Raw genomic sequence first — 67,464 nt, 5'->3', positions numbered from 1 at the left:
TGTTACTCTTGGAATGATTAATCCCATCATTCCTTAGGCCTGTAAAGGGATCTGGTTAGCAGCAGCCAAAGGTCTCCTACCTCTGGAAGCAGGTGGGCCAGTCAAGGGTAGCTCCTACCATGCAAAACACTGCCTCCAGCTGGGGTTCTGTCTCTGGGGCCTCGAAAAACAGGGCTAAGCCTTCTTTTGGAGGAAGGCTCTTTGAAGGCTCTACTGTTCTAATTCTTCCAGCCTGGATTTCCCTGATTCAGTTCATGAATCAACAGCCCTAGAGGAGCAGGAAGAAGATTTACTTAGTGATGCTCAGGCTCCTTGAGGACTGGACCAAAGTTAGAACCAGTTTGGAAGTTGCCAGGGATAACGGCGGGGCAGCTGCTCTGCTGCATCTATTGGTGCTGGCCCAGGCTGGAGCTGCTGGTAAATGCCACACTGCAGACACAGGGCTTCTCATCACTGTGGGCCAGCTGGTGGATGAGCAGGTGGGAACTCGGGTGAAGCTCTTGCCACACTCACTGCAAGCATAAGGCTTATGGCTTGTGAGTATGTTGGTGCTGAAGCAGATCTGAACTGTCTACAAAACTCTTGCTGCAACTGGAGCATTTATAGGGCATCTGGCCTGTGTGCGAGCTCTGGTGTTTAAGGAGCACGGAGCTGTGGTAGTAGCTTTCGCCACATTCTGAGCAGGCATAGGGTTGCTCACCCAAGTGGATGCACTGGTGCTCAATGATTTGGGTGTGCTCACCAAAGCCACGACAATGCTTAGTCATTTATGAGTATGCTGGTGCCATAGACAGTATGAGCTTTTGGTGAACTTCTTGCCACATTCATTGCAATTACAAGGAGTCTCTCCAGTGTGTGAATGCTGGTACTTGAGCATATAAAAGCTGTGCCCAAAGCTGGCACAAGACCAGGCACAGCAGTAAGGGCTGCACATCCCTGTGTGAGTGCTGGACCTACAAAAACTTAAGAGCTAAGGCTGAAGCTCTTACTGCAGTCCCCATAGCCGTAGGGCTTCTTGCCCTTCTGTGTGAGCTGGTGCTGGATTAGAATGGACCTAATGCTCAAAGTCTTATCACACTCAGCAGGTATGGGGCTATTCACTGATGTGCTCTGTTGGTGTTTAACCAGGTTGAAGCCGCAGCCAAAAGCCTCCCTGTACTCCAGGAGCTTATGGAACTTGTAGGGCTGGAGGCCTGAGTGGGAAACCACGGTGTTGCACAGGGTTGGAGCTGAGGCTGAAGCAACGGCCAGACTCAGGGCAGAGGTATAGGCTCTGACCAGTGTGTACCTGGTAGCGCTTAACTAGATCTGAGCCACGTTGGAAACTTTTGTCACACTCCGAACAACAGTAGGGATTCTTACCTGCATGGCTGCTTTTGATGTGTGGGAGAGGTTAGGGTTCAAAGCTGATGGCCAAGGAAGAATTCTTGAAACATGTCTGGTGCAAAAAGGTAGTTTTATTTAAAGTACAGGGACATGACCTGTGAGCAGAAAGAGCTGCCATGGGGTCATGAGGAGTGGCCCATTCTATACTTTCAAGTTGGGAGAGGGTTAGGGCTAGTGTAAGCCTCCCAGGTATTTTGGAAACAAGGATTCCAGGATCCTGCGGGGGCTAGCTGTTACTAGGAAAGACCACTACTGTTTAGTGGAAACTTAGACGTGAGGCCCTGAAGATGTGGATCAGTGGGTCATATGCTTGGGGGACGATTGCTAACATGTAGCTTAGGGGACAGAGCTAAAGGAAGTTTCTAAAGAGTTTTTGTATGTTAAAATAGATTTACAGGATCCTGAGCACGGCGGGGGTGGGGTTGGGTGGAGCTAGGATCGCCCTTGGCCCTCAGCCCAGCAGTAACACTGAGGCCGTCGAGTCCCTAGAGGAATGTCCCTCTGCCTCTCTCACGGACTTGCCCGGGGTCTGCGGGCAGCAAGAAAGTGGAACCACTTCTCTTCCGCCTTTGTTTCCCACATCACTTCTGCGTGAAAGAGGCCCGGGAAGCGGGCTCCGGTCAGCGCACCTCCCACACTCCACGGCCTTGGGGAGCGCAAGGCAGTTGGTCCGGCTAACGGCTTCCTCCCTGGGCCAGAGCCTGACCGCCACCGGCATTCAGGGCCTGTCTCCCAGGAGGCTGGCTGGGGCGTGCACACGGCGGGGCGGGGCGCGGAGCTCCGGGCGCCCCAGGATCCGACGTCCACCTCCCCGACCGCGCCGCACCCTCCGGCTCCCCTCGCCACTTCCGGCGACGCGCACTACGGCGCAGCGAAGAAAGCTTTCCTAGACGCCAGCCACTCCGCTCGGAAGGGGAGGGTCGCCGCGAGCCTTTCCCCACCCAGGGTGGGGTGGGGCCCGGGGCCGGCCCCGGAACCGGAAATGCCGCTCTAGGAAGTGGCAGCGCCCGGTCTCGGTAGGTTTAACCCTCTCATTCACCTAACTGAGCAAGAGCTTCCCATCGGCCGCCGCTGTCAGGCGCTTCATCCTGCGGGCCTGGCTTCCGAGTCTGAGCCCGTCAGCGCGGACGTCGGTGGCCGGGCGATCCCTGTGGGGCAGGGAAGCGAGCTGGAAGGAAAAGGCGGTCGCTGTAGTGAACACGCCGGGTGGGGGGGTGGAGTAGCCACGCCCCCTGGAGCCGCACGGTCCCGAGGCCCCAGGTCGGATGTCTGGGTTCTCCAAAGGAACCAGTCCGCTGCGAGCCCCCTGGACTCCTCCTCTGTCCTAACGCAGGCGCGCTCGGCCCGGCGCCGACCACATACCCCAGCGTGCACCACACGCGCTTGGGTTTGCTCAGCGATTAGATAACCACTACTCTCTAGTGCCTTCCGCGACCGTCTAGAGTCCCGGGATCGAGAACTACAACTTCCAACTTGCCAAATAACTGCGGTGGCGCCACTTAAAAGGCGTCAGAGAGGAGGTGCCTGGCCACGCCCCTCTCCTCCAGTTCCGCTCCTCTGGAGGAGCGGCGAGGAGGGGGGCGGAGCCTTAGGCTTGAGCCAAGATGGCGGCTGCGAAACCGACCCTCACGGACTCGCTCTCGTTCTGCCTCGCGCAGCTCACGGCGGCGGCCGGGGAGGGTCTAGGTGGGGGAAAGGACACAGCTACCAACGAGACACCCTTGGGCCGTGCGCTCTTAGCCCTCCGCACGCGCCACGTCAAGGCTGCAGCGGGAATCGAGCGCTTCCGGGCGCGCGGCGGGCTCCGCCCCCTTCTCGCTCTGCTACGGCGAGCGGCTGCAGCGGGTCCCGCCCCGTCCCAGGCTGGCGCCGGCTCCGCCCCCTCGTCCGTCGAGTCAGCGACTTCTGCTGGCCCCGCCCCTTCGCCGGGCCCTACCCCCTCCGCTGCGGCGGCGTCGGCGCCCTCGCCACCAGCGCGCCTGCGCAAGACTCTGGACTTGGCGCTCAGCATCCTAGCCAACTGCTGTACGGAAGGGGCGTGCCGGGCTGAAGTGCGCAGGCTCGGAGGCATCCTCCCTTTGGGTAAGTGCCCCGCCCTCCTCTCCTGGAAGGGTTCCGCGCGCTGCAACTTCTGGCTCCGGGCCTGGGCGGGGTTTTGAGCTCTTCGTGGTGCCGCGGGAAGGCGGGACCTTTCCGAGCGGAGACCCCCGTGCCTCTCCAACCCTCCGGCCTTCTGTAGAGATGACGCCTGAACCTGAGCAGATCAGAGCGTTGCAGCCAGGACCTGGGTGTCGATGGCCTCCTGGAATCCGGGCCGGTGGAGGCCAGGGGTGATGCGGTGACTTGTAGGTGATTTATGAGGTTGTAGGGTTTATAGCAGACACTTAATGCCTACGGCGTGGCCCTGCAGAGGGCGACCGTTCCACGACCGGGGGCCGGAAAGTGTCCTGTGTCTGCAGTGAGAAAGCACCCACTGTGGAGGGATCGCGCCCTCCCACCGCCGGAGGTCCCAGGACGGGCTGGCACTGCGAGTCCCTAAAAACCAGCGCGAGAAGAACAAATCCGAACGGAGGAGAACACGCGGGGCCCTGGGTGCTCGGTCGGCCCGGCCCGCCTTGGGCTCAGGTCCTGATCCGAGCCCCGCACCGGCTTTCTGCTCCGCGAGCGTCGGCTGCTTCCCCCGCTTCTGCTCGCCCTCTCTCGCGCGCTCAAATAAATAAAATCTTAAAAACAAAACAGGCTTTTCTGTTTACCAGCCCAGTTGGCGCCTCCCCGTGGCCCTGTGGGGAGCACCGGCTGACGGAGCTGGAACAGACGTACTGGCCTCTGTGCATTGGCCGCAACGTGTTTGGCGGGAGGCCCGGCACATTAAGTCCTCAGTAAATTACTGGCTTTGCTGTTAGCGCGTGACGCGCATCATCGGCCGCTCTTCCTCACCGTGAATCTCTGCCGAGTCCGTCCGCATTCACCCTTCCCGCATCCGTGCTCGGGGACTGGTGCCCGGGACGGCCGTGCTGGGAGCTGACTCGGTTTAGGCCACTCTCCCACCTTAACAACGGGGACAGCCTCCTTGCTGCTTCCCTTGCCTTGTTCCTTCTCTATAATCCGTTCTCCTCAATCTGGTTGCCAGACTGCATCGCAGCCCTACTGTTCTTGAGATCCTGTGTGGTTCCCAGGGCCCTCATATTCCAGTCCTGCCTGATCTCTCGGCCTGGTATTCTGAGGCCCGGCACAGACACTGGATCTCAATTCTGGGCCTTGGCAAGGGGCGCTTCCAAATCTGAAATGCCCTGTAACATCCGCATCCACCATCTTCCTAACAAATATTGACCCATTTAACCTTCCAGACCTATCCGGTATTAGCTTCTTCCAAAGGCCTTCCCTGACAATCTCAGGTCACGTTCTTGAGGTCATTAATGAGAGAGACACGAAGAGGTAGGACCCTCAAGAGGCCAAATTCTCTTGCAGTGACTATTCTTCAATGTGTGAAGACGGACAGCATCCAGAACCGAACAGCCCGGGCTCTGGGGAACTTAGCTATGGAACCTGAGAGCTGTGGGGACATCCATTCTGCGGGTGAGGCGGCTATGAGTGTGGCGTCAGCTGGGGCTTGGGGTGGCGGAGGGGCGTGGTTATCTCCTTGCTTCCTCTTTGTCCTCCTCTTCCCGCTCCAGGTGCTGTTCCTCTGCTTGTTGAGAGCCTGACAGCCTGCCAGGACTCCCAATGCCTGCAGAGTGTGGTGCGTGCCCTCCGCAACCTGGCGGACTCACCCCAGCACCGCCTGGCCCTGGCACAGCAGGGGGCAGTACGCCCTCTGGCTGAGCTTCTGGCCGCTGCCCCAGACCCTGCGCTGACCTTGGCCCTAGTGCGTGCACTCTTGGAGCTGAGTCGAGGTTGCTCCCGGGCCTGTGCTGAGCAGCTAAGTCTGGGTGGGGGGCTAGGACCACTGGTCAGTTTGGCCTCCCACCCCAAAAAGGCAGTACGAGAGGCAGCTATCCTGATCCTTGCCAACTTGTGTGCCCAAGGCCTTGTACGGCCTGCACTGGGCAATGCTGGTGGTGTGGAGGTACTACTAGGTGAGCTCCGGCGGCGTAGGGGGCCTAATGGAGCTGGCCCAGCCTCCCAGCAGCCCCTGGTGCGGGCTGTGTGCCTGCTGTGCCGGGAGGCCATCAACCGGGCCCGGCTGCGGGATGCAGGTGGTTTGGAGCTATTGATGGGTCTGCTGCGGGACCCGCGTGCCAGTGCCTGGCACCCTCGTGTCGTGGCTGCCCTTGTGGGCTTCCTGTATGACACTGGAGCCCTGGGCCGGCTACAAGCTCTGGGACTTGTACCGCTCTTGGCTGGGCAGCTGTGTGGCGATGCTGGTGATGAGGAAGAAGAGGGAAGAGAAGCTGCTTCTTGGGACTTCCCTGAGGAGCGGACCCCTGAGAGGGCAGAGGCCGGAAGCTTCCGAAGCCTAAGGCGAGTCTCCACCTGATTGCTGAGGATGCAGGGCTCTGGCGCTCTTCACTACCCACATCCCCCCCCCCCACTCGGTCTCAGTAGGACTCTTATTATTGACTCATTCTCCCTGGGCAAGACCACCAGGTCTACCTTTGGCCTTGGCTCTACCCCAGCACTTCTGAACTTTGGGACCCAGACAGTTCACTGGGCCTTTTTTATTTTGTTCTGTTTGCCCCTCGCTAGAATATAAATTCTAGGAGGATGGGGACTTTAGTTTTGTTCATTGTTTGTGCCCAGTACCTAATACTGGGCTTGGCACATAATTGGCCCAGAGGCATCAGTAATTGCTAAATGAGTTGGGTGGTTTTTTGCCCCCATTTCTCTTTCTTTCCTATCTCCCCTTGGCCCCACGTCTTCTTCCTGGCTTCAGGCACCTGTTTTTGCATGACCGCTCTTTTGGCCCTGCTCCATTACCTTGGCTCTGGGTTCAGTCTCTCCTTTCTCCCTCTGCAGGTCGTGGCTGATCTCTGAGGGCTACGCCGCAGGCCCGGGAGACATCTCTCCTGACTGGTCCCCTGAGCGATGTCCCCCGCCTCCACCACCCCCAGAGCCAGCTGAGCCAACCAGCCCCACCCTGGGTCCAACCTCACTGCGGACGCCTCGCACGCCGCGCACACCAGGGCGGAGCCCTGCAGCCACCTCTGAGGAGCCTTGGGGCCGTGAGGGGCCAGCGCTGCTGCTACTGTCCCGATTCTCCCAGGCTCCCGACCCAAGTGGGGCATTGGTGACCAGCTCAGCCCTGTGTGGCCTGCTGGCCTATGTGACAGGCTCGCCGGGCCCACCGAGCCCACGTGCACTGCGCATCCTGGCACGCCTTACCTGCAACCCCGCCTGTCTCGAGGCCTTCGTGCGCAGCTACGGTGCCGCACTGCTGCGTGCCTGGCTTGTATTAGGCGTTGCCCCAGATGACTGGCCCACACTACGTGCCCGGCCCGCCCGACGCCAGCACCGGGAGCTGGGTGTGTCTCCCATAAGAGGTCCATCCCCCTCTAGTTCTGGACCGAGAACCTCACCTTGCCACTCATGGCTCTCACTGCCTTCTCCAGCCTAACCATCAACTTGAGCCAGCACATGGGAGGAGGAGAGGGACTCCCGGGATGCAAAGTTCTGCCCCATCCTCTGCCCAAGTCTTGGGGCCCAGATACCCCAACACCAGGTGTAGCCCCAACAACTTAGAATTGTGCTTGTCTGTATTGCTTTATCTCATCTGCTCTTGGTTCTGCATTGTCCTGATTGCCTTCCCATGGGGCATCCTGATTAGAAAACCCACAGCTGAGGCCCCGTGACCTCCCACTACTCCCAGCACTGCAAGGGCGGGCTCTGTCTTCTGCGTTCCGACTGCACTTCCTGACCGTCACACTTTGTTCTTGTCCTTGACCTCTATTTCCTAGCATCTGGACCCTTTCTCTCTAGGGCCTGCAGTCATCCCCTCTTACGTCCCCTAAGGTTTTTGCCGGAGTTGGGACATCAGCTCTCAAGCTGATCAGCTCTGTTCATCTCCGCAGGTGAGATGTTGCTGCAGAACTTGACCGTGCAGGCTGAATCACCCTTTGGAGTGGGTGCCCTCACTCACCTGCTGCTCTCTGGAAGCCCTGAGGACCGTGTGGCCTGTGCACTGACCCTTCCCTTCATCTGTCGGTGAGGAGGATGTGGGTGTCTCATAGGGGTCAGGGGAACAAAGTTGCTATTCTGCACTGTCACCCGTTTTCACCTTTCTTCCCAAAGGAAACCCTCTCTGTGGCGCCGGCTACTTTTGGACCAGGGTGGCCTCCGTCTCCTCCTCTCGGCACTAACTCGGCCAGCTCCACATCCACTGTTCCTCTTCTTTGCTGCAGACTCCCTTTCCTGCCTCCAAGGCCTGGTGTCTCCCACGGCGATTCCAGCCCTTTTATCTCCAGTCCCGCTGGACCTAGATTCCCCATCCCCTTGCCTCTATGAACCTCTGCTGGGCCCAGCCCCCATCCTAGCCCCTGACCTGCACTTCCTGCTGGACTCGGGCCTACGGCTCCCTGCCCGGCGCGCTGCCTCAGCTACTGCCTCACCTTTCTTCCGGGCTCTGCTAGCCGGCAGCTTTGCCGAAGCCCAGATGGACCTGGTGCCGCTTCGAGGCCTGTCACCCAGTGCAGCCCGGCCTATCCTGCATCACTTGCATGGTTGCCGGGGCTGTGGGGCGGCCCTGGGGCCAATTCCCCCACCAGGCCAGCCCCTGCTGGGCTCAGAGGCTGAGGAGGCCCTGGAGGCTGCTGGCCGTTTCTTGCTGCCTGGGCTGGAGGAGGAGCTGGAAGAGGCTGTGAGCCGTATCCACCTTGGACCCCATGGTGGCCCAGAGTCCGTGGGTGAGGTATTCCGCTTGGGCCGGCCCCGGTTGGTTGCCCATTGTGCCCGCTGGACCCTGGGCCCAGGGCAGTGCCCGCGGAAGCGGGCCTTGGCCTTAGTGGGGCTTGTGGAGGCAGCAGGAGAGGAGGCAGGGCCCCTGACTGAGGCTTTACTGGCTGTGGTAATGGGGGTTGAAATGGGGGGCAAGGGTTCCAGCGTAGACTGTTGATGTCCCCTGGAATGGGTCGGCTATGAAGGAGGACTCCTTCCGGGCAGCACAAGAGGAGGCCGAGCAGAAGTTACCGTCAAAGACTGATGAGAGAATGGAGCTCTGCCCCAGGACAGTGGGCTGAAGACGCGGGAGTGAGAAGGCCAGGCCACAGCTGGAGTATGCGGCCCGCAGGAGAGCAGCCCAGGGCGTCAGGCACCTGGCCTGGCCTAGCCTTCCAGAGTTGAGATTAAAAACTTCGGGGTTGGATACTCATATTGTGTGGTGTCTCTGCTTACTTTCCTGTGGGACTCCCCCTACCCCCCCCCCCCAATCTACCAGGATCTTTTTCAGGTTGCTGTATCTCAGTATAGGCTACCCCGGGCATGTAGGAGTTTAATAAGTAAGTTCCTGGAGTCCTGGGATAGAATAGAGTATGTGGGGGGAAACCTGCTTCCTGCTCACGCAACTTCATTGCTCAGACAAATACCCACCTAGACACACAGACTCTGGTCAGGGATGAAGGGGCTGGGCTGAGGGAATGCAGTAAGTGTGGGAAAGTATGTCCAAGGCCTTGGCATTACTGTTAACTGAGTGTCTTTCACCCATCTTGAGCCTTCAGAGTCTGGGTCTGTTTTCATCTCTTGGGCCAAGTAGCCTTCTGCTATTGGCCTAAGGGAGGACCTGCTGTGTTCCTGGAGTCCCTAAGGCAGGTCCTGCCTTAATTTCACTCCGAGAGAGCCAGAGCCCTGGGTGCATTCAGGCAAGGGAAGGGCTTATGTTGTGCTTTGGTCTCTCAGGGCAGGGTCTGTCTATCACCTGGATCCCAGCTCACTAGCCTGACTGAGGAGTGTGCCTGGACTGGGTCTGGGGAGCTAAGGTTGGCTCTTGCTGTCACTGTGCTTCTGTGTCCAGCTCTCTGTCCTCAGGCTGTGCATGAGAATCACCCAGAGAGCTTTTAAAAATGTTGATGTCTAGGCCCTTCCTCAGTGAACTGGATTGAGGGAAGCATACCCTGGGCATCGGTATTTTTAAGAAGCTTCCCAGGTCGCTTGAGCTTGCTGCTGGCCTGAGGGCCACAGTCCAGGACTCATGTGGATTGAGACCCACAGTCCAGTGGCTGCAACATTACTGTGTCTGTCCGTACATATCTAAGTGTTCATTTCCACTTTGACTTCTCAAGGTCCCAGGCCAGGGAAGGTTCCGCTGTGACTGGACTCTGTGTCTCGAGTGTCTATGTTCATCAGTATCTCGAGAAAGGGCTCTTTTGGAACAGGTCTGGGTTACCTCAGTGTCGGGGAAGGAAGGGCTTTGTCCTAAAGGCTGGCTGTGGTCTGGCTGCCTGGGCATGTTTCTGCTGAGGCTTCATGGGGTTTGGGCCCGAGTTCAGTGTGCCCATGTCTATGTCTGTTTCCAAGTCTGAGAGAGAAGGTCCTGGCTGAGAGGGTGGGACAGTTCCTTGCGTCTGTCTGTCTGTCTCTGTTTCTGAGCGATTTGTTTCTGGTAGATGTGCCCTTTGGGATCTCTGTTCATGTCCCTGTTAGGGTCTCTAACGGAAGGTCTCTGAACCTGTTGCCTGATCCTTAGAACCATTACTCCTGCCGTCAACCCAAAAATTCTGTCTGGAGCAAGTATCCCAAGAATGGCCTGAGTGCACAGGACTCTACACAGGACTCCGGTTGCTAGCTTTGGGACGCGTTTGCTTGGGGTCCTCAGTGTGTGTCTAAGAGTCCGATCCTGGCCTGGGAGAGCCGCTTCTCTGACTCGGGCTCTGGCCGCCCCAGCTCCCGGCGGCGGAGGCCGAGGCTGGGGTGTGGCTGCCTCCGCGGCAGCAGCCGAGCGAGCGGGCTGGGCCCGGGTGGGCCGCGGCCCTCCCTCCCTTACACGCCCCCACCCCGAGTTCTCCCGTTCTTTGCACCCCCGCTCCCCCCCCCCCCCCAGCCCCATCCCAGCGGGTCCCGGCTTCCTTACATGGTCACGGCCGGGCCTCCAACTCCCGGACGTCCCCCCCGCCCCCCGCCCCCACCGGACACAGCCCCCGCCCTGCTCGCCCCGCGCGGAGCGCCCGCGCCCCGCCATGGAGGACCTGGGTGAGTGGGGCTCGGGTCCCCTGGTCCGCAGCTCCCCACCGCCCTCCGGACCCGCTCTCCCCCGCTGGGAACCCCGCGCACTCCCCTCGTCTCCCCACCCCCGCCTCCGGTCTTCTGGGTTCTGGTCTCTGCCTGCGCCTCCTTTCCGACTCCACGTCCCCCTTCCTGCCTCTCCCTTCCTGCCTCTCCCGGGACCGGCCGCTCGCTCCCTCCTTCCCTCGCTCAGCTGCTCCGTCGCGAGCTGCCGACGAACGGGCGGGCAGGCGCAGCGCCCACCCGCGGGCACCTGGGCTCGGGGGCGCTGGGGAAGGAGGGGTTAAAGGGGTCTGGGGTCCGGGCATTGGGAAAGTAGTCTGGAAAGCAGACTATGACGTCACATTCTGGAGAAGAAAACAGGTCCATCTCAGGGTTTGGGGAAGAAAAGAGTTGTGCGCCCCTGAATATGGGAGGGGTCGGGTGTTTGGGGGACAGAAAAAATGGATGAGTGCCAAGATGCCGGGGGAGGTTAAGGGCTCCACTGTGGTACTCAGAGATAAGTGAAGGCGCAGGGAGTTCTAGGTTGTGGGAAGGAGAGGGTCTAAAGGCTCTACATCTGGGAAAGAGAGCTGGGGGGGGGGGGGTCTTGGGGGAGGAAGGAGGACCCAGGCATCTCCTCCTTCTGGTCTATTGAAAGGGACGGAAGGGTGTGCTCTCCCGGCTAGAGAAGGGGCTCAGGCACCCTGTGATGGTGGGTGCTGCCCCGCCGGGTCACGGCCCTGTGGAAAATACGCCCATCAGAAAGCAGGTCCCCGCAGACCTGCCAATGAGGAGAATGCGGTGGGAGCCAGTGCCTGGACATGGGCCGGGGCTGGGCGGGCCTGTTTAGGGGCAGGAGGGGGCGGGAATCAGTGGGCAGGAAGAGCATCCGATCAGAAAGTTGGGTGCCAGGCGTATAGCCAGTTGAGCAATTTGGAGGGAAGCCAGATTTGGCTTGAGTAAAGAGTCAATTTTGACTGCATCAGGGAAGATGCAGAGAAGGAAAGAATCAGGCGGCTTTCGTGTAGGACTCCCAAGATGAGCCATTTGGTATGTTTTGGCCATAAATATTCCTTGCTGCCCTTCCACTTCTCTGCCTTGGTCTGGCCTGTGTTTTTGCATCTGATTTCTGACCTCTGCTCTTAATACTGGCTTCTGCTCTCCTTAACTACAGCCTACTTGGAACCCTTACCCTCTAATCTCTTAAGGCCCTGTCTCTGCTCTAACCTTAAACTCTCAATGGCTCACCCTGGCGGCCTGTTCCCTGCAGATGCCCTGCTGTCTGACCTGGAGACCACCACCTCACACATGCCAAGGTCGGGGGTTCCAAAAGAGCGGACCCCAGAGCCTCTCACAGCTCCCCTGCCCTATGGCCACCAACCACAGGTGAGAGCCAATACTCAGGACTGGGGTAACACTAGGGCCAAGCTTGGCTAAGGCTAGAGGGATTCTGCTTGAGTGGGACAAAGTACACACATGTGTCCTCTCTGTAGACAGGGTCTGGGGAGTCTTCCGGAGCCTCTGGGGACAAGGACCATCTATACAGGTGAGGGGCCTGGGAACTGGGAAGATGGGGAATCCAACTGAGACTCAGGTAAGGAGGCTGGCCTTCTCCACCCCTGAACACAGATTCCCACCCTGTTTTGCAGTACGGTTTGCAAGCCTCGGTCCCCAAAGCCTGCAGCCCCTGCGGCCCCTCCCTTCTCCTCTTCCAGCGGTGTCTTGGGCACAGGGCTCTGTGAGCTAGACCGGCTGCTTCAGGAACTTAATGCTACCCAGTTCAACATCACAGGTACCAGGTTACAGAGATAGGCCTTGATGGGATGGGGAAAGGGCAGGAAAGGGCAGAGACTGAGGCGTATACTCTTCGCAGGGTAGCGCTAAAGGGACACGAGTCTCAGCTGGGAGGTGTAGAGTATAGTTCCATGTCCAGTGCTCTTCTGTCCTCTCTGCAGATGAAATAATGTCTCAGTTCCCTCCAAGCAAGGAGACTGTAGGGGAACAGAAGGAGGACCAATGTGAGGACAAGAAAAGGCCCAGCCTGTGAGTTTGACACAGTTGGCAGAGCGGGGAGAGAAGTGATGGACACCCGCGTTACTGGAGGGCAGCATGCCTTCCTCCGGGGGACTCAGAGCTGATACAGACTGTGTTCTTCACAGCCCTCCCAGCCCGTCTCCGGTTCTCCCAAAGCCTTCAGCAACCTCCGCCACCCTGGAGTTGGATAGATTGATGGCTTCGCTGTCGGATTTCCGTGTCCAAAACCATGTGAATCAGGTGAGGTGTGGGCCAGTGTGGATTTGTGGCTTCCCAACCCCTATTTAGGACCTTCCACATCTGCTGCTTTGCTGACTAAACTCTCATGTCCTCTTTGCTGCAGCTTCCAGCGTCTGGGTCAGCCCAGCCACCAGAGCCAAGCTCTGTGAATGAGGACTCCCCATCCTCACCAGGGCCGGCCAGCAAGGGCAGCCTAGACACCATGCTGGGGCTGCTGCAGTCTGATCTCAGCCGCCGTGGTGTTCCTACCCAGACCAAGGGTCTCTGTGGCTCCTGTAATAAACCTATTGCTGGGCAAGTAAGTGGGGCCCTGTGAGTAGAAAGGTAGAGACCCATGGACCTATCCTTATGGAGAGCCAGACTTTGTGCTGTTCCCTTTTAATAAATGACTCTGGGAAGTGGGTATTACCGTTGTTCATATTTTACAGATGAGGAGACTAAAGCTCTGAGTCACACAGCACTTAAGTGGCAGGATGAGAATTCTGACTCAGTTACCATTTATTGTGGTTTCGCTGTGTGCAGGCACTGTATTAGCTCCTTTATAAACCTCCATCTCACTTAGTCTTCACAAAAGTCTTACTTTTGTGAAGACTACTTACCATCTCTCGGCACCAACAAGGACAGTTTCTCCTCCACTAACATCTGGTTTGTGAGCTCTTATTCTTGGCTTATGGACTGAGTAGATGTTATTGATGACAACTGTGCCCAGTGGTTGACCTAGATCCTCCTGCTATATTTGGTGCCCTGCTTCCATTGCAAAACTTCCAATCTTAGCAAAGCAGGGTGGCATTATGACCCTTGTGGGCCCTAGGCACGTTCATCTTCTTGGGCCCCTTCCTCCATTAAAAATGTATTTTTTAAATTGTGCTTTATGACTGTGTTGGTGTAAAGATGAATATATTAATATTATACATCAAATCATTTCCTTCTAGCTCATTTTTGTCTTCTGATTTTAAAGTAATTGCAGCATTTTCATGGGCTCCTAAAATTATTGAGGGCCCTAGGCACTGTGCTGCTGGAATCCCTGGGTTGAATCTGTCACTTACAGACTCGAACATTAGGTTCTTCAGCCTCACCTCTCAGGGAGGGAGGGGAGAAATGAGCCAAGGGAGTCAAATGTAAAAAGAGAAAAAGAAAAAGGAAAACTTGAAATGTGCCATGTCAACCGTGGCTCCCTGGGCACATGGCAGCCCGAGGGCTACTCTGACCCAGGCCTTACCCCCAACTCCAGGTGGTGACTGCGCTGGGCCGGGCTTGGCACCCTGAGCACTTCATTTGCGGCGGCTGTTCCATGGCCCTGGGAGGCAGCAGCTTCTTTGAGAAGGACGGAGCCCCCTTCTGCCCTGAATGCTACTTTGAGCGCTTTTCCCCACGATGTGGCCTCTGCAATCAACCCATCAGACACGTGAGCCCCGCCTTTCCCAGAGCGCCCCCACCCATGCCCTGCCCCTTTGCCTCATCCTAGGCCCTGTGGACTCCGCCCACTCTCTCTGACTTCCAAGTGCCTACTTGGGTCTCCAGCACCTCAAACTCCTCCTTAAAGCCGTTCACGGAAGTATCACCGGGGGAGAGGGACGGTAGAAGGGATGGAGGGCCTCCCTGAGTGTCCCCGTTCGCTCTCCACAGAAGATGGTTACTGCCTTGGGCACCCACTGGCACCCGGAGCATTTCTGCTGCGTCAGTTGTGGGGAGCCCTTCGGAGATGAGGGTGAGAGCTTGGCTCCAGGCTGGAAAGATACGGGTCTGCTCAGGGTCCCGCCTAGCCCGCTGTGGTCCAGCCTCCTACAACGTCCCCCGCCCTCGGCCCCTCTCCCCCGCGCGCGCCCCTGCGGTCTTCTCGGTCCACCCTAGACCCGGTCCCTCCTTCTCGACTGCGCATTCTGGCCGCCCTCGTCTGGCCCCACAGTGTCAGGTCTCGCAAGCCCGGGGGCAGCCCGCAGGTTTGTTTCTTTCTGCTCGGTCGCGCCCCAGGTTTCCACGAGCGAGAGGGCCGCCCCTACTGCCGCCGCGACTTCCTGCAGCTGTTCGCGCCGCGCTGCCAGGGCTGCCAGGGCCCCATTCTGGACAACTACATCTCGGCGCTCAGCGCCCTGTGGCACCCGGACTGCTTCGTCTGCAGGGTGCGCCCCGCGCGAGGCTGGGGGGTGGGGAGAGGACCCCAAGCGCGACCCAAGCGAGCCCAGCTTGGAGCGGGGGGCGGGCGACTGATTCAGGTGTTGGAGGCCAGGCGCCTCGCGTCGCGGGGCGCTGTGGGCAGGGGGGTTCCCACGTTGGGTTATCAAGCTCCTAAAGCGAATGCTTGGGCCTGGGGGTTGGCGGCTGACCTGTCCTATCGCTGCCGCCCTCCCCCAGGAATGCTTCGCCCCCTTCTCGGGAGGCAGCTTCTTCGAGCACGAGGGCCGCCCGCTGTGCGAGAACCATTTCCACGCGCGGCGCGGCTCGTTGTGCGCCACGTGCGGCCTCCCGGTGACCGGCCGTTGCGTGTCGGCCCTGGGCCGTCGCTTCCACCCGGACCACTTCACCTGCACCTTCTGCCTGCGCCCGCTCACCAAGGGCTCCTTCCAGGAGCGCGCCGGCAAGCCCTACTGCCAGCCCTGCTTCGTCAAGCTCTTTGGCTGACCGCCTGTGGGGCTTGGCCCCGCGAGAGACCAAGGCCCTAATGACCCCACCCTTCCCCCAAAAGACCCCACGGCCTCGGCCACGCTCTTTGAGCCCGGGGGTCTCTCCCCAGCCCACCCTGGGAAGCCCCACCCACTGGAGAGACCCGCCCCCGAGGTACTCTATTCTATACTCTTCAGTTCTCTAGGGTCAGATTCACAAAAGGGCCGGCCAATTTCAAGATCACATAGGTGGGTCCTGCACTGCAAAGCAGCCTACCTGAGGTCTCCACTTTATTCCCACCCTTGAGGGAGCCCGCTGACTGCAGGCGGGCCCTTGCAAGTCCCACTAACTAGAGGACAGGCCAGGACATACCTGCTCCCCGCACCCTCACTGTTCTGTGCACTTTTTTTTCTACCTACATAAAAACACATGCCACATGACGCTGGTGCGGTGTCTCTGTGCGCGGTGATGCCTTGCCTCTCGTGCTGGCTCTGACTACAGCCCGTTCTAGGTCCGTGCCCTGTGGCCTCAGGGGGACCTGTAGCCTCAGCCTTTGCAAGCTGTCTCTCACACATCCAATGAGCCTGCACTGGATTGTACAGATAGTCGGGAGCCAGAACAGGAGGTCAAACTGGGCCCCACAGAAACTTCCCACCCTCACTCCCCACTTCTTCAGCAACCTGCATCCTTGAAATAAACATTGACCTGTCTCCAGCCACCCCCCCCACTCCCTCCTACTCTTGTCACCTTCTCTAATTTTCAGATTTTCCTCCCTTCCTGAAAAGACCCTCCAGAATGGGGCTCCATGCAGAAGTGCCAATTTATGGCCACTCTCTGAATCTGGGCACGAAAGCACAGCTTCGCTCTTACTTGTACTAACTCATAGCCTCTCCCCTAAGCAGAGGATGACACTTGGGGTGGTCAGAGTCATGACCAAAGGAAACACTGGGGGCTGTATGAGCCAGAAGGAGGCTTTTAACTCAGACTGGGAGTCCAGTAGGTCTTCCTGGAGGAGGGAACACCTGAACTAAGCCCCAGCAGAAATGGCTGGGCCTGGGATTTTTAGATGTGGAGTTTAGGCTCCATCTGAACTCCTAGGGCCCAGAGCCTTTTTGAGCCTCTGAACCTTCACTTTGGACCCTGCAGTACCCTAAGGAGAGGGCTGGGATTCTTGAGTCCAAAGTGCAGGAGATTTTGATGGATTCGCAGAGACCCTTCCTACTTGAGGAGGAACAGGTAGCCAAGGAGAGCATGTGTGAGTAAGACAAATGTGAGGTGTTCTCTGTCCTCATCTTGGCCTGACCACCCCCCCCCCCCCCCAGATTCTTTCCTCTCTGAAGCTCCTCTCCCTAGGTCTTCCCAGGCTTCCTGCTCTTCTCCTCCCACAGTCTCCCTGGAGAACTTTGTATCCTGGCTTCTAACCACCTTCCTGTCTTGAGGATGCCCCCACCGGCCGTCTCTAGTCTCGATTCATTCATTTTAGCAAGTACTGATTGAGTATGCACTATGCCAGGCTCTCTGTCAGGTGCTGGGGAGACCACAGGGAACCAAGCAGACGTAGTTCTTGACCTCGTGGAGCTGAAGTCCCGTAGAGGCGACAAATGACAAGTACACTTATGACATCACATGTAATGAACTGAAGGAGACGTTCCCGAAGGCCTAAATAAAGCTCACTCTCCTTGTTTCCATCCATAGCACTTCCCTAGTCCTTCATAGCACTATCACTATTGCAAATAGCTGTTTATTTGCTGCTTATTTATGTCCGTTTCTGAAACTGGAACGCAAGCTCCTAAGAGTTCGTCTGTCAGATTACATGTTTGTTTTGCTGACCACTGTCTCTCCAGTGTCTAGAAAGCTATCTAGCTGGCTGTAGGTGCTCAGTGAATGTTTGTTAATAGAAGGAAGGAGGGTGAGAAAGGGGAGAACTAGAGAACTAAGTTAGCGAAAGGGAAGAAGGGGTTACTTTTAATGAGATAGTCTCTGTGAATATGTAACATCTGAGTTGAGACTTGGAAGGTGGAGGAACGAAAACAGCCAGGCAAACAGCATGAGCAGAGCATTCCAGGAAGAGGAAACAGCCAGTGCAAAGGCCAGGATGTAGGAAGGGGCTGGGCATCTCGAACGAAAGGAAAGAAGGCCGGGAGGCCTGGATTAGGAGGAGTAAGGAGGACAGTAGTAGGAGATGAGGTGTTGTATCACCAAGGGTTTTGCAGGCCACAAAGAGGGCATATTGATTCTAAGCACTTATAACCCCAATGTGTCCTCTGACACTAGGACCTGGATTTTTCTCAGGCACTTCAAATTTATCATCCCCTGAAGCAGACGCTGTGGATGTGCCGCCCATATCCACTGAGCCCGTCGGGGAAGTCCTATGCAGGCAGTTCCCAGACACCCAGTCTCCCCAGCTGAGTCTCCTCAGCTGCTCCCTGAGGTTTTGTCTGAGGGTGCTCTCTGGGGAAACAAGTGTGCTCCTGCACCCAGCACACCTGAAGTGGGAGGGGGAGGTTCTGTAACCTCAGAGACAGGAATTGGTGAATAAATACTCCTGCTTCCTGGCTCTGAGGGGGTCAATTCTGAGGTAACTTCTCCAAGTGTCTCAAAGAGTCTCCACCGAGATTGTTCATTCACAGTGGCAACCTTTTAATCAAAATGCCCCTTTATTGGCTTTTCTTCTTTCTTTGTCTCACTTCCCCTCACTTCCTCCTCAGGAAAGTCCTTGCACCCAACTCTCCGGATCTGCTTTGAAAGGACCCAATTAAGGCCTTCCTTAAATATATTCCCCTAAATATTGTTTTCTGTTCTTCATCTCAGGCATGAACCTAACTTGTCATAATCAGACACCCAAGTCTGGTCAATTCGCCTAGAAAGACAGAGGTACTCTTATTGATCAATCCTCTCCCTTCTTCCGTTCAGCCCTGTGCTGAGCAATAGGACTCCAGGGATGAGTCAGGTCATTTCCTGCTTGTGGATAACCCCTAGTCTGTTGGGAAGGCAGACCTGCACCCAGAGGAGGACAACACAATGTGCTCCTAACTGTATCAGAAAAGTCAGAGAAGCCTTTCTTAAAGAGCTGACATGGGCTGGGTACTGAAGGTTACCTTCTGTGAGGTAGGTAGGTAGGTTACCTTCTGTGAGCCTTTTGGGAAGCAGGGAGGCACTCTAAGCAGAATGCACAGCTAAGGCAAAAGTTTGGGTGTGTGAAAATATAGGGCCTGGGCAGGGCAAGGGAGTTGGAGGGAAATGTGACATCACCCCAGGTTTGGTGTGGAGGAGCGAGGAGGAAGAGTGGGCAGGAGTCAGGGGACGGCAGGCCTTGAACACGAGGCTGAAAAGCTCCTACTTCCTTTAGTGTGACGGGGACTAGGAAGTGTTTCTGAGCAGGGAAGTGACACTGTCAGATTTCCATTTGAAAATGATCCCTCTGGATTAGTAAATACAAGGAGACTGACTCAGCCACGCTCCCTAGGTCAAGGTTGACCTAGGCATGACCTAAGCATGGATGAAAGGAGTAATACTGAGCCTGGGTCACTGGGGACAGTGTGGGGGCTAAGGCCCAGGAAGGAATGCTCCTGAACTTGAAAGCTGTCTGTTCCACAGGACGAGTTTTCGGCCTTGATGAGACCTGATTCAGCTAAACAAAGCTGGGGAGGGGGAACAGGAGCTAGGGGACTTGTCGGCTCACTGACCCTGAGGTAACCATTAATCCCTCCTGTGAGGAAATCCCCTGGCTGGTCCCTGGAGAGACAGATCATAGGCAGAATGGAGGAACACACAGAGGCAGGCTCCGTACCAGGACTGGGAAACCAGAGGGTCTTAATTAACAACTCTGCTGACATCCTGGTCATTGCTGCTTATTTCCTGCTGGTCATTGGTGTCGGCTTGTGGGTGAGAAGTTGGGGTGCTGCTGGTGGTCAGGCTTCTGGGGTCTGGAAGGAAAGTCTCAGGGAGACCCCATGTTCAGCAGGGGTGGGATGCCTGGGTCTCTGAGGAAGAAACCTGGGGCTGGGAGGCAAGCAGATCTTTTGATAGCCTCAGGAAGGCCTAGCCAGTCCTCATTCTGTCTTCCCACCTTTGGGTAGGGTTAGCTGAAGGGATCAGTGGCTCTCCAGCAGGGACAGCATTCTAAATGAGGTCTCTGTTCCCCTATCACAGTATCTGACCAGAAGCCCATCCATATCCGAGGCCCCAGGAAGAGTCAGGCGGCATTCAGCCACACTCAAGCTTGTGTCGTTGGGCACTAGGTTAGGGCCTGGTTTGCTCTAGGTGCCTCTGAGGAGGTTGGGGGAGGGGGTGGGGTGGGAGCCATCAAGAAAGCCCAGGGCTGGTTAATCTTCAGCCTGAAACAAGGCTGAGGAATGTGTTGAGAAAGCTAATGGGCTCCAAAGATGTGCTCCGAACCCACATTTCCTCCCCAACTCTTGTCGCTCAGTCCATGTGCAGAACCAACAGAGGCACCATTGGCGGCTACTTCCTGGCAGGACGAAGCATGGTGTGGTGGCCGGTGAGCGAGGCTGTGCTGTGGAGCGGGAGGAGGCCTAGAGAAGCAGCCTTGCTCACCGCCACCTCTGGCCATCTAGGTTGGGGCCTCCCTCTTTGCCAGCAACATCGGCAGTGGCCACTTTGTGGGCCTCGCAGGCACTGGTGCTGCAAGCGGTTTGGCTGTGGCTGGATTTGAGTGGAATGTGAGACCCCTTTTTGCCAATAACCCCTGTGAGAACCCCTGGAACTGTCACACCTGGGGAGGCTCCAAGCAGGGGGGATGTAAGGCTGGAGGTGGGACTTTTCCGTGGTGGGTGTGGTTGGGCTTTGAGCGAGGGTCACACGTCCAGCTTGCAGGCGGGGAGATGTCGGAGATGACAACTTTCAGGGCCTGCTCCTGACTTGTTGTGTAAGCTGGGACCAGCCACTACCCTCTGTGGCCTTGATTTACTCCTCTCTGAAGTGGGATGAACAGCCTCAAAGATAGTGAAGTGCCTGTTCTGATCCTCTCTGAAGCTGTGAGGATCTCTGGGCCAAATTAAAGTCCCTTGCGGAAGTGGGAGGGAGACAAAGCTCTGGGACTGAGGCTTGTCTTTGAGGGTTGGGGAGATCAGGACTTCCTGGAGGAGGAGGCTCTGTGCTGAGTCTTGGGGGACAGAAGGTTTAGTTGGGTGGAGAGGCAGAGGGGAGGCAGAGGCTGTGGTCAGGCTGAGGGGTCTGTGGTCGGATTCAAGTGCTGGCAGGTGAAGGCACAGGCACCTCCTTGGGAGGGACTGGCCAGGGGTCGTGGCCGGGGAGGAGTAGGAGGACTCTAGTTAAGGGCCCATGGAGGTGTCAAGACTGTCCCTTAATACCCCGGGTATACCTCTGGGTCCCCAGTGAGAACTTTCCTTGGTAGAACGCGTTCAGAAAGAGGTGTCTTACACCCTTCGGGGTGAGGGCGCACTCATGGCAGGCTCTCAGCCATCCTCAGCGGTCCGCGGTCCCCGCAGGCGCTGTTCGTGGTGCTGTTACTGGGCTGGGTCTTCGCACCAGTGTACCTGACCGCGGGCGTCATTACCATGCCGCAGTACCTGCGCAAGCGCTTCGGAGGCCATCGTATCCGCCTCTACCTGTCAATGCTCTCGCTTTTTCTGTACATCTTCACCAAGATTTCGGTGCGCATTCATGGAGGGCGGGGGAGGGCCCTGGAACGGAGGGGTCACTGAGTGGGGGTCTCTAGAAAGCCCTGGAGGGGGCGGGACAAAGGAGAAATCCCTTGTAAGAACCAAGACTGAAGCACGGTCTGGAAGAAACAGGTTTGGGGGCCGTGGCCACAATGGGTGGGACCTGGGAAGGGCAGACCATCGGAAAAGAAGAGAACCTCTGAAGCGTGGCCACATAGGGTCGTGGTCTGGGCATGAGGTAGACCTGGGTCCCTGGGTCCTGACCTGTGCTATCACTCCTTCTCCCAAGGTGGACATGTTCTCCGGGGCAGTATTCATTCAACAGGCTCTGGGCTGGAACATCTATGCCTCGGTCATCGCTCTTCTGGGCATCACCATGATCTACACTGTGACAGGTGGCTGTGGCAGGGGCTTAGGGATGGAGTGGGCTTGAAGATTTGCTGGGAGCGTCACCGAAGCAAGCACATTCTGCTCACTCATTCCTACCTCCTGATGCCCGGGTACATGAGCCTGGAGAAGGGGCCATTTCTTTGAAATCTGCTCTCCAGGAAGGAGCACATCTTTCAAACCCGCAGAAAGACACCATATGTGCTCGGGGCATCCTATTTGGGCTGTCTCCACTGACGCAGGCCCGTTGCAGGAGGGCTGGCGGCACTGATGTACACGGATACCGTACAGACCTTCGTCATTCTTGGGGGGGCCTTCATCCTCATGGGTTACGGTACGGAGCTTAGCCGGTGGGGGAAGGGCACAGAGGTTGAGAGTGACAGAGCTCTCAAGCTGGGAGCAGAGACAATGCCCATCTCCAGCATATGGGTCCTAGGGAGGGCCTTGGCACACGCGCCGGGTCCCCTGACAGCCCTGCCCTCACAGCCTTCCACGAGGTGGGCGGGTATTCGGGGCTTTTCGAGAAATACTTGGGAGCCGTGACGTCGCTGACGGTTTCTGAGGATCCGGCGGTGGGCAACATCTCAAGTTCCTGCTACCGACCCCGGCCTGACTCCTACCACCTGCTCCGGGACCCTGTGACGGGGGACCTGCCATGGCCAGCACTGCTCCTGGGACTTACCATCGTCTCGGGCTGGTACTGGTGCAGCGACCAGGTGCGGGGGCAGGGCTCGGGCCGGGAGGGAAGCTGGGGCAGAACCAGAACCACTGTGGGCAGAGCGGAGCTGGGTGGAACCGGAACCCATCTGGGGGTGCTCAAAGACCCAGCTGAGTGGTCAGGAACCTGGCCGGGATGGGGCTAAACCAGACCCAGTGGAATCCAAAGACTCTGGCTCTGAGTGAAGGTGAATTGCCAGCACCGCTGATCTGAGGCAGGCCTGAATGAGAGCCGTGAGCAGAGACAAGGCCGGAGAGGGCGCTGTATGCAGGATGGAACGCAGGTAGTTCAACAGCCCTTGCCGCAGGTCATCGTGCAGCGCTGTCTGGCTGGGAAGAGTCTGACCCACATCAAGGCGGGCTGCATACTGTGCGGCTACTTGAAGCTGATGCCCATGTTCCTCATGGTCATGCCAGGCATGATCAGCCGCATTCTTTATCCAGGTAATGTCTGCAACCCCGCCCCCACCAAGAGTCCTGTGCCCCATCCAGCCCCTTGTGTACGGGAACAGGTGCCTATTTCCCATTTCCGTTACTGTCCTTTGATTTGGAAATCCCATCAACCCAGGCCCACCTCCCACCAGAGGTCCGCTCTCTCTTCCACTAGCATTTCCTGTCCCCACTTCAGGGATCGGAGTTCCCAGACCAGGTCCCGCCCTAGCCACGTTGTGTCCTCTTTCCTGCAGACGAGGTGGCGTGTGTGGTGCCCGAAGTGTGTAAACGCGTGTGCGGTACTGAGGTGGGCTGCTCCAATATCGCCTACCCACGGCTTGTCGTGAAGCTCATGCCCAATGGTAAGGGCTGGCCAGCTGCGGAGACTGCCACTGGGAGGGGTCACACCGTGCCAAGTCTGCACCCTCCTGGGGATGGCTGGGGACTCACAGCTCCCATCGGCCTGCAGGTCTGCGCGGACTCATGCTGGCGGTCATGCTGGCCGCGCTCATGTCCTCGCTGGCTTCCATCTTTAACAGCAGCAGCACGCTTTTCACCATGGACATCTACACGCGCCTGCGGCCCCGCGCAGGCGATCGCGAGCTGCTGCTCGTAGGACGGTGGGGCCTGGGTTCCCCCCCAAGATCCTGTCCCACCAACCAGCCACGGGGTGGGGGCAGGGAACACTCACAGGATTACGGGGAGCTGGGGAATCCTGGGTGAATCTCCCGATGGCCACCCACCGCAGGCTCTGGGTGGTGTTCATCGTGGCGGTGTCCGTGGCCTGGCTACCCGTGGTGCAGGCAGCGCAGGGTGGGCAGCTCTTTGACTACATTCAGGCAGTCTCCAGCTACCTGGCGCCACCTGTGTCGGCCGTCTTTGTGCTGGCGCTCTTTGTGCCCCGTGTCAATGAAAAGGTGAGTCTGTGTGTAGGTGGTGAACTTGGGGGCAGAACCTGCACAGAAGAGGCTGACACTCTCTCCCCTGGCAGGGTGCCTTCTGGGGACTGATTGGGGGCCTGCTTATGGGTCTGGCGCGACTTATTCCTGAGTTCTCCTTTGGCTCGGGCAGCTGTGTGCAGCCCTCAGCGTGCCCGGCGCTCCTCTGCGGCATGCACTACCTCTACTTCGCCATCGTGCTCTTCATCTGCTCCGGCCTCCTCACCATCGCAGTCTCACTGTGCACAGCACCCATCCCTCGCAAGCATGTAAGTGCCGGCCTCTGCACGGGCACCAAATATGCACCATGTGAGTCAGTGCAGCCCTCTCTACCCCCTAGTCTGCCAATCCACTTCCAGGAATGCCCAGTGAGGAGGACTGGATTTCTACAGAGGGTCCATGAGGGCAGACTGGGAATCCAGTTGGAAGCTGCATTTGCAAAGCAAGCACAACATTTTACTTAAATGACATTTATTTGAGGTGTTCTGGGTGGGCTTTAAGACTGTGAGGGAGGTGATGACCTCCCAAAGTCCTTGCAGTGGTCCCCAGGACTCAAACCACAGATCTGACTGGTGGCTAAGAAGGACAGAACACTATCCTGAAGGCCCACAAGAGCGTTTGGTCTTGTGCTGCTGCAGGGCAGGAGCCCCAGGGCAGGGATGACGGGGCCAGGACAGATGAGCTGCGCAGGACGGGCAGGGCTGCACAGGTGAAGTGGAGGAAAGGCAGCAGCAGGAAACTATACGCACAAATATCCACAGGAAGGAACACTGTTAGCATGACTAGAAGACTAGAGTCTATAACGGACTACAGTTTGAGTGGGGACAGGGACTGGTGCAAGGAAGCAAGGGCTGACCAGGGCCAAGAGCTTTGAACACGCAGCTGAAGAGCTCAGCTTTAGTCTGAGGGCAAAGGGCAGCCAAGGCAGGCTGGGTTTGCTGAGCTGAGTCTGAACATGCGTACAGGGTGGACAGAGAGAGCTAAGGTGTCTGAGGTGTCCAGGTAGACAAGACACTTCAGGGTCCGGGGCGGGGGCGGGGGCGGGGGGAAGACCAGCACTCTCACTTGGTCCCTGCTCGCGTCCCCAGCTCCACCGCCTGGTTTTCAGTCTGCGGCACAGCACGGAGGAGCGAGAGGACCTGGATGCCGATGCGCTGGAAGGTCCAACCTCACCCCCTACACAGAACGGGTGTCCGGAGCACGCTGTGGAGATGGAGGGTAAGGCACTCTTCCAGGATGTGGGGCCAGGGACTAGGGGAGCCAGGTTCCTTCACACTCACTGTCCCATGTCCATTTTTCCTAGAGGCCCAGTCCCCAGCACCAGGCCTGTTCCGCAGGTGCCTGCTCTGGTTCTGTGGAATGAGTGGGGGTGGGGCGGGTAGTCCCCCAGCCCCCACCCAGGAGGAGGTGGCTGCAGCAGCCAGGCGGCTGGAGGACATCAGCGAGGACTCGAGCTGGGCCCGTGTGGTCAACGTCAATGCCCTGCTCATGATGGCTGTGGCCACATTCTTCTGGGGCTTTTATGCCTGAGGCCAACTCTGCTGGACACCATGAGCTACAGCCAGGGCAGAGCTCAGCTTCACAATGAATGGGGGTGAGGCGCCTTGCAGTGCTGAGAAGGGAGTAGCGCAGGAGCGGGAGAGGGCAGGCTCTGGTGGGAGGGGGTAGGCCCTGGTTCCCCTTCTCTCCACCTTGTCTCTGTCTGGGGTCCCCGTCCATCTGACTGGCAGTTACAGCCCACGAGACCTTGGACAAAGTGCCACAGCAGTTCCCCTAAGCAAAAATAAAGCTGCTGTTCCCACATCCTGCTGTGGCCAAAGTGTGCTTGCTCTAGGCTCCTATCCTGGGACCTGGGTCTCCATCTGGGCTGCTCACAAGATCTTCTTTTCTGGAGAGAGCAGCCAGGTGGCCCTCCACTCATCCACCTCTAGCTGGTGCTTCTCAGTCTTCCAGCCTGCATCCTGCAGTCCTGCGGAGAGGTCATAATCAGGGTGCCACTGGGACTGCTGGGGAGAAGACTCTAGGGAGTCGGGGGAGAGTGGGAAGGAGCAGCACAGGCCAGGCGCATGCTGTGTGTACTGCCCAGGCTCCTCTTGCCTCTGCTGGGTCATTTCTGGCACAAAATGAGGCTAAAACTTCATCTGGCTGTAGCTAGAATTCACTGACTTAGCACATGGGAAAGAGCTGGAATGAAGTAGGTGCTAAATGTAAGATCGTCATCAGTCATTTGTGAGCAAACCTCCCCACCCCACGCCCCCAGTTCTTCAACGCCAACTGGAATTATAGAGATTGTCAACACTGACACAGCCTCAGTATCCCTAACCTCCCCCTACTGCAGACAAGGAAACAGGTTAGGCAGGGTCTCTTGGGGAGAAGGCCTCCGAGGCCCAAGAGCCGTGGGGCTTAAGGATGTTACCTTTCAAGAACTTTGGGAATAGCTTGTCCAACACTTGGTGTGTCTCTCTGACAATGACCCAGCTGTCCTTCTCAGGACCTGGAGGAGGGTGCAGACCGAGAAGCCGTCAGGTCCCCAAGTGGAACAGAGTCCTTCTTCTCTGAGTCGTCAGCAGTCTAGACTGTGAGGTGCTTACCTGCCCGTACTTGGTTCCTCAGTTCTGTCAGTTCTGTTGGGAGGGGCCCCTCTCCCTGCAGGGCTTCAAGCACCAATCCGTGTATGGCAGCCCTCAGGATGGTTTCAGGGCCTGCCGTCTGGCTCAGAACAACTTGCACTCGGCCTGGAGACACCCAGGGACAGACTGGTGTTAGGGAAGGGCCACTTCCCCAAACACCCTCAAACCTACCATCCTGCTTCATCCCTGTCTCGAGGCGTTGGCCTGGCATAGACGGAGGCTATCTTTCACCCTTTCCCTTCCGTCTTCATCTCCTGTTGTTCCAATGTTCTGCCAAACCGAAATGCCCAATTTCCAAATACAGCTTTACAGGAGGCCACTGAGGTGGGTTTATTTTGCACGTCTAGTGAGAATAAGCACCTTTTAGCACACAACCAGCGGGCCAGTAAACTTCAGTATTTGTTTCCTCAACAGGGAACTCAGGATGGGAGAGAAAAGTTCTCCAGGGATAAGCAAAGGTCATAATCTCATTTGAATACTTGGCAATATATAAAGTGCTTTACAATATCATCTTATCGGATTCTCATAAAAACATGCAGACAATAAGGCAGGCATTGTTAGCCTCATTTTACACAGGGACAAAGTGAATTTCATTGGGGCATACAGCTATAATTTGAATGCACCAAGTCTTAGTCTAGAGCTCTCTCCAAGACACCAGGCAGCCTCTAAATCGTCCAGGGTTTGAGGCTTTGGAGCTGATGGACCCCACCAGGGTGAGTCTAGGGCTGGAAGAGCACAGCACACTTACTTGGTGACTTGTCCCAGTGAAGGAGGTAAGGTTCTTGGTGTCCCTCGACCAGCTGTTGTAGCTCAAAGACACTGAAGGAAAGAGGAGAGCGGAGTGGGGGAGGAGAGCGCGAAAGCAGGAGTAACCGCTGGTCGGCTGAGCTGTCCTGACTTCATCTGTCCCTCACCACCTCCTCCTCTCTCGCAGCCACTACCCATGCATGCGACATCCATCCTTCCTGTTTTCCCGTGTCTGACAAATGTATCCCTTTTATCTACTCTGTGTCACACCCCTGCTGCCCCCAAGTCTGACTAGTGGCAATAAGGGACCTAGAATAGAGAGGTGAGGCCCAGTAAGGGGAAGCCAGTGTCTAACTGGAACAAAGAGCGTATGTGGGGAGTGGGGGTGGCAGCAGGGGTGGATGGGAGACACTAGGCCACTTACCTGGAGATCAAGCGGTGTAGGGGGACCCCCAGGGATAGAGACAGAGATGGCCAACAACCTGTGGGAAGCTGGGGTCAGGATGCCCAGACGGGGAGAGACTGGGAGACACAGCACTTAAGACCAAGGGGTCGGGTCACCTGTCCACAGTGGCTCCATCTGATTAGCTGAAGTGGGCCCAAGGACCTCTCCCCTCTGAAGGAAGTGCTTCAGGACCAGCCGGAGCCGGCCTTCATTCAAGGTCTCTAGGACAAGGGCTCGGACCGCCCGGTAGTTGGCGTAGATGTGAAGGGCGGTGAGGAAGAAGAAACAAACGAGGCTGAAGCTGGGTGGGAGAGGGGGGTGGTCAACAGGGGTGGAGGTGCACCGGGGGAACCTCCTCCCTGCCCTCCACCCTGGCTTACCCAGGGCTGGCTGACACCAGGGGAAGCATCAAGAGGCTGACCAGGAGCCCTGCCAGGTTTACCAGGGTCTCCTAGAAAATAGCAGAAGGGCTGGGAGTTGGAGAGCTTCCTTCCAGGCCAGGGTAAATCTTCTTGAGTACTTTTCATGACCTTCTTCCCTGCTGCAGTTCCTCCTAGGGCTCCCTACACTGATGAGGATGCCTAGTCAGTTTTTCACGAGTGCGTGGTCATTTAAGATACCAGCTGCTTCTGCGTCTAGGTGAATACAATGCCCTTCGAACATGTCTTCGTTTTGCAAGAGTCCTCTGAGTACCTCTATACTCAGGCAAGCTAATGTCCTTGGAATGAGGAAGTTCTTCAATTTAGTGGTTTACAAAGACTGATCCCCCTCAGCTCCTACGTATACAGTTTGTATACGTAGGGTTTAAGGGTTTAAGGAAACCACTCAGGAAGAAAGAGGCACAAGATCCAAACCTCTTCCCTTGAGAATCAGTTATCAGAACTCTCCAATGGCCTGAGATGGCCTGAATGAGCTCACCCAAGGGGAACAGACACCAGGCCACCTGTCCCCAACTCATCGTAAGGGAGGAAGAGTCTGGATTGGTGGCTCCGGACTACTGGAGTTGAAGGGAGAGCTGGTTCTGGCATAAAGCAGATCTGAGGCTGAGAGCGCTCTTCCTACCCAGCTGTCCTGGCAAAGGGGTGGGCTGTCGAAATAAAAGCTGTGGGTGTGACGGTAAATAGATTAGAGGTCTTGGCTGCACAAGAGCAGGAGGACCACCTCTCCCTCAGGTGGAAAGACTCATTTCCAGCAGCCGCATCAAGCGGCAATAAAGCAACATCAGAAATCAGGGGCCTGCTGTAGGACTGAGCACATCTCCTGTGCTGCCCCAGGGATGTGTTTCTGCTTCTGCAAGCTGAGGGAGCCCGTGGGCTTGGAAAAGATAGCCTGGAGGGTAAGGAGGGTTGGGGTTTGGAAAGAGAGGAGGTGAGAGAGAGCGGGAATAAAGCAGGGAGATCCTAATACTCAAGTCCTGGGTTGTACTTATTTCTCCCTTCCTGACAACCTAGGGAAGAGACAATGGGGAAGAATTAATCCAACCACTTCCTGAGAGAAGGGACGTGCACGAAGGTACTCAAGAGGACTGAACCTCTCTCTGCCTTATTTCCTCCTTTGTAGAATGGCAACAATGAGTCCCTCCTGCATTAATGAGTTCATATAAATGAAATACTTGGCACACGGTTAGCACTTAATAAGTATTAGCTTGTGTTTACAGCTTAACACCTAATATTGTTGAAAGGAGTTAATTTTAAATTTAAAACAACTTCTATTTAGAAACTGAGCAAAACAATTTTAGAGAAGGACAGAGTGTAGGACTGGACAGAACAGAAGTTTCTAAATTGCTTCAGTGTGAAAGCTCTGGGACACTTCCGACTAACCAGTCCTCATTCTCCTCCTGTAAAACAGGAAGAACAACATATCTGCCTCCTGGGGCTGGTAGGAGCTCAACAATGCTACACACATAAGCAGCTAGCACAGGAGCCTGGGAGCATCCCATACCTGTCGAGTTCAGCCTTAACGAGTTCAGCCACCTTTACTCCAGGACGCCCTGGTCAGGTGACGGGCGGGGTCAGAAAGGCCCATGAAACTGTCATGTGGATACCTCTGGCCAATGACCCCAGCCCCCCTCACATGCTGAGCACTTTTTGACCCTCCAAGGGCTTTGACATATGGGGTCTCATGTGGTCAGACATCCACCTCAGAGGCCAGGGCTATGGCCCAGAGAGGGTGAAGGCCAGAGCGAGGGCCCACTCTTGGCCCCACAGGCTTCAGGAAGGAGCTGAGATGATCGGGTGGGACTTTCCGCCACTAGTACTCATGCCCTCAACCGGACTGCCCAAGTTAGTCAGAGCTGGGAGCACGACATTTCCGCCCGTGTGTGTGTCTCCCACCCCTACCCTTAGGAGCACTGGGGGGCTTCTCTCCATACGCCCAAATCATGGCCTGGCCTGCCTCCCTGCTCCGGCTCCCTCCAACCCCAACTGCAGCTGCTCACCTGGCTGCTGTCCTTGGCTGACACATCAGCCATGTTGTTTCTCCTGGCCTGGTGCATGGTCAGGGCAGCCCGAGTGGCCCCACCAGCCACGCTCACAATGCACTAGGTGGGGAAAGGGAGAAGGAAAGTCAGAACGGCCACATGCCGTGGCAACAAAGGCACTTCTGTGGCTGAGCCAGTAAATGACTCAAACCAATTTGAGAAAACCAGGCATCAGGTGACCTGAATGCGGTCCTTGGAATCTTGTTCTCATCCCCACACTTCGACTAGGTCCACGTCCCCTCTTAGTCCTGGAGAAAACTAAAGCTCTGCCTGTCATACCTCTTTGTGGCCTAGTCCCAAGGAACTCCATTTCTTTCTCCAGGGTAGAGGCCCAAAGACTGTTCTTAGTCCATAGCTTCTACTTTGACTATACCTGCCTCTTTGCTAAGCTCCCAGGTCCAGCCTGGTTTCCAACTTTATGCTTCCTCTCTGCCTGTAACCTACTCCACCCTCCTTCGGTCCCAGTGGAGGCCTAGTCAAGTCTTCCAGGCCACCTCAAAACCCACAGTGATGGCCCTGACCTCCCATGGTACCTAGACCTCCTCAATCCCTGAGATCTAGAATGGAAGAACTCATCAATGTGGGTCACTGATCACTGTCATCCATTTCACACTTATCAAATCTCTTTTAGATGCCAGACACAGATTTAGTGCTGTGATAGAATTCAGATAGAACCCTTGCCCTCATGAAGTCTATAAATCGAAAGACAATCAACAAATAAACAAGCTGTCGGGCAGGCAGAGGAAATCATTTGTTCAAAGGTAAGAGGAATGTGCTACGAAAGGAGGCTGGATTGACCAGACCCTGTGGAATGCTGCAGATCTTGGTAGGGTCTTCATCCAGGAGCAACGAGGCCAGGGAGACGACCTGATGCAGGGCTACAGGCTGCTCGAAGTAATGGAGAGTGCAAGCAAGGATACTCCCTAGGAAGCAACCAAGCTTTCTTCAGCAACAAGGAACCACCAGATGGAAGTCCAGCTGAAGGGAACAGCGGGCAGGAAGGAGAAGGCCTGGAGGACAGCCAGGCTTCTGACTGGTGTGCCTGGGTACGGAGGTATTAGTCACTGAGAGCAGAACTCTCGAGAGGGGGAGAGGTGGTCAGGGGAATTCATGGCCCTGTCCTACTCCTTCACATGACAGATGGAGACCGAGGCGCCAAAGGCAGAATATAGTGCCTAATTTGAAACAGATGGCGGAGGTCCCGATCATTGGTCTACAGCTACAGCACTAGTTTTCTCTGGTGTTTCCTGCCCTGGAGTTGGAGGGGGTGCTCAGGGCACTGGGCTACATGCAACCCCCCACCAAGAACTGCTGTCTCTGAAATGCCACTAGTGCCTTGTGGAGAAGCGCTGCTCTGAAGTGATTGTGGACAGACAGATGGGCTTTTTACATGGATCTTGCGTGTCTTCTTGAGTCACTGCTCTGTGCCAGGTACTTAAGCCTGTGGTGAAGACAGGCTCTTTACTGAACTATGCCTTAGTCTCCTCACCTGGATGTGGCCAACCTGAAGGAATTGTGAGGGTGAGCAGCCTGGCAGAGAGAAAGAGCTCATATTCACCCATGTGACCCTCCAGCCTCACAACCACTTCACGCTGTCCTGCTCCTGGACCTTGACCCAAACTCTTCTTTCTGCTTAAAAACATCCACCCTTCACCTTAAACTTGTTCTTCAGGACCCAGGCTTAGGGAAGAGGCCCATCTCCTGACTCGGCCCGACACTTCTCATCTGGAATACCTGTAGCTACAATGTTATAAACTTTTGTTTCCAAGAAAAAAATGGGACGGCCTATATTTTATGCCCAACATGCAGTAGGCACTCAAATATTTTACCCAAAGAATGAAAGACAGAGAGCTGGTCCCAAGATGTTGACACTGGAACACCCTTTGTGTTTCAGCTCAGAGTTCCTCACCAATCTTGTGGTTTCAGACATTGTCTTAGACTATGTGAGGAACTATGTGGCTGGAGGAGAATCAGAAAATAAGGTTGAGTATGAGCAGAAACTCTGAAATTTTTCACTTTTCTACAAGTGCTTTGAACACAGGGCCCAGGCTGGTCTCACCTGTGGGCCCCAAGTAAGCTCAGATACAGCCCCAGCAAGGCAGGTACAGGGGGCCCGAGAGGTGGATACCTTGGCCAGGTTGCTGGTACAGATGATCATGGTGAAAAACATTGGATATATGGGAGCCATAATCTCGAGGAACATGGCTACATCGTTGAGGATATCAGCAAAGAGCCTGCGGGGGGGGGGGGGGGGCGGATCAGAGGTTAGAGATCCGAAGGGAAGAGACCTCCATAATAGCTCTCCTCCTGTCTCAACCCCTCCTTACCTCCACTGCTTGGCGTTGCAGTCCAGTTTAGTCCTGTTGTGGAGGAGAGGTTGGTTTGCAATTTGAATTCAAGGAGAAAACACAACCCGTGGGCAATGCAGGCCATCCTTAGGCTGAGGTTAAGGTCTGAAGGGCTTGGCAAAATCCATCCTCCATGAAGACATCTGTCCCAAGCCCCTGTCACCGCTGCCTGAAATACCATTAGCTGCGAGAACCTTCAAAGCTCACTTAATGATTCCCCTTCACTAATCCATGATGCATGAGGGAAAAGAACTGATTGTCTTGTGGCTGCCCCCCACCCTCCGGCCTCCTCTGGGAGAGGCCACCCCTGGGTCCCTCTGCCATCTCCCCACCCCTTCCTCCCACTTGATCAAGGGTACCCAGCAAGCAGTCCACATATTTTGGACTGGTAAGCAACTACATTTAGTGTAACCCCCACAGGTTACAGACCAGTAGCCCAGAGAGGACGCATAACATCCCTCAGATCATATGGAAAGCGGGGGCCAAGAAAAAAAATTTAATGGCCAGGGGCAACAGGCAGGCTCTGACATCCAGGCCCAGGATAATTCTATCACCAAGAGGATGGATGCCTCTTTTGCAAGGACTCCCTGGCCCCCGCACAAACACCTGGGGACCTCTTCTCCAGCAGTCTGGTAGCAGGGGATGTTGTAGCCCCAGACCAAGTGCAGAGTTTACAGCATTCCCTGTCCCTTCCTTTGAAACCTCCTGGAGGGAAGAGGACCCCAAGGTGGGGTATGGGGCACTCAGTACAAACTCTTGAGGGAACAAATGGCAAAGGCAGGACCAGAACACGTGGGCTTGGTCTAGGGCTCTGCCCAATAAAGTCGCCTTATCGATACTATTAGTTATAAGCTGTACAACTTAGAAGTGATTCCTTTTAGGTCTGCTAAAATGGACACATTCAATCCTTCTCTACACAAAGTTGTTCTAAGGGTTAGAGATGATAAGCAGACAGCCTGTGAGGCACAGAGCTGTTAGCAACAGCTAACACTTATTCGTGTTAGTAATAACTGTTATTATTATGCTTATAAGGAGCCACAATATGCTATGCACTTTGCATAAACTATCTCACCGAACACCTTTTAGGTAGTATCTGCCTACAGTTAACTGCAGATACTAAATTACTCCTCAATACTGACACGAGGAGGAAGAAGGCAGCACAGGACCCTTAATTCCTAGACGGATGGTAATGCTCATTCTCTGTGAGACAGGGATCCTGATGACCTGCCCGTCTAGTCCCCATGAGCTTCTGGAGTAAAAGCATTCCTTTTGAATTAAGCATTTTCCTGTCCAGCCTTCTTTTTCAACAAGCAAAGAGAGGATACTTAGAGCCTTTTGGCTGATTTTTTCCATGGTGGGCTGCAAATTAATGCTCTGAAGGCAGAAGTGATCATAACAATGGTTCTGTGGCTTCATTGCTGGGGTAAGCCACCTGGACTGGGTACTTACTAAGAACTCCTTAGCTCTGATGAAATAATTGCTGAATCTCCCCTCCCCCCAGAGACTGGTAGGAGAGAAGAGCTCAAAGTACAACCATGAATGAGACAGTTGTGGCCCCCGCCTGGGGAGAGTGGCCAGACCAAGAAGACAAACTCACCCCTTCCACCAGGCAAAGATGATGCGGCCCAGCATGCCAGTTGAATCTGGGGGAGAGAGGCACTGGTAAGGAACAGGGAAGAGCCTTGGGGGCTGCTGGGCCTGGCCGACCCTGGCACTGAAATGGCTGATTCACCTTGCGTCACCGCTTTTAGGAACTCAGTTTGGCTCCATAAATATTGGGTAGACAGAGCTGTATGATGGGGTCAGAAGTGACCCATTCCTCATTATGTACCCAAGAGAACTATGTGCCCATGCACACCAAGAGACATGGACCAGAAATACTCTTTGCAGCATCGTTCACAAACAGCCAAAGACTGGGAATAATGCAAATGCTCATCCACAGGAGAAGGCATAGACAGATTCTGTTATATTCTCTTAGTGGCATATTAGACAGCAGCAAAAATCTAATGTACAACTACTCACTCAAAATGGATGAATCCTACTATGGTAATACTGCATGAAAAAGCAAGCCATGAAGAGTAGATACAGCAAAATATACCTTCCATAAGGCTTTAAACTAAACAATACAGTGTTTAGGTATATATATCTATATGGCAAAACAATAAAAAAAAAAAAAAAAAGAAAGGAAAAGCAGGAAATCCTGTGTGGAAAGTTCAGAGGTTATTGTTGATATTCTAGCTCTTAGGCTGGGCAACAGGTTCACATGTGGTCATTAGAGTATCAGTAAGAAAAAAAGGATCTGAATTCCAGTTTGATGAAGACAGCTGGGGGTGTGAGGCAGTGGGAGAGGCCTTCTCAGACTAGTCAGAGAATTCTCCAGGAATCAGCTGGACCTTCATCTGCACAAGACATGCACACTGGCTACTTACTGTGTGCCAGGCATTATAGGAGGTTAAGGGGATACTGTGACCCAGAAAGTCATGATTCCAGACTCAAAATATAGTGTAAAAATAAACAGCAGTCAGTACGAGAAACATGATTTAGACCAAGGGTAAGTTAACTGCTGTCTACAGTCTTCCACGCCCTGTTTTATAAATAAAGCTTTATTGGCACCTAGCTGTGCCCATTCATTTACAGGCTGTCTATGGCTGTTTCTGTGAGACAATGGCAGAGTCAGCTGCTGTGACTGAAACAATACAGCTTGCAAAGTATAAAATATTTACCATCTGGTCCTTTACAGAAGGTTTGCCACCCCATGATTAAAACTCCTTATACTGAAAGTAGCATTAAGTTCAGCAGGGGGATCCCAAGGGACTGTTTTAGGACCCAGAAATACTCTTTGCAGCAACTAACAACTAGCTCAGAAGGCCTCATACAGTGGATACTGGAAGGAACGATACGGTGGGCAGAGGACTCCTAACTTGTTTGAACTTGAGGGCACGGACCCTTAAGGGAATGCAAGAAGGGAAACTAGGTTGTAGAGAGGGTTGGGAGTATCCCACGCATATAAAGGTGGTGACAGGCTGACCTTCCCCATTCTCCACTGGAAGGAGCAGTTCTGACCCCTTGCCCCACCTCTATCCTCGGGCAGTAAGGCCTTCTATCTAGACAGCTTCATGCAACTCTGGGCCTGAGGCACACCAGTAAACACGCTGCTGGACACCTGAAAGCTTTACTCCTTTCCGTCTTCACCACAATCCTATGAGCATCTGAGAGGTCCTCCCTTTCACAGATGAAGTAACTGAGGCTCAGAGTAACTGGCCAACACTCACATCCAATCCCATGTATGTTTTGCACACAAGGGCCACTGGGTAGAAAGGGGACCGACTCTGCCTTTCATCAGCAGCCCGCAGAGCCCCTGTAGGAATCTGGAAGTTGGCACTAGAATGCAACAAGGACACGTAGCCTCCCTGTGTCTGAAAGTTAACACTGGCCACTCGACTAGGAAACTTAATTCCCACTTGCTCTTCTTTGCCCCACTTACAACTAGCTGAGCTATAGGATCTAGAAACGTTGGAGCAGTAGTAAGGAATCAGCTGCCCACAAACTGTCTAGGCTCCACTCTAAATCCCACTGGCAAGAATGGAGTAATTAAGAGTGGGACACAGGAGTCAGTCGGTCTGGGTCCAAATCCTGGCCCTACGTAAACTCAGGCGAGGTAGGAAACCTCTCTGAAAAAGGTATTAAAAATGGCATCTACCCAATATGGCTGCTGTAGAGATTAAGTTACATATGATACGTAAGTGTACGAGATTCCTGGCATACAGTGGTAGGCTGTGAAAAGATTAGCTGCTAGTAGTAGTAGTATTGTTAGTTATGACAATACGTTCCACTAAGAGACCTGTAATTCAAAATGACTTCAAAAACTTCCAAGGGAGTTTTTATATAAAGCTCCGCATACAAATTTCCCAGGTCTGACGGAAACTCTTTTCTAGTTAAGGCTTCTTTTAATATCAACAATAGGCTTTAAAAAGTAGTTCCTTTTTCCTACCTTAAAGTAATCTTATAAGTCAAATATACATATGCGCAACATGTCTGTGATAAGACTAGGGTGCTTAGAAATGACACGGAAAACACCCATTCCGGATCCCCGTCCTGCTGCATTCCAAACACTCAGCCAACAGGAGATCGAAAGGTTCAAATTAAGCACAGTTTGGTGCTATGAACATGAATCTGGAACTAAACTCCTGGGTTCAAATCCATGCCCTACAATTTACTGGCTCTGATCCTGGTCAAATTACTTTTTCGTGCTGCAGTTTCCTTACCTGCAGAATGGGTATAACAATAGCTATCTCAGAGCTACTGTGAAGCCAGCATATTTAAAGACCGGTAGATAATAAACAGCTTGTATGAACTATTATTATTAAAAGAGACAGCTAGGAAAACAGGCCACAGAGAAAGGCTACTTTCAAGAGGTGACTCACATGGGGCCAGCCTGCTCAGTCTTAATAAGGATGTAAGCAGGGTGCCTGGGTGGCTCAGGGGGTCAAGCCTCTGCCTTCGGCTCGGGTCATGATCCCAGGGTCCTGGGATCGAGCCCCGCATGGGGCTCTCTGCTCGGCGGTGAGCCTGCTTCCTCCTCTCTCACTGCCTGCCTCTCTGCCTACTTGTGATCTCTGTCAAATAAATAAATAGAATCTTTAAAAAAAAAAAAAAAAAAAAAAAGGATGTAAGCAGGAACCTCCAGATCTTCCAAAAGATCCACGGAGGCTCATCAGAGATGTGGCCAGACTCGGGCTAGAAGCAGAAAGAGCCTTCTCTTCAGGTCTGATTTAAGTTCCCACCAGGAAAAGTCACGAACCACAAAGGACGGTGGAGGGAGCCGTCCATCTCCTGACGTGGAACCCGTGGCAGTTTCCTTTTCCTTCTCTACCTCACGCTTTAAGTGGCCTGGTACCACACTGCATGTTCTGTTTTTCGTGAGCGGGTTTCCAAGAAGCTGTGCACATGCAATACGGTTACTATTCACAGCATCACCCAGGATCCCAGAGGTTCTAAAATGCCTCCTGTCTGTCCCAGAACCTCCTTCCTACTCAGCACCAACGACAAAACTGTTTTTTTTTCCAGAACGGAGCAATTCCCACGTGTCAAGCAGCTGGTCCTTTGATTTAATAACTGCATCCTAGGTACTGCTGCACAACAAGCTGCGGGTAAAGGAGAGGGAGGGTTAACAGGGATCGGAGCGCCTGATGCTGTGGAGACACTGAACAGTATGAGGAGCCGGCTGGCGCGCAGGATGAGGGGATTCTGGCAACCAATGCATCGTTGAATAAAACCAGGAAAAATACTGCTTCGGGACGAGGGAGAGCCGGCTTCTAGGTGCAACCAGGAAAGAGCCCACACGTGCACACCCCCGCCCAGAACCAGAGGCCAGAACACGGGGACGGCGGAGACAAGGGGTCGGACTTCCCGTCGGGAGGAAAAAGAGTCCGGCGAGATGGGCCGACCGCAGCGACAGGGGAGGTCCGGGGGCCCGGCTCACCTTTCACCAGCCAGGTGGCCGTGGCCGCGGACACGGAAGCCTCTGCGTTCCCCACCCCGATGCCCAGCAGGACCGCATGGGTGGCCAGGGAGCCCGAGAGGCTGGAAGCAAAGGCCTGGAGAAGACACAAGGCGCGTGAGGGCCGCGCGCAGCGGCACGGAGGCCGAGGCTCTCCCGCCGCTCTCACCGGCGTGCGACCTGACACCCGTCGCGGTCCCGCTCCGACCCGTCCCCACGCTCTCGGCGGGGCCTGGCCCGCGCCGCCTCCCGCCCCCGTGGCCGTCCGCGCCCCCGCCCCGTCGGCCGGGCTGACCTGTACGGAATCCCACAGCTGGTAGGGCAGGTAGTCCGGGCTGACGCTGTCGGGGAAGCCCTGCGGCAGGAACACGGCCGGGAGGCCGGAGAGAGGTGCGGAAGCCGCCCCGGCGGTCCCCCCTCCGCCGCCATCCGGTCCTTGGGGTCTTGCTGGGAAGGGCCCAAAGAACCCCCACCAGCGCCACCCCCAAGCCTCCCACCGCAAGCTCCCGTCGGCGGCGGCGAGGCAGCCCCGGGCCGCCCTGGAACCGAACTGTTCCGAGCACAGCTGGGGCTCGCGACTCGCGCCGTCAGCCATTTCGGAACCTTCTTCCGGGGCCTCGGGGCGCGGACCGTGGCGGATCGACGCTTCCGGCTCGGTACGGCGGCTGTGCAGGGGCAACCTTCCTCCGCGAAGACGCCGCCGGCCGCTGCGTGCGCCTTCGTGCGGCGCAGGACACCGCCATGCCTCCTGCGGACACGCCAGGGCTGCTGTCCGCTTTTGTTCTCTGTAGCGTTTGTTGCCGGACCTCTGGAGCCATGGGAGCCCGTTAGCTGCCCAGTCCTGGAGATACCTGCATGCCTGGGATCTGCAGCCTTCAGCTAGGGGCAGAAGGAAGGGGGGCAGCCTTGTGCTTGAGACTAGTACCACGACGGGGCCAGTCAGTGTCCTGCCCGGGCCTTAGATGCCGCCTTTATTTTGAGAGCAGGGACTATACCTTACTCCTTGTTGTATCCCCAGCACCCAACGCATAATAGGCGTTTGAAAGATACAATGAATGAATAAAGACCCCACGAATGCGTGGTGAGAAGGTGGACTAAATGATCCCCGAGGTCCTGGGCCTCACCCAAGACTGCAAGAGTGGTATTTCTCCCCCCCCCCCCTTTTTTTTTTTTAATTTAAATTCTACTTCGTTAACACGCACTGTATTAGTTTCAGAGGTAGAATGGAGTGATTCGTCAGTTGCATACAGCACCCAGGGCTCATTCTGTCAAGTGCTTGCTTAATGCCCCGTGCCCCGGTTACCCGGTCCGGTCCCCACCCCTCCGGCAGCCCTCAGTTTGTTTCTAGAGCTAAGAGTCTCTTTTGATTTGCCTCCCTCTCTGTTTTCATCTTGTTTTTCCTGGAAGACTATTATTTCTGAAAGGATCCTTTGGACATCTGAGGAATGAGAAAATCAAGGGATTGCGGCTAATAGTCTCAGAAAACAAGAAATAGGCAAGAAGTTCTTGTGTGTTTATTGGGGGAAAGGGTCCATGAAACTGGGGTAAGAGTCTAAAGAGACTGTTTCCTTCTCTCCCAACCTAGCCCCCCCCCCCCCTTTCCCCCTAACTCGTCCCTTTTCTTTCCCTCTCTCCCTTTCTCCTTCCATCTGCTGGAATGTACTGATTCCAAAGGAGAAGTTTGACCAAAGCGCCCTTTATTTTATCCGAAAATAAAACATCCTGGTTTCTTAGCCTGGCTTTCTTGGACTCCCACAGTCTGACTCCCTGGTTTAAACTTCTGATTCTCCCAAACTATCACCTCTTAGACCTCAGCCTGGAACACCCTTCCACCCCGCCTCATCTTATCAGAGACCTACACAGAGTCTCTCTGATGCTAAGATAGACCCGGGTCACTTTGATGAGGGAGTAGGAGGCTGGCTGAGAACGAAGCAGGGGCTGGCGCCTTGCACCCCCTCTCCACCCACTCCCCTTGGTAATATGTGTGACATTTCACAGGCACCCCTGACTGCCCTAAAAGAAGAGCAAATGGTTATCTTGCAGAGATCACAGTCCTGCAAGGCAGGAGTCTCTCTTGGTTTACAAATGTCCTTGAGATTTACAATAAAGAAGTTGCCTTATCAATAGCCCAATTTCCAAAGATACATAACTCAGTTCCTCAAGCCCTAACGTCACCCTCCCCTCCATAAAAAACCAAAGGAGATGGAGGTAGAAGGAAAAGTAAATAAAGTTAAATTTCTTTTAAGACCTAAATCTCACTAACAAGGACGTTTGATAGCAGGAATGTAACATTCCACCAGGAGACTCCCAATTGTCTTTATGTTAGCGCCTCATTAGAGGGAAAGTGGCCTTGGCTTGATAGAAACCAGGCCTTCAATATCCTGACAGTCTTCTTTACCCCAATAGCCCTTCTGAACACCCCTTTGTCCTCACCTACCCAACTCCTGTGTATATAACCAGCCACTCCTCACATGCCCCGCGCAGCAGCAGCTCTGCCTGCCCACGGGTCCTGTCCCCGTGCTCTAATAAACCACCTTTTTGCACCAGAGACGTCTGAAGAATTCTTTCTTTAGCCGTCGGCTCCGAACCTCACCCCACCGAACCTCACCTAGGTTCAAGAACTTCATCAACTTCATTATTATTTTTTTAAGTTTTGAGTTTGGTGTTAGAATGAAAAATTGAAGGGTTACAAATTGTGTAATACTTTATTTATTTATTTTTGTTTTTATTTAAATTTCAGTTAGTTAACATAAAGTGTAATATTATGTTATATTTATTATTTATTATTATTTATATTTATTATTTATTATATTTATTATTGTATATTATTTGTCAGGTATACAATTCAGTGATTCAACACTTCCATCCATCACCCAGTGCCCATCACAACAAGGGCACTGCTTAATCCCCATCACCTACTTCACCCACCCCCTACCCACCTCCCCTCTGGTAACAATCAGTTTGTTCTCCATAGTTCAGAGTCTGTTTCTTGGTTTGCCTCTCTATATCCTATTTTTCTCCTATTCTCATTTGTTTTGTTTCTGAAGTCCCACCTATAAGTGAAACCATATGGCATTTGTTTTTCTCTGACTGATTTATTTCACTTAATACTTAGCCTAATACTCTAGCTTCATCCATGTAGCTGCAGATGGCAAGATTTCATTCTTTTTAATGACTGAGTAATATTCTATGGTGTGTGTTTTATGTATAATATATAAAAATTAATAAATATATATGTATATATTGCATCTTCTTTATCCATTTCATCAGTCAATAGACACTTGGACTGTTTCCATGGTTTTTGGCTATTGTAGATAATGCTGCTTTAAATATTGGGGAGCATGTATACTTTTAAATTAGTATTTTTGTATGCTTTGGGTAAATACTTAGTGGGGCAATTGTTGGATCATAGGGTAGTTCTATTTAGAACTTTTTGAGAAACCTTCATACTAACAAATGTATAATATTTTATTTATTTAATTTTTTATTTTTTATAAACATATAATATATTTTTATCCCCAGGGGTACAGGTCTGTGAATCGCCAGGTTTACACACTTCACAGCACTCACCAAAGTACATACCTTCCCCAATGTCCATAACCCCACCCCCCTTCTCCCAACCCCACCCCCCCAGCAACCCTCAGTTTGTTTTGTGAGATTAAGAGTCACTTATGGTTTGTCTCCCTCCCAATCCCATCTTGTTTCATTTATTCTTCTCCTACCCCCTTAAGCCCCCATGTTGCATCTCCACTTCCTCATATCAGGGAGATCATATGATAGTTGTCTTTCTCCATTGACTTATTTCGCTAAGCGTGATACGCTCTAGTTCCATCCATGTTGTCGCAAATGGCAAGATTTCATTTCTTTTGATGGCTGCATAGTATTCCACTGTGTATATATACCATATCTTCTTTATCCATTCATCTGTTGATGGACATCTAGGTTCTTTGCATAGTTTGGCTATTGTGGACATTGCTGCTATAATATATCCCTTGTGCATTTGGGTGCACGTGCCCCTTTGGATCACTACGTTTGTATCTTTAGGGTAAATACCCAGTAGTGCAATTGTTGGGTCATGGGTAGTTCTATTTTCAACATTTTGAGGAGCCTTCATGCTGTTTTCCAGAGTGACTGCACCAGCTTGCATTCACACCAGCAGTGTAGGAGGGTTCCCCTTTCTCTGCATCCTCGTCAACATCTGTTATTTCCTGACTGTTAATTTCAGCCATTCTGACTGGTGTGAGAGGGTATCTCATTGTGGTCTTGATTTGTATTTCCCTGATGCTGAGTGATGTGGAGTACTTTTTCATGTGTCTGTTGGCCATCTGGATGTCTTCCTTGCAGAAATGTCTGTTTACATCCTCTGCCCATTTCTTGAGTGGATTATTTATTCTTTGGGTGTTGAGTTTGAGAAGTTCTTTATAGATTTTGGATACTAGCCTTTTATCTGATATGTCATTTGTGAATATCTTCTCCCATTCTGACAGTTGTCATTTGGTTTTGTTGACTGTTTCCTTTGCTGTGCAAAAGCTTTTGATCCTGATGAAGTCCCAAGTTCAGTTTTGCCCTTGCTTCCCTTGCCTTTGGTGATGTTTCTAGGAAGAAGTTGCTGTGGCTGAGGTCGAAGAGGATGCTACCTGTGTTCTCTAGAGGAGGCACTTTTAACTATTACATTCAGGAAACAGCCTGGAGCTGTTCTGGGCAAATTGGTATATATTATCACACTAATTATGAACCTCTCAGCTTTACTGCCCACCACTAATTATCCACATTGGTTTCTCCTGCTCAGAGACCATGGCAGCTCTTGTTCACTGTAGCACTTATTTATCCCTTAGCATATGCTTTCTGGAGCCAGTTTATATATGCTTTTATTAGGTACCTATGCCCTGTCTTTCCAACTGAACTATAAGTGAGGACAAGGACTTGTCATGCACTTCTTTCAGAAGTGTCCAGATCAATGGCTTGACAACAAGATGTGTGATGGTTCCCCTTTTCCTATCCCCGTGAAACCTCTTGGGAGTCTGCATTCAACAGTGTACCAAGCACTGGACAGAATATTCCGAGCTGCTTGTCTCCTTGACTTTCCCCTCATTGACCCCCACACTTCCACTCCTGCCCCGTACAGTCCACTCTCCATGAAGTTGAAAGATCCTCTGTTTAAACTTCAGTGGCTTCCTATTACTTTTGTAGAAGGAGGTTTTTTCCTCACACTTGGAAATGAAACACAAACTTCTTGTCATGGCCCAGAAAGTTCTGTAGATTGGATCTTGCCCTATCTCTCATATGTTGCCCTTACCATTCCTTACCATTCTTATTCCTCCCACTAGAACATGAACTCCGGGAAGACAGGAATTTTGTCTTTGGCACTGAATATATTCCTTGTGCCCTGTTCCAGTTCCTGGTGAAAGGTAGGTTCCAAATGTCAATTTGTGGAAGGAATGAATTTATTTTCTCAGTAGCCCTAGTAAATAGTTACTATTTTTTCCCTTCTTTGCAAACAAGGAAACTGAAACTTATGTATGTGAAGTGACCTCACCAAGGTCACAGAGCTGAAAAGTGGCAAAAGCATTTATTTATTTATTCATTCAACAAATATTTAGTGAACAGATACTAGGCCTAGTTCTTCTAGGCACTTCAAATTTGTGGCTAATGATTTTAGGATGACACCATCTTCATTCTACCTTTTAAATTTTGTATTCTTTGCAAGAATTATAAAAATAATAGAAGAGTGCATTCTTTTTGTGAAATAATTCAATCAATAGTATAGATAGATAAGATCAAGTTCTCTCTTGACATTGATTCCTTTTTCCATTTCCCAACAAATATTAGTCAGTCCCCAGAAGTGAACATTGTTTACTATTCTAGACACACAGATACCCAGAGAAAGAGAGAGAGAGAGAGAGAGAGTTTTATGTTTAATCCCTACTCCTACAGGATAGTCTGCTCTAACTATTGTTCATTTAACATTATCTTAAGGATATTTTTAAAATGTATTTTTCAGAGGTGGGGGGGGGAGTGAGAGAGAGTGCACAAGCAGGGGGAGCAGCAGGCAGAGGAGAAAAAGGTTTGCTACTGAGCAAGGAGCCCAATGTGGGGCTTTATCACAGGACACTGGGATCATGACCCGAGTCAAAGGCAGGTGCTTAACTGACTGAGCCACTCAGGCATCCCTTTTTAACATTATCTTCAATATCTTTTCATATCACTACATAAATAAATACCTCATTTATTTTAATAACTGCATGTCATGCCACAGTATGAATGTGCCATTATTTCTTTAATGACTTCCTATATTAATGAGAGTTTGAGTTTTTCTGCCTTTTCATTATTATAACTAATTTCATTATTATTATGGCAAATTCCTTGTACAGGCCTTTCTGTGCATTGAATATGAATAATTCTTTAAAATAGAGTTCAAAGTAGAATCATTGGGTTGAAGCATATATATATATATTTTAATTTGAACAAGTACTGCCAAATTATCCTTCTAAAAAACTTTACTAATTTACACTCCTGCTAACAGTGCATGAAACTGGCTTGTCATAATCAGGATATATCTATTTCTGTTGTCCAAAAAATTTCCCTTGGGCAGCTTTGCATTTTAATCTCCACTCGTGTTTGAATCTGCTTTCTGTCACTATAGATTCTTTTTGCCTATTTGAGAATTTCATAGATATAGAATTATATTGTATATAATATTTCATGTCTGGCTTCTTTTTAAAAAGGTAATTTCAGGGGCGCCTGGGTGGCTCAGTGGTTTGGGCTGCTGCCTTCGGCTCGGGTCATGATCTCAGGGTCCTGGGATCGAGCCCCGCATCGGGCTCCCTGCTCCGCAGGAAGCCTGCTTCCCTCTCTCTCTCTCTCTCTCTCTGCCTGCCTCTCTGCCTACTTGTGATCTCTGTCTGTCAAATAAATAAATAAATAAATCTTAAAAAAAAAAAGTAATTTCAGTGTAGTTAACATACAATGTTATATTAAGTTTCAGCTGTACAAAATAGTTACTCAATAATTCCGTATATTACTCAGTGCTCATCAGGATAAATGTACTCTTAATTCCCTTCACCTGTTTCAGTCCCCTACCTCACCACTTCATGTCTTTTTTATTTCCCTATTTCTTCCTCTTAATTGTATGTCTGCCTTCTTTCGCTCATCCTGATTATTCTGAGATTCATCCATGTTGTCACGAATACCATTAGAGTGTTCCTTTTTACTGCTGAGTAGTATATAATCGAGTGAATATATCACGATCTGTATATCTATTCAGTGGTTATTGGACATTTGGGTTTTTCCCATTTTTTAATTATTATGAATGATAATGTGGACATTTGTATCCGCCTGCAACTATTTTTGTAGACATGTATGTTCGTTTCTCAAGGACTCTACCCAAGAGTGAAATTGATGGGTCATGTGGTAAGTGTATTTTGAGCTTTATAAAAAATTGCCAGGTTGTTTTCCAAAGTGGTTGGAAGTCCCGGTTTTACAGTCTCACTAGCACTCTATCATAATTCTGTTCATTCCATATACTCACCGATATTTAATCTTTTTAAAATTTTAGTCATTGTAGTGGCCATGTAGTAGTATCACACTGTAGCTCTAATCTGTATTTCCCTGAAAAGTAATAATGTTGAATGTCTTTGTATATGCTTGGGTATTTGTAGATTTTCTTTTTGAAATGTCTATATTAGTCTTCCAGCAATTTAGAAGACTGGATTGTCTTATTATCTATAAGGATTTGTCATAAATTCTGTATACATGTTCCTTGTCAGGTTGTATTACAATTTTTTCTCCTAGTGGTAACAAATATTTTCTACCCTAGATAAATGAAAACATGTTCATGCAAAAATCTTTACACAAATATTTATAGAAGCTCTATTCATGCTTGCCCCAAACTGCAAATAATCCAGATGTCCTTCAGGGGGCGAATAAACAAACTATAGTGTATGCATGTGATGTATACTCAGCAATGAAAAAGAACAACTTACTGCTACTTGCAACAACTTGCGTGAAGTTTAAGGGCATTATTCTCAGTGAAAGAAACCACTCTCAAAGTTATATACTATATAATTCCATTATAGTATGCTACCCCTTATAATGACCCCCACTCCCATACCTAAACCTAGCCAGCCACTGGTCTCTTCCCTATCACAACAATTTAGTGCTTTTGAGGATGTCCTATAATGGAATTATAGGGTGATAGAAATATTCTGTGTCATAACTGTGGTAGTGGTTATATGAATCTATGTAATAAAATTCAGGAATGTACACAAAGGGAAATCAATTTTGTTGTATGTTAATTAGGAACATGTTATAAACAAAAAAGAAAATCAACAAAGCCTGTATAAGTATGTAGGTACCTATGAATGTTGGTTTTTAGATGGAGAAAGATGTGGCAGGAAATAAATACATCTTTAATGCTGGCTACTTTGTTGCAGGAGGAAACAAAAATGACCAACTTTTTCAGTGTACATTTTTGTATTGTTTTGAAACAATTGTTTCAAAACACTTACTTCAATTAGCATTTAGTGATTTCGAAATTTGAAAAACATCTACTAAAAATGGACATTAGGAAAATATTTAAAAAGAAAAAAGTATTTCTGCTTATTTAAATACCTGATGATATGGTAGAGAACAAGAAAAATGTGTTTCTATTCTTTTTTTATTTAAAAGATTTTATTTATTTATTTGACAGAGAGAAATCACAAGTAGGCAGAGAGGCAGGCAGAGAGAGAGGGGGGAAGCAGGCCCCCTGCTGAGCAGAGAACCCGATGTGGGACTCGATCCCAGGACCCTGGAATCATGACCTGAGCCGAAGGCAGCGGCTTAACCCACTGAGCCACCCAGGCGTCCCTCTATTCTTTTTTTTTTTTTTAAATTTTGTTTATTTATTTATTTTAGAGAGAGAAAGTGTGAGAGTGGGGGAGGGGCAGAGGGAAAGAATCTTTTTTTTTTGTATTTTTAAAAATTAAAAATATATTTTTTTATTACTTTTCAGTGTACTAGAATTCATTGTTTATGCACCACACCCAGTGCTCCATGCAATCCGTGCCCTCCACAATACCCACCACCAGGCTGGCCCAACTTCCCACCCCCTGCCCCTTCAAAACCCTCAGATTGTTTTTCAGAGTCCATAGTCTCTCATGGTTCACCTCCCTCCAATGTTCCTCAACTCAGAAGGAGAGAATCTTGAGCAGATTTCCTGCTGAGTATGAAGCCCAATGGGAGACTAATCTCACAACCCTGAGAACATGACCTGAAGCCAAGAGCTGGACACTCAACCAACTAAACCACCTAGGCGTCCCAAATGTGTCTCCTTTCTTATGGGGCACAGCCTGGTAGAGTCCAGTTTTCCACATCTTACAAGTGTTTCATCCACAAAATGTGGCTTCCATTAGTCTCTGCCCAATAGAATTTTTTTTATAAGGATAAATACCTTAATACATGCTTGAAGCAGTGCCTGACACAATTAATGTAACTGCCATAATATATCATCTATGAATTGGAGAATAATTGCCATGGAAATATATATTTATATTTATTTATATTTATATAATGGAATATTATTCAGCCATAAAAGAGAATGAAATCTTGCCATTTGCAACATGGATGGAGCTAGAGAATATAAGTGGAATGAAGCAAGTAAGTCAGTCAGAGAAAGATACTAGATGCTTTCACTCCTCTGAGGAATTTAGGAAAGAACACAAACAAGCATGGGAAAGAGAGACAGAGACAGAGAAGAGAGGGAGAGAGGCCAGCCAACAAACAGACTCTTGACTATTGAGAACAAACCGATGGTTGCCAGAGGGATGGGGGAAAAAGGTTATGGGGATTATGCACTTGGCATGATGAGCACAGGGCGATGTATGAAATTGTTGAATCCCTACCTTGTACACCTGAAACTAATATACCACTGCTTGTTAAGTACATTGGAGTTAAAATAAAATGAAAAGAAGTGTCTGCCATGTAACAGGGCGTCAGTTAATGTTAGTTTTGTTGGCCTGAATTTTAGTTTTGGAGCACGGGTACTGTGATGTGGGGTACATGGCAAGGATCTGTCCTGGGTTTGGTTTTCTGGGTCTCCCCACTTATCTGTCTTTCTTGGCCTTTCTATCTTTTAACTTCAGGGAAACGTCTCCCTTGTATCATCCCCTGGTTGACTTATCACCCTCCCTCAGGACCTAGATGCAGGGCGTTTCCCTCTTAGGCAGATACTTGACTCCTTGCCTACACTTAGTTCAGTACGCTTACATACTCCGGAAAGTGTGGGTGAGACCTACGTAGCACTGGTGGACCTGCAGGTGAGCCAGCCTGGGAGAAATGTGATCTCCGAGCAGGGCATGATTTGAAAGGTGTTGGAGAGGTGGTCCTGCAAGGCACCAGAGATCTTTAAGGGGAATGAAGGAATTGGGGGAAAATACCCAACAATGAGGAAAAATGTTACTTAAATTCTATCTTTCTCTGACTTAGGCAGATGGCTCTTCTTCAGGCCAATAAGGATCTCATTTCTACAGGAATGAAGGAATTTAATGTTCTGCTGAATCAGCAGGTAAGCCCAGGCACTGTCTCAAAGGACAGGCGGAGACTCTTGGCAGATGGGGGAGGGGAGAGAAGGGAGCGTCATTCAGAGCTGGGAGCGCCATGGTGCAGTTGATGGAAATCAGGGAGAGGAGGAGGCTGGAGCTTGTGAGGTATTTCTGAATCACACTGATGACCACATGCTCCCTTGCTATCCCCTCGCTCTGCAGGTCTTCCCTAATCCTCCTCTGCCTGAAGAAGCCATGGTGACGATGGTGGATGACTGGGTGAACTTCTACATCAACTATTACAGGAAGCAGATGGTCGGGGAGCAGCAGGAGCAGGAGAGGGCTCTACAGGAACTTGAGCAAGAGCTAAGAACTCTGTCTGCCCCTTTCCTGACCAAGTATAGGGCATTCTTGAAGTCCCTTTGAGCACCTAAATCACTCACTGCCTTTCTCCTAGCCGAAATACCCTGCTCCTTCATGGTGTTACTCTACCCTGACACCTCAATAAAGACCAAACTGGTTTGCTGGTCTTCCTGGATCTTCTGTTCTTTTTCATTGCTGTTCTCTGACTTGTGGAGGCAGCTGGTTCCTTTTCCTTATGCTCTGCTTCCCGGATATGCTCTCGGGTGTTTAATTTCTTTAGAGCAGAGGTTAGCAGCCTTAAGTAGCCACTGGGCAGTATTAAAATAGTCTAAAGGAGAGGCCAGACAGGCAGAGACTAAAGGGAAAGTGCTGCGGGGAGGGGTCATTAAAAAAAAAAAGAAGGAAAGGAAATAAAAAAGCTCTCTAGAAATTGTGGCCATCTGGAATTCTTGTCTAGAAGAAAGTTGTTGAAGACTTCCAGTCTTGTTCACCCTATGCTAGGTGGAATCAAGAGGCCACAGACCTCAATTTTCCAATTCCTTGTCCTTAGCCCCAGTTTGAACAAAGCTCTAGGAACTCATGGCTCTAATATTACAGAATACCTCCCTGCAGCATTGTTGTGATTTAGAGTTGGAAAGAATCTTGGGAACCATTCGATACAACCTTTTTTTTTGGTAGGAAAACCTTTGGCTCTATAATCCTCAGGCTCAGCTCTCAGGTTTGAAAAGCAGAGATCCCTTCCTGCCTCTGAGGCCCCAACCATTTCACATTGTTCCCTGACTTAGACTTCTTTTCTCTTCAGCCTCTAAACCCTGTAAACCCTTCATGGTAAAGAGCCTCAGAGGTGTCCAGCACCAGTGAGCAGGGGAGGAGGGATAGAGGTGGGAAGGGGCATGGAGAGTCAGTCTAGGGGGTTGGGCACACAAATCAGAGGCTGGCCAAAGCCCGTGCCGGTGGGCCGGCAGGAGGAGAGCAGGAGCACTCCCTGTCATTTCCCGTTTTCTCTTTAGCCGGAAAAGTTTGGTGGTGAGAGGGGTTGTTTTTTCATTCCAGTCTTTAGCAGGCTTTCCCTTCAGATCTGTGCACTCTTACCTCCGACTCTGGATCTGGTTTGGGAGCCTCATTAGTCTAGTTCAGGTGATGCGGGAAACAAAGGCAGAAGAAAAATTATGAAATCTCCTGACTACCTACAGCCCACTGACAAGTCCTTAAACAGAGAGAGTGGCATTCCCCTAGGCACTCAACTGCCTCGATGCTGATACTTGGAGAAGGGCGAAAGGCAGTCCTAGCCCTCTCCTCTCCTTCCCCCATCCTAGAAGTCTACATCAACATATAAATTCCTTTAGAAATTTCCTGTGTCTCGGGACGCCTGGGTGGCTCAGTTGGTTAAGCAGCTGCCTTTGGCTCAGGTCATGATCCCAGCGTCCTGGGATCGAGTCCCACATCGGGCTACTTGCTCCTCAGGGAGCCTGCTTCTCCCTCTGACTCTGCCTTCCACTCTGTCTGCCTGTGCTCACTCTCACTCTCTCTCTCTCTTACAAATAAATAAATAAAATCTTTAAAAAAAAAAAAAAAGAAATTTCCTGTGTCTCTAAATCCCCAAAGACACATGTTGGCAGTCTTCCTCCAAGCATATGGCCCACCAATATACATCTGAAGGGTGTCATGACTGAGGTTTTATTAGCTGATAATAAATGACTTTTCCCCAACATTAGCTAGCTCCCTCAAGGTCCTGGAAACCTTGCTTCCAAAATCCCTTAGAGACTTGTGCTATTCCTAAACCCCTCCCAACTTGAAAGCATGTAATGGGCCACTTCTGACCCCAGTGCAGCTCTTTCTGACCACGGGTCCTGTCCCTGTGCTTTAATAAAATCACCTTTTTTGCACCAAAGATGTCTCAAGAATTCTTTCTCTGCTGTCAGCTTTGAACCCTAACATTGTCCTTCTAACATCACAGGGTCCAAAGGGAACAAGCCCAGCCAGTATCCCCCGCCATCCTTCCAAACTTAGGGTGTAAGATGTCAGGACCCATCAAGGGAGTTGAAGGCGTCCTGGGAATCAGGTGGTGAGCACCTCTGAGGTGAGGTTGGTGGTCCAGGTGGAGGCCAGGGCCTTCCCACTTAGGAAATTTCAGCCTGTTAATGGGATCCAGGGCCTGATCAGTTGGGGTTGGGACAGTGGTCATACCATCACCTTTGCAGAAAGACCTGCATTACTGTGCATCAGTGGAGGAGAGATACTGAGGAGCCATATGAAAAAAGTATTAGATTTACTCTGTTGCTGTATGAAGATGAAAATTATGGTCAGAAGCCATTTTGGCTCAATTAATGATGATAAATTTTCCATAAATAAACTCTCTAACTGCGGGGGTTGCTAGTAGCCATTTCTCAAACGCTCAAAGGATGATGGTCAGTTATCAGGTATGTTGTGGTGGAATGGGTAATTCAACATCTAAATTCTATTCCAGTCATTCCATAAGCTTGAAATTTAGAAGTTGCAAATCCTTTTTTTATTTTTTAAGGACAGAAACCTGTTAAAACTGCATTGTATGTTCTTGCATTCCTATCACCGAGCATCTGGTTGTACATCTACGGCATAAAATTTGGAATGACTTTTCAGAGCTGTGAATCATCAGGATCTGATGGTGCATAATAATAAAATTAAGATTACTGGGCCAATGCGTATCCCAAATCCATTACTATTCCTGCAGAAAAATGAAACAAAATTAACAAGAAAAATAATGTTTCTTTTGCTCTGACAGCATTACATGAATTAATGGTGGAAGTAAGATTATAAACAGAAGAATGAAATATTATGGCAATTACCCTGCTTTTATCCTAACCCTAACATTGACCTTGATCCTGGGGATGCCTGAACTTTAACCCCACCTTTAATATCACCTGACCCAGGGGATGGCTTTGAACTTTAACTTCACATTTAACCTCACCCTGACCCTGACTCCCAGTCCTACTTGACCTTGGTCCTGACATTGAAAGACACCTTTACTCTCCCAAATATCCCCGATCCTCATGCTCATCTCTCTCATTTTATTTTTCCTTTTTTTTAAGGACTTTATTTATTTATTTGAGAGACAGAAAGTGTGCACAAGGAGGCAGAGCAGGCAGAGGGAGAAGGAGAAGCAGGCTCCCCATATAGCAGAGAGTTGGATGTTGTTCTTGATCCCAGGACCCTGCCCTCACATTGATCCTGAGGCTTAAATAAGCCCTGAAATTACCTGACCCTAATTTTCACCCTGATTCTGACCCTGACTCTCAACTTGGATCTTGTTTTTATCCTTACCCTGCAATATGTACCCTGAATTTGAACTTCATGATGACCTTACCTTAGCCATGACATGACTTTAAACTCTCAATATGTTGCTGATACTGCGACCATGACCATGACCTTCACAGACCCTTACTAAGGCTCTGGCATTCATGCCGACTTTGATTCTGAACCCAACACCTAACTTGACCTTCACCTGACCCTGGTCATCAACCTGACACTGATGTGTTGATTTTGATCCTGAAGCGGATCCTGACACTATTACCACCAAGACCCTGACACTGACCTTAACTATCAAACTTTCCTGATGCTGACTTTCACCCAGACACTGACCCTGTCCCTTGACCTGATCTTTTCCCTTACTTGAACCTGCCTCTCACCAAGACCCTGACTATGAACATGAAATAGACTCAACCCCACTATATCCCTGTACTCATTAATCCTGACCATGACATTCATCCTCTGTCTGATCCTATCACCAAGAATCATGTTTATACTGGCCCTCACCCAAACACTGACTTTGACCCTCAGGCTTAACTGTCTCAGACCCTCATCTTCAACTTCACTGTATGCCTGATCCATTTTCTTCAATTTCATCATATACCTGACTTTTATTCCACCTTCAACTTAAATCTAAGCCAATACTGATATTCAAATTTACTCTGAGACCTTCACACTCCCCCTAACACTGACCCCTGAGCTGATCATTACTCTGAAACTCGTACTCAACCTGACCATCTTGATCCTGACCCTGCATTGAACTCTGAATCTCTCACTCTGTCCTTGAACTTCACCTTCCCACTCTCCGTGCCCATCACTTTCAACTGACTTTGACCCTGATGTGATCCCAACAATGACTCTATACTCCCCATCCCTCAAAATTTAAACTGAGTTTAGTCTTTGACCTGAAACTAATATTGACCCTGATTCTGATTACTTTGACTCTAGATTGATATCCTGACCAGGCACTAACTCTGAAGTAGACTTTTACTCTGACACACATAATCACATGACCCTAAACCTTACTTTGGCTCATGCCTGACCCTGTGTGTGACCTAGATTCTGACCCTCACTTCATACACTACATGACTCTGATCCTCACCTTGACCCTGAAATGCTTCCTCAAACTCACTGTGACTATAACATTGACTTGAAGACTTTATTTTTATTTATTGATTTGACAGAGGGAGACACAGTGAAAGAGGGAACACAAGCAGGGGAAGTGGGAGAGGGAGAAGCAGGCTTCCAGCTCAGCAGGGAGCCTGATGCAGGGCTCAATCCCAGGACCCTGGGATCACAACCCAAGCCAAATGCTTAACCTGAGCAGGTGCCTAACGACTGAGCCACCCAGGCGCCTCTATACCATTGACTTGATATTCAACCTAATGTTGACTGGGCTTGTAACTTTCTTATGATCCTCACCATACTCTGATGCTGATGCTACTGTAACCTTCACCATGTCCCTGAATTTCACACTGACACAGAACCTCTATGTCTCCCTTACCCTTATTGGATGCTCATACTGACCTTGACCATCACATTTTTCATCACCATGACCCTCAGTTTGGTTTAGATATTGATCATGACCATGATTCTAACCCTGAGGTATATACTCACTGTCATCTTGACTCTGACTCTCATTCTGACACTACCTCTATTCCATACCCAAACCTTACTCTGATGCTCACTCTGACATTGTGTCTGACCCTGACACTCGCCCTGACTCTGATCCTAATTCTCATTTAGAAGCTCTGGGTCATGTTTACCCTGACCCCCACTTTCACCATTACTCTCAATTTCATCTGTATCCTGATTCTGAAGCGATCCCTAAGCTAGCATTCAATTTGACCCTCTACCCTGTCCCTGAATCTAACCTCACTTGATCTTTACTTGACCCTGACTCTGATGTTCATACTCCACTTACCCTGACTTGACCATGACCTCCCTGACCCTGATCTCACCCTGACTCTACAATGACCCTTACACATACCTTCATGATGTCCATGAAAGAGTCTTGAATCTGAAACTCATGCTGGACCTGAACAATACCATCAGACTGATCCTGACATTCATCCTTCCTCACCCAGACCTGGCTGGCACTGCACCCTGATTCTTATGCTGAAACTGACCCTGACTCTCATCCTGAGCATGACTCTGAATATTTGCCTCATATTCCTGACTTCTCATCTTCACTCTGACACCAACTACCATTCTGATCCTCACAGTGACTCTCAACCTGACCTTGAGCATGACCCTTACTTTGAAAATGACCCAGCGGGACGCCTGGGTGGCTCAGTTGGTTGGACGACTGCCTTCGGCTCAGGTCATGATCCCAGAGTCCTGGGATCGAGTCCCGCATCGGGCTCCCAGCTCTGCGGGGAGTCTGCTTCTCTCTCTGACCTTCTCCTCGCTCATGTTCTCTCTCACTGTCTCTCTCTCAAATAAATAAATAAAATCTTTAAAAAAAAAAAAAAAAGAAAATGACCCAGCAATGACCCCTACCCTGAGCTTGACACTGATCTTCACCCTTAAACTTACCTGATTCTGACCTTTCTCCTGACAGTGAACCTGACATCAGACTCTGAATCATACCTTGATCCTTACTCTAGAAATAACTGTTTATAAAACTTACCATGTTTCTGAACCTGACTCTAATGTGATCCTCACCCTCATACTCACCTTTATCTTGCACTCTGAACTTCACATAATCTGTCAACTTAACTAAAACCTCACCTTGACACACAAATGACCCTGATCTTCACTATGTCCATGAATATAACTCTGACCCTGATCAATAACCTCATCCTCACCAAGATATGGCAATTCATGTTGACCATTACCCTGATTCTGATCCTAACTATGAATTTTAGCTTCATTTTATTCATACTTTAAACCTAACCTTCACCCTCACTCTCACCCTGACACCATTCTGACCTTTATCATCAACCTGACCTTGACCTCACCCTTCCCCTAATTCAATTCTGACACTAAGTTCACCCAGAATCCACTGACTCTGACAATGACCATATCTCTGAAACTGATACTCACCATGATTGGACCCCAGTGCTCACTCTGCTACCAACTCACATTCTTATCCATACTTGTACAGGAATCCCCTCACATTGACCATGGCACTGACACTGACTCTTACATTGACTCTTACTATGACAATATATCCGAATCGGACCATGATCCTGCTTCTGACCCTCCTCCTTACCCTGAACTTTACTTGACACTCACTCTGTCCCCCACACTCTTCCATACCCTTACCATGATGAAATACTGACCTTTATTGTGATCATCACCCTGATTCTGATCCTGAAGCTCATCCTGACATTTTTTTTTTAAAGATTTTATTTATTTACTTGACAGAGAGAGATCACAAGTAGGCAGAGAGGCAGGCAGAGAGAGAGAGGAGGAAGCAGTGATGACAGAGCAGGAGGCTGGCTGAGAACGGAGCAGGAGCTGGCACCTTGCACCCCCTCTCCACCCACTCCCCTTGGTAATATGTGTGACATTTCACAGGCACCCCTGACTGCCCTAAAAGAAGAGCAAATGGTTATCTTGCAGAGATCACAGTCCTGCAAGGCAGGAGTCTCTCTTGGTTTACAAATGTCCTTGAGATTTACAACAAAGAAGTTGCCTTATCAATAGCCCAATTTCCAAAGATACATAACTCAGTTCCTCAAGCCCTAACGTCACCCTCCCCTCCATAAAAAAACCGAAGGAGATGGAGGTAGAAGGAAAAGTAAATAAAGTTAAATTTCTTTTAAGACCTAAATCTCACTAACAAGGACGTTTGATAGCAGGAATGTAACATTCCACCAGGAGACTCCCAATTGTCTTTATGTTAGCGCCTCATTAGAGGGAAAGTGGCCTTGGCTTGATAGTAACCAGGCCTTCCATATCCTGACAGTCTTCTTTATCCCAATAGCCCTTCTGAACAACCCTTTGTCCTCACCTACCCAACTCCTGTGTATATAACCAGCCACTCCTCACAACCCGGGGCAGCAGCATCTCCGTCTGCCCACGGGTCCTGTCCCTGTGCTTTAATAAACCACCATTTTGCACCAAAGATGTCTTAAGAATTCTTTCTTTAGTTGTCAGCTCCGAACCTCACCCCACCGAACCTGACTTAGGTTCTGGAACTTCATCATCAGGACCCCTGCCAAGCAGAGAGCCCGATGCGGGACTCGATCCCAGGACCCTGAGATCATGACCTGAGCCGAAGGCAGTGGCTTAACCCACTGAGCCACCCAGGGACCCACTCATCCTGACATTGATTCTAATTTTCATCTTCACCCTGATCTTAAAACTGTACCTCACACTGACCCTGACAATCACTATCATACTGACCTTGATTATTACTCCACCTTGATTCTGACCATAACAATCATGCTGGATCTTAAACTTGGTCCTCACCTAAGTACTATCTGATTCTTGTCTTCACCTTTAAACTTCAAGGTGACTTTCAACCAGACCAGGACCTTGAGCATCACCCTGGCCCTGACTCTTACTCTGATCTTTCAGTCCTGATTATCCTCTTCCTACTTAACTTGTTCTTGGTCTACCCTCACCTTGATTTTAACCCTGAACTTTATTCCCAATTTTATACTCACCATGACCTTTACCCTGGCTGGGACTTTGACTCTGACTCTGACTCTTACCCTGAACCTGACTTACATGTGGCTTCTATCCTTACCTATGCTGACCCTGATTATTTGAACCTTTTTCTGAACCTGACTTTTGCCCTGGTGCTACACGTACTCTGACCTTTACTCTCACCATGACCTTGGATCTGAATATTACCATAACAACCTGGCCCTGAACCTAATTCTTGCCATCCCAAACACTTTGTATTAATCATGTTTTACATTTTTCTGTACTTTATGATACTTTGAATTGGAGTTTTGCAGATCTGAGAGAGACTGCCCTTTCCTGGGTTAGCTAACTCCTATAGATAGCAAATGACTTCCCTTGTAGCATGCCTTTCATATGCAAACCTACCAATCCAAAGTCCACACCTCTCAACTACCTCCTTCACCAGTTTTCCTTTCTTTTCTTTTAAGTTTTTATTTATTTTTTAAATTTCTTTTCAGTGTTCCAGAATTCATTGTTTATGCACCACACCCAGTGCTCCATGCAATCCATGCCCTCCATAATACCCACCACCAGGCTCACCCAACCTCCCACCACCTGCCCCTCCAAAATCCTCAGATTGTTTTTCAGAGTCCATAGTCTCTCTTGGTTTGTCTCCCCCTCCAATTTCCCCCAACTGCCTTCTCCTCTCCATCTGCCCATGTCCTTCTGTGTTATTTCTTATGCTCCAAAAATAAGCGAAATCATATAATAATGGACTCTCTCTGCTTGACTTATTTCACTCAGTATAATCCCTTCCAGTCCCATCCATGTTGATACAAAAGTTGGGTATTCATCCTTTCTGATGGAGGCATAATACTCTGTAGTATATATGGACCACACCTTCCTTATCCATTCTTCTGTTGAAGGGTATCTTGATTCTTTCCACAGTTTGGTGACTGTGACCATTGCTGCTATGAACATTGGGGTACAGATGATTCTTCTTTTCACTACATCTGTATCATTGGGGTAAATACCCAGTAGGTGCAATTGCAGGGTCAGAGGGAAGCTCTATTTTTAATTTCTTCTCTTCCACCCTAAGCGTTAATGAGGCACTAAACAAAATGCAAGGGTACTGGCATAGTTGCACAAACTATTTAATTCTAGTTAGCACCTTTAAGTTTAATTGGCAGAACAAATATATATTAGAAAATAAAACATTGAAAAAAACTAAAATGTTAAAAAATTATCTAGGAGTATATAAAGTATTGTTTGGCATTTAAAATTTATAGATGTTAAAACAGGTCCTGCAAGTAGACTTATTAATAATGAATAAAAAAGGAAATGGCATACTTCAATTATGAACATACATGAACTGCTTAATTACATTAGGTGTTTAGGCTTAGAAGCACTAGGACTGAGAAACAGAAATGCTCATATTAGGTAAGTTTTACTAAAGACCTATTTACTTATTTATTAAATGCATTTTTAAATATTTATTTATTTATTTATTTGACAGAGCGAGAGAGAGAAAAAGTAGGCAAAGAGGCAGGCAGAGAGAGGGGGGAAGCAGGCTATTGTTACTTCAATATATTATCATAAACTTAGCAGATTAAAGCAAAACAGTTTCTTTCTTTCTTTCTTTCTTTCTTTTTTTTTTTTTGCAGTTCTTTAGCATAAAAGTCTGACATAGGTCTCACCAAACTAATCAAGGTGGTGGCACTGCTGTGTTCTTTCTGGAGGCTCTAGAAGAAAATTCATTAAAGTGCCCTTTTAACGTTTTCACCTGAATAAAAAAGAGCACTGCTTACAAGTAGAGGAATACATAATTATGGACTTCATTAAGTATATGTGGGAGAAAAGCTCTAAATCCTCTGTGTTGAGATGGCTCCCTACATATGGGATGTGTGACTTGTCAGTTTCTATTTTCTACAAATACTTTACATGTATGTAACCTGTCGCTTCCTCTTGACCTAGGTGATGGGTTTTGAGACTTTGAGACTTTGAGTGTGCATCTTCAAAGTCACAGCAAGGAGAGCAGTCAGCAGACACAGCAGCATTGAATATTTTTCCCACCACCATCAGAGCTGGAAAGAGTAAGCTGTTCCTAGCTGCTTCTGTCTGAGTATACATCTTTTAACAGAAACCACCTGCACATTGCATGGTGTGAACTATATAGGAGATACTAGTTCCCCTGAGGGCGAGAAAGACTGTGTAAAGAGAGGAATAGTTTATCACTGGTAGTCTCTCTGTCTTAACTGAGGTTTATAGAGAGAACTCTATTGATTACAAATGAATCTTATACACTACTAATAAGACTATTCAGGAATGGAATTATTATAATATTCCATATAAAATCCTAATAACAGGGTACCTGGGTGGCTCAGTCAGTTAAGCATCTGACTTCGGGTCAGGTCATGATCTCAGGGTCTTGGCATGCAACACTGGATCATCTGGCTTCCCATTCAGCAGGGAATCTGATCGCCTTTCCACCCCATTCATGCCCTCTCTCTTTTAAATACATAATAAATAAATCTTTAAAAATACAATACTGGGGTGCCTCGGTGGTTCAGTGGGTTAAAGCCTCTGCCTTTGGCTCAGGTCATGATCCCAGGGTCCTCAGATCAAGCCCCACATCAAGCTCTCTGCTCAGCGGGGATCCTGCTTCCCCCTCTCTCTCTGCCTGCCTCTCTGCCTATTTGGGATCTCTGTCTGTCAAATAAACAAATAAAATCTTCTTTTAAAAAATAAAAAAAGTAAGAAAATACTTGCTATAAGTTTAATTTTCAGAAATAAATTTCATATGTATAAACTTTATACAAAGTAGGGGTCTACAAATCTTATTTTGAATTATACTATTACAAATAAAGTAACAACCTATTTGTAACAACAAAATCTAAATCTAGTGTAAAATCATATTGGACATTACGCAATAGATTTGGGAAATAACCAAATAATCTCCCTTAAAAACCTTATATTTTTGCATGTAAACATGAATTTTTAATGAATTGACCACAATTTGCAATTACAAAATAATGAAAGCATCACCATGTACTATGTTAAATTAGAAAACATACACTAATTGAACAAATTATAAAACTCAAGTAATGAGTTTTACACATTAAAGGAAAAAAAATCCAGTATGATATACTGGGTTAGGGTTAGGGTTGGGTTAGGGTTAGGGTTAGGGGTTATGGTTAGGGTTCCGGTTCAGATTCGGCTTTGTATTAGGGTTCTGGTTTGGGTTAGGATTAGGCCCTGAATGTTGGCTCGGGGCTGGTCCATCTGTCCTCCCAGTGCTGACCTTCCTTCCCCTTGGCCCTCTGTCATCCTGGATCCTCTCTACGTCCTCCTTAAACTATTATGAATGTCCCCAGGAGCAGGGTGGCAGGAGTGGGTCTCAGAGGGGCTGCCGCGATCCTGTGCCCCAGACAACACTGAGAAAGGAGCCCCAGGACATTGTGTCATGAGGACTGGGATGAGGATCCCCTCCACCTCCTTGGGCATGAACACTGTCCATTCCTTGCTGTCTCACCACTGCTGTGCCCAATCCTACTGAAAACACATCGTGGCCAACCGAGCCAGAGTTTCTGGGGGTGAGTCCCAGGCTGAGCCCTCCTAGGTGATAGGTGGACCTGTGGCCTGGGATGCGTGCCACTCACTGTTGTCTCAGACAGGGGTGCCTGTCCGCCTTCTCTCCAGGGGCCCTGCATCGGACCTCTGCTTCCTCACGTTCTCCCCAGGGCTGCTGGTCCCCAGACCAGACACCTGCCAGTCTGAGGGTGACCAGCACTGCCTTCCCAGGGTTTCCTTTGCCTGAGTCCTTTCCCAGGAGCTCCTGCATCTCCTGACACATAGTGCCTGTGTGCCTCTCCTCCCCTTGAACTTGCACGTGTATAGTCTCTGTCCCTGTCTCTGTCCCTGTGGGACCCAGTGACTTGGAGCATGGATTGGAGCATACCCATGGGAGACCTTTCTCTGGCCTAGGGGTTGTGAGAGATGCTTTTGCGCTCCGCGGTGTGTCTTCCAGCTTTCTGCATTTCCCTGGTTTCTGTGTGGGCCACAGGAGGAAACAGCCGTGTCCTGTCTGGGGACCGACTGTGGTGTCCCAGCAGGAACAGGGGCCTTGGCCCCCAGATTGTGCCCAGAATTCCTAAAGGGGTCCCTAGGATGACATCTTCTCTGTAATCCATTGGGCGTCTCAACAACCAAGAAGGGAAATTCTATGTCAAACAGAGAGAAGAAACAAAAACCAAACCTAACCAAACCAAACCAAACCCCAAACAAGGGCCCTTTGAAAATAGGTGCAGACACAAAGGCACCTATTGAGGGATTCCACCTCCAGAAACCTCCAGAACACGTGCAGGAACAGAAAGAGAAAGCAGCTTAGGGCTTGCGAGGGGCCAGGCTGGGGGGAACAATGGGCAGGAGGGCTTGGGCTCAGGGTCTCGTTTGGGGAAGGAGGTATCCTGCAACGATGTTCTGGGGCGTGGTGGCACAGCGTTGGGAATGCACTTCATGCTCATGACGTGTTCAAGGGAAAACAAGAACTTTTATTTAAAATAAATAATACACAGCATAGAGGAGATGGACGGCGACGAGAACGGTGACTCCATACAGGAGAGGAAGAACACAAGGAGGGGGGATGAAACATTCTGGGGGGATGTCGGGGTCAGGGGATGGAACTGACAGCATTTTTCTGGGGAGATCTCCCCGCAGAGTTGTGGGCTCTGGATGCGGGTCTGGGAGTCCCGCAGGAGAAGGTGTTGGGGCAGGGGTTGGGCTAGAGGCGGGGACAGGGTCAGCAGTAGTGGCCTGTGCAGGATCCAGAGCAGGAGCTGGGTCAGAGGCAGGAACAGGAGCCCAGGCAAGGTCAGGGAAAGGAGCAGGAGCAAATGAGAAAGACTGGGTCTGGGGCGGGAACAGGGGCCTAGGCAGGGCCAGGGGAAGAGGCAGTGGTCCTGGCAGGGCCAGGGGAAGGGATGGCAGCAGTTGAAGGGGAAGACGCAGGAACAGGGCCTGTGTCTGGGGCAGGAACAGGTGTCTGGGGCAGGCACCGGCAGGGAAAGGGGAGGCCTTCCTGGCAGGGGCAGACGCAGGGGCAGACGCAGGGGCAGGGGCAGGGGCAAGAACAGGTGTAGGACCTGGGTCTGGGGCAAGTGCAGGGGCAGTGGCCCTGGCAGGGAAAAGAGAAAGGACAGGGGCAGGGGCAGACGCAGGGGCAGGGGCAGGGCCAGGGGCAAGAACAGGGGTAGGACCTGGGTCTGGGGCAAGTGCAGGGGCATTGGCCCTGGCAGGGAAAAGAGAAAGGACAGGGGCAGGGGCAGACTCAGGGGCAGGGCCAGGGCCAGGGGCAAGAACAGGGGTAGGACCTGGGTCTGGGGCAAGTGCAGGGGCAGTGGCCCTGGCAGGGAAAAGAGAAAGGACAGGGGCAGGGGCATACACAGGGGCAGGGGAAGGGGCAGGAGCAGGAGCAGGAACTGAGGCAAGTGCCTTGGTGATGACTGGTGCAGGGTCAAGGGCAGGAGCTGGTTCTGGGGCAGGAAAAAGGGCACAGGCAGGGGAAAGGGAGGCCTTCCTGGCAGGGGCACGAGAAGGGGCAAGGGAAAGGGAAGGAACAGGGTTAGGACCTGGGTCTGGGGCCGGTGCAGGGGCAGGTGCCTGGGCAGTGGCCCTGGCAGGGAAAGGCGAAGGGATAGGGGCGGGGGCAGGGGCAGGGGCAGGAGCTGGGGCAAGTGCAGGGGTGATGGCCTGAGCGAGGTCAAGGGCAGGAGCTGGGTCTGGGGCAGGTACAGGGGCCCAGGGAGGGGTCGGGGAAGGAGTGGGACCAAGGGAGGATCTGGGTCAAGGGCCAGAACAGGAGCCCAGGCAGGGGCAGGGGAAGTGGGAGTCGCTCTGGCAGGGGCAGGGGCAGGGGGAGCGGCAGGAGCAGGGGTGGGGGCAGGAGCAGGAGCCAGCTCTCCCCGATAGCATCAGCATCTCCGTGGGCAGGCGCCCGGGCACTTGTGGGCTCCCGGTCTCCCGCCGAAGTGACTCCAGACACCATGTGCCCCTCCGGAGTTGCTGAAGTTGGGAGTGGGTCTAGCTAAAGAATCATGGGGAGAAAGCCATGAATTCCGTGCTTTGCTTTCTCCTCCTCTGGAATTCTGCTGTTCTCCTTGGTAAGTGAACTTGGTCTTGGCTGGATTTTTTGTTGATCTTCTGGGGTGGGGCTGTTGTAGTGATTCTCAAGTGTCTTTGCCCAAGGCAGAATTGCACCGCCCTTAGCCGGGGCCAGGCTAAGTCATTCGCTCGGGTTTGCTTTCAGGAGCTTTTGTTCCCTGAGCGCTTTCCGTAGAGTTCCGGAGGATGGGGACGAAGATGGCGGCCTCCTGGTCTCCAGCCTGGAGGAGCCGAGAGCCCGGGGCCCCACTCCTCAGTGCGCCCTCAGAGAAAAGCGTGCAATCACTCCCGTCTCCCTGGTCTCCAGCCATGCTCCGAGCTCACCCAGCCTGCGACCGGTCCAAGGTAACCCCGAGCTGCAAGCTCACTGTCGGCTCCGTCTCTGTAGCCGGCTTCCCCGCTCTAATACCTGCGAGCTCTGCGACACTCAGACACCCCGATCCTTCTGTGACCCCGCGGGACCTGGGGCCACGCTGACCCCGTGTGGGCTTCACCCCGGTTAAGCCTCTGGAGTGATGTCCCTCAGTGGAGCGGACTTTTAAAAGTCCCGATTTTGTGCTCCATTGTTCCGCCGCCGCTTGCCGGGAGCGGCCCCTCCCACCGCGGTCTACCCGTCGCTTTGGATTCACTTCTCCGCAGGTCCTTCCTTTCTGAAAGTGGTCGATTTTCTGTTTCTAGAATTGTTGCTTTTCTTCTCTTTGATCTCCTGTTGGGTTTGTAGTTGTTCGCAATGGTTTGACAAGCTATCTAGCTGGTCTCCTGCTGCCGATGTCGTCTCAGCCTGTTACTTCTCCGCCATCTTGCGCGTGTGTGTGTTTTTTAAAAGATTTTATTTCACCCAGAGGGAGAGACATCACAAGTAGGCAGAGCAGTAGGCAGAGAGAGGGGCAAGCAGGTTCCCTGCTGAGCAGAGAGCCTGATGCGGGGCTCGATCCCAGGACCCTGAGATATGATCTAAGCTGAAGGCAGAGGCTTAACCCACTGGGACACCCAGGTGCCCCACACATCTAGTGTTTTATTCTATCCTTTTCCTTACTTCTCTGATGTGAAAAGGAAGTGGTGACTGGAGCCTGGTTTCTGATTTGAAGAAATGGGAGATAAGAGATTTGACAGCGCAGTGTTCATGCTCACATGGTCCTCACTGCACAGTGAACAAAGGTTTGAAGCTTGGGCTTGGAAGTGTTGGTGTACAGGGAGGATGTTGTCCAAGTTTCCAGCATGCAGAGTCACTTGGCTGGTCTTTCTACTCGGACCAGTTCCTGCCTTTATAAGGGCAGCTTGAAAGTGGCTTCAAACCCTAGGTCACTTGAGGAATGATCGGATGGGACACCTGGGTGGGCCAGTGTAGACAAACTCAGGGAATTCCAGAGCTAATGATGATTACATTTCTGAGGGTGGAGTTTGCTTCTCTGTGAGTAGCATTGAGCCGGGGTGAAAAGCAGTCTCTGGATCTTATGACTCATCGTGTGAGCAGGTCTGAGCCTGGAAGCATTGTCAGATCAGATATCTGGGAGATTGTGAGGCCATGGTGGTGGACCACCACTCTTGAGGGCAGGCCATCCTGCTCCAGGGACAGGGCTCTGCTTCCTGGCCAGCCCTACTGCTGCAGATGTACCATGAAAGCTACTTTCTCTTTGGTTCTCATGCCCTCGGCTCAGCAGGGTGGTTGGTGGGAAGCAGTCCACAGGCAACCTTATTGATCCTGCCCGGGTGCCCCTTGCTTTCTCAGACGAGGTGCAGCAGGTGTCCTCTGCTGGTGCCTATGAATTCAATGAGCAGAAGAACTTCTTCCAAAGCCACACCCCTGAGAAATCCTCCACTTTCTGTGCTATGTGGAAGAGGCCAGTTTTTATTTGGAACTGAAATCTCAGCTCCTGTTATTAGGTTCCAAGGCCACACAGCACACCAGACTCCAGGAAACTCTAGTTCCGCTTGGGGCCTGATGTGCAAGGCTGAGGCCAAACCTGGGCAGCCTGCTGCTGCTGCTGCTGCAGGTTCCTTCCTGAAAACTGTGCACCAAAGTCTGGTTTGTGACGACATCCCAGGAAAGAGGGATAGGTGCAGCGCTCTGCCTGACCACAGGGGGGCGCCGGACGTCCGTCACAGGTAGCTGGTGTAGGGAGGAGAGCTGTCTGTTTCCCAGGATGTGGGCCAGAGGGAGATTGGGGCCCTGGGATGCTTTCCTGCTCAGTTTTCTCAGGTGAGCTCATCAGGCAAGGGGAGGAAGTGTGTGTGCTCACCTGTAATCGAGGAAGGTGTCTGGTTTCAGGTTTCATGTGCAAGTGGATTCCCCTTATGGCTCATTTCCCTGATGGTGTGGCGGGTGCATTAGGTGGACTCCTTGGCCCAGGCATCCTGACTGTGCAAGAGCTCTGGTCACCTTTTCCCCCAGGGCTCTGGAGTCGGAAATGAGAATGAGTCAGAAGTGAAACCCTCCATGTAGGCCTCTGTTTCTCCCTTGCCAAGATGGACTGGTGACTGTGATAATTGCTCTGGAAATATAAATCAGGAGGCATGGCTGGGGTGATGAAAGGGAGGTGGGGTGGTGGTCAGTGTTCACATGGGGGAAGGTGGTATTTCACTACGAAGGTGATACTTGAATCAAGATCTAAAGAAGGTGACTGATATCACATCAAGAGCCTTCTAAATGGAAGGAAAAGCATGTGCAAAAGCCCTGGGACAGGAGCATACCAGGTATGTCCAGAAGCAGCAAGAAAGCCCTGTGGCCACATGAGACAGCTTAGGATGTGACCTCCAGGAGGTGACGAGTAGGGTGACAGAAAGCCATTACAGGGCTTTGACCCCATGGGACTTTGTTTCACTGGGCCATCCTGGCTACAGTGTTGAGAACACAACACACAGGGTTGAGGATAGACAAGGGAGGTCAATAATGAAGCTTTTCTAGGAACTCAGGCAAGAGATAGGTTCTAGTGTGGACCAGACAGGTGGCCGTGGAAGGAGTGGTTAATCCTATTCTGGGCACATTTTGAAGACGGAGTTCACAGGATTTGCTGAAGGCCTGGATATTGGGAATGGGAGAAAGGAGGAATTGAGAGAACTCCCAGCTCTTGTTGGTTGCCCCAAGTGAGGGGAAGGAGGAGGTTTCTGGGAGTAGGAGGGAGTCTGTGTTCCACATGCCGAGGAAGGAGCCTTTCACAGTGGACCTGCCGATGTTCGTGTCTGGGAGAACTCTGAACTTCTACCCCATCAGCAACTTTCAAGTACAAGTCTCCCCCACTTTTTCAAAGTTCATAGTAAGACACTTGGCTCTTTTGAAAGATCTACGTTTTCACCCAGCTTCAGTAGCAGGGAGAAATCTGAAGAGGATTTCCTTCTTATGAAAAAAGTCAAAGAGTGGACATTGCGTTCAGCATCTCTTTTCTGGGAAACCGCTACAGAGGCAGCATGCACCCCAACCTGGGCACTGCTCTCTGTATCCAGCCACCAGTGCTTTGAATTGTGTCTGTGAACATCTGTTGTGCTTTATCTCCATTTATCTTGGGTATCCATTAGGAAGTTGTGTCCTGAGGCCGAAGAAAGGCCAAAGAGAAGAAATTTTTAGAGTCCGATCATACTCACTAATTTTTCTGTACGTTTTAATGGTAATTCCTTCTGTACACTGAGGCAAGGGTCCTGGGGTGCTGAGTTGAGGGTGTGAGTCAGGCAGAGTGTCAGGCTCCAGGACTGTGTCCATGAGGCGGCTGAAGGTGGATGGTGGTCTCATGTGGTATGCGGAGTTCTCCCACTCTGAAGCCTTTATGGAGTTGCAAATGACACAGTTCTTTCTGGGTGACGAGCAGAATCCTCTGGTATGCATCAGGTGTCCCAATCTGCAGGGATTGGGGGCAGGCCTGTGGGGATGGAAGACTTAAAACTTAACATAGGGTCAGGGTTAGGGCCTAGGGCCCTGGCAGGCCTGATCTGTCATCACTGAGGCAAGATCCCTGGGGGGCCAAGTGAGGGCCTAGGGACATGGTAGGGCTGATCTGCCTGTGCTGAAGTGAGATTTCCGGGGGACTGAGTTGAGGATGGGGGTCAGGCGGCACCTCAGGCTCTGGGTTTGTGGCCAGGGGATCTGCCGAATGTGTTGGTGGTCTCCGGGGTGCATGCAGGTTTCTCACACTCTGAGGGTTCTACGCTGCTCTAAACGTCATGCTTTCTACCTGGGTGGCAGGTGGAATCCTGGGGTGTGGCTCAGGGTTCCCCAACCTGGAGGGATTGGGGGCCAAGTCTCTGGGGACAGAAGTCTAAAAACCAAAGTAGGATTAGGATTAGGGCCTAGGGGCATGGTAGGTCCAATCTGATGGCTATTAGGAGTGCTGAGTACAGGACGGGGGTCAGGCAGTGCGTCAGACTCTGGTTTTTGTGGCCAGGGGTGGCTGCCAGAGGTGGGGTTAGCTTTAGGGAGGCATGGGGATTTCTCACGGTCTGAGGGTTCTGCACAGGTCCAAATAGCACGGTTTCCTCTTGGGTGGCAGGGGACTCCTGGGGTGTGGCTCTGGGGTCCCCAATCTGGAGGGCTCTGGGGACAGACCCCTGGGGATGGAAGCCTGAAACCCCAATCAAGGCTTAGGCCAGGGCCTAGGGGCATCGCAGATATGATATGCCAGTGCCAGGGCGCACACCTCAGGGGTTGAGTAGCGGGAGTGGTTGGCATCATGTGCACCTGCCTCACAGAGGGCTTTCTAGCAGGGTTTGGACCACAACTACTTGGGACCCCGTGCCAGGCTCAGGCAGTGGCTCTGCCAGCCTCTGCTGCCAAATGCAAGTTTGCTGGGTTTTTCTGGCTAAATCTGACATTTTTTTCTGCCCGAATTGATATCGATTTGGGCAGAAAGCTGTGAGAATTGGTCAGCATTGGGTGGTGATTCAGGCCATGCTGGCACATGCAGTCT

General features: G+C 51.2%; 5 protein-coding genes across 22 annotated transcripts; 4 read left to right on the top strand and 1 right to left on the bottom strand.

Annotated features, from left to right (window-relative positions):
- The first annotated feature begins 2,240 nt into the window (after positions 1-2,240).
- ARMC5 (armadillo repeat containing 5) lies at positions 2,241-8,689 on the top strand. Of its 11 annotated transcripts, none has more exons than XM_082714312.1 (7): positions 2,241-2,402; positions 3,249-3,468; positions 4,855-4,962; positions 5,061-5,847; positions 6,343-6,848; positions 7,395-7,527; positions 7,615-8,689. In XM_082714312.1, exons 3-7 carry the CDS (start codon positions 4,926-4,928, stop codon positions 8,432-8,434), a joined length of 2,283 nt encoding a protein of 760 aa, XP_082570438.1. In that variant the 5' UTR covers positions 2,241-2,402; positions 3,249-3,468; positions 4,855-4,925; the 3' UTR covers positions 8,435-8,689. The 11 variants fall into 11 exon arrangements, with proteins under 11 accessions (XP_082570438.1, XP_082570431.1, XP_082570428.1 ...); XM_082714308.1 differs by lacking the exon at positions 2,241-2,402 and adding an exon at positions 3,846-4,324 and having other exon boundaries at positions 3,389-3,468; positions 6,343-6,866; XM_082714303.1 differs by lacking the exon at positions 2,241-2,402 and adding an exon at positions 3,846-4,324 and having other exon boundaries at positions 3,463-3,735.
- A 1,696-nt stretch (positions 8,690-10,385) lies between these two features.
- Positions 10,386-15,833, top strand: TGFB1I1 (transforming growth factor beta 1 induced transcript 1). Of its 2 annotated transcripts, none has more exons than XM_082714373.1 (11): positions 10,386-10,503; positions 11,789-11,904; positions 12,012-12,064; positions 12,168-12,310; positions 12,474-12,561; positions 12,678-12,792; positions 12,896-13,090; positions 14,024-14,197; positions 14,419-14,500; positions 14,764-14,912; positions 15,145-15,833. In XM_082714373.1, the coding sequence occupies exons 1-11, from the start codon at positions 10,491-10,493 to the stop codon at positions 15,409-15,411; spliced, it is 1,395 nt and encodes a 464-aa protein (XP_082570499.1). In that variant the 5' UTR covers positions 10,386-10,490; the 3' UTR covers positions 15,412-15,833. The 2 variants fall into 2 exon arrangements, with proteins under 2 accessions (XP_082570499.1, XP_082570500.1); XM_082714374.1 differs by lacking the exon at positions 10,386-10,503 and adding an exon at positions 11,179-11,568.
- Positions 15,834-19,136: 3,303 nt separating this feature from the next.
- Positions 19,137-30,582, top strand: SLC5A2 (solute carrier family 5 member 2). Of its 4 annotated transcripts, none has more exons than XM_082714325.1 (14): positions 19,137-19,278; positions 19,823-19,894; positions 19,971-20,075; positions 20,865-21,029; positions 21,328-21,433; positions 21,679-21,759; positions 21,912-22,141; positions 22,451-22,586; positions 22,829-22,936; positions 23,044-23,194; positions 23,323-23,491; positions 23,646-23,781; positions 24,601-24,730; positions 30,445-30,582. In XM_082714325.1, exons 1-14 carry the CDS (start codon positions 19,153-19,155, stop codon positions 30,461-30,463), a joined length of 1,734 nt encoding a protein of 577 aa, XP_082570451.1. In that variant the 5' UTR covers positions 19,137-19,152; the 3' UTR covers positions 30,464-30,582. The 4 variants fall into 4 exon arrangements, with proteins under 4 accessions (XP_082570451.1, XP_082570449.1, XP_082570450.1 ...); XM_082714323.1 differs by having other exon boundaries at positions 19,138-19,278; positions 23,566-23,781; positions 30,445-30,580; XM_082714324.1 differs by lacking the exon at positions 30,445-30,582 and adding an exon at positions 24,816-25,315 and having other exon boundaries at positions 19,138-19,278.
- Positions 23,967-38,354, bottom strand: RUSF1 (RUS family member 1). 2 transcript variants are annotated; one of them, XM_082714367.1, is made up of 13 exons: positions 37,957-38,354; positions 37,644-37,758; positions 33,759-33,804; positions 32,141-32,173; positions 31,942-32,047; positions 29,772-29,873; positions 27,715-27,785; positions 27,451-27,635; positions 27,314-27,371; positions 26,891-26,961; positions 26,104-26,247; positions 25,929-26,006; positions 23,967-25,481 (listed from the first exon to the last, which is right to left on the bottom strand). In XM_082714367.1, exons 1-13 carry the CDS (start codon positions 38,254-38,256, stop codon positions 25,384-25,386), a joined length of 1,407 nt encoding a protein of 468 aa, XP_082570493.1. In that variant the 5' UTR covers positions 38,257-38,354; the 3' UTR covers positions 23,967-25,383. The 2 variants fall into 2 exon arrangements, with proteins under 2 accessions (XP_082570493.1, XP_082570494.1); XM_082714368.1 differs by having other exon boundaries at positions 32,141-32,247; positions 33,487-33,804; positions 37,957-38,324.
- A 714-nt stretch (positions 38,355-39,068) lies between these two features.
- On the top strand, positions 39,069-48,711 carry AHSP (alpha hemoglobin stabilizing protein). Of its 3 annotated transcripts, XM_082714477.1 has the most exons (4): positions 39,069-39,205; positions 42,989-43,069; positions 48,126-48,204; positions 48,404-48,711. In XM_082714477.1, exons 3-4 carry the CDS (start codon positions 48,130-48,132, stop codon positions 48,605-48,607), a joined length of 279 nt encoding a protein of 92 aa, XP_082570603.1. In that variant the 5' UTR covers positions 39,069-39,205; positions 42,989-43,069; positions 48,126-48,129; the 3' UTR covers positions 48,608-48,711. The 3 variants fall into 3 exon arrangements, with proteins under 3 accessions (XP_082570603.1, XP_082570601.1, XP_082570602.1); XM_082714475.1 differs by lacking the exons at positions 39,069-39,205; positions 42,989-43,069 and adding an exon at positions 47,801-47,956; XM_082714476.1 differs by lacking the exons at positions 39,069-39,205; positions 42,989-43,069 and adding an exon at positions 47,874-47,956 and having other exon boundaries at positions 48,130-48,204.
- Positions 48,712-67,464: the final 18,753 nt, after the last annotated feature.

This window comes from Mustela nivalis (genome assembly GCF_964662115.1).
Source record: "Mustela nivalis genome assembly, chromosome: 19".
Taxonomy (NCBI): Eukaryota; Metazoa; Chordata; class Mammalia; order Carnivora; family Mustelidae; genus Mustela; species Mustela nivalis.
Note: the sequence above shows the minus strand (reverse complement) of the source record. Positions and strands in the feature narration are given on the sequence as shown.

Bases quoted from the DNA above. Each gene is read 5' to 3' on its own strand.
- RUSF1 (XM_082714367.1), bottom strand. From the start codon at position 38,256: ATGGCTGACGGCGCGAGTCGCGAGCCCCAGCTGTGCTCGGAACAGTTC. The intron at 27,786-29,771 runs GTGAGCAGCTGC...GCTATTTTCTAG, and splicing joins CAGCCAAGGACAGCAGCCAG to GAGACCCTGGTAAACCTGGC. The intron at 26,248-26,890 runs GTAAGTGTGCTG...GGGTGTCTCCAG, and splicing joins TCACTGGGACAAGTCACCAA to GCCGAGTGCAAGTTGTTCTG.
- SLC5A2 (XM_082714322.1), top strand. From the start codon at position 19,153: ATGGAGGAACACACAGAGGCAGGCTCCGTACCAGGACTGGGAAACCAG. The intron at 21,760-21,911 runs GTACGGAGCTTA...CTGCCCTCACAG, and splicing joins CTTCATCCTCATGGGTTACG to CCTTCCACGAGGTGGGCGGG. The intron at 23,492-23,565 runs GTGAGTCTGTGT...CTCCCCTGGCAG, and splicing joins TGCCCCGTGTCAATGAAAAG to GGTGCCTTCTGGGGACTGAT.
- TGFB1I1 (XM_082714373.1), top strand. The intron at 12,065-12,167 runs GTGAGGGGCCTG...CCTGTTTTGCAG, and splicing joins GACAAGGACCATCTATACAG to TACGGTTTGCAAGCCTCGGT. The intron at 13,091-14,023 runs GTAAGTGGGGCC...CCCCAACTCCAG, and splicing joins ATAAACCTATTGCTGGGCAA to GTGGTGACTGCGCTGGGCCG.
- ARMC5 (XM_082714302.1), top strand. From the start codon at position 2,991: ATGGCGGCTGCGAAACCGACCCTCACGGACTCGCTCTCGTTCTGCCTC. The intron at 5,848-6,342 runs GCGAGTCTCCAC...CTCCCTCTGCAG, and splicing joins GGAAGCTTCCGAAGCCTAAG to GTCGTGGCTGATCTCTGAGG. The intron at 7,528-7,614 runs GTGAGGAGGATG...TTCTTCCCAAAG, and splicing joins ACCCTTCCCTTCATCTGTCG to GAAACCCTCTCTGTGGCGCC.
- AHSP (XM_082714477.1), top strand. From the start codon at position 48,130: ATGGCTCTTCTTCAGGCCAATAAGGATCTCATTTCTACAGGAATGAAG. The intron at 48,205-48,403 runs GTAAGCCCAGGC...CTCGCTCTGCAG, and splicing joins ATGTTCTGCTGAATCAGCAG to GTCTTCCCTAATCCTCCTCT.